The 72,089-nt window shown below is 37.1% G+C and overlaps 1 protein-coding gene across 2 annotated transcripts; it reads left to right on the top strand.

Moving 5' to 3' along the window:
• The first annotated feature begins 1,796 nt into the window (after nucleotides 1-1,796).
• NFKBIZ (NFKB inhibitor zeta) lies at nucleotides 1,797-14,817 on the top strand. 2 transcript variants are annotated; one of them, XM_032219874.1, is made up of 12 exons: nucleotides 1,797-2,170; nucleotides 5,333-5,472; nucleotides 6,780-6,816; nucleotides 6,913-7,019; nucleotides 7,133-7,896; nucleotides 8,531-8,636; nucleotides 8,913-9,059; nucleotides 9,739-9,802; nucleotides 10,575-10,744; nucleotides 11,742-11,852; nucleotides 11,962-12,129; nucleotides 13,423-14,817. In XM_032219874.1, the coding sequence occupies exons 1-12, from the start codon at nucleotides 1,927-1,929 to the stop codon at nucleotides 13,474-13,476; spliced, it is 2,112 nt and encodes a 703-aa protein (XP_032075765.1). In that variant the 5' UTR covers nucleotides 1,797-1,926; the 3' UTR covers nucleotides 13,477-14,817. The 2 variants fall into 2 exon arrangements, with proteins under 2 accessions (XP_032075765.1, XP_032075766.1); XM_032219875.1 differs by having other exon boundaries at nucleotides 6,916-7,019.
• Nucleotides 14,818-72,089: the final 57,272 nt, after the last annotated feature.

The raw sequence follows: 72,089 nt of genomic DNA on the forward strand, positions 1-72,089 counted from the left end.
GCTCATACCATTGAGGGTTCCAGGGACAGCAATAAAAGGTTCTGCCATACAAATACATTGCTCTCATTTAAATAATGATCATACTGTGCTTTTCTGGAGAAGAACCATCTTGGTTGCACTGTTCATCCCCTGCCTCCTTTTTGAGCAGTACATACGTACATATATACATTTTAATATTGTATGAGCTAAATCTAATTATATAGGCTGCCTTTCCAATTTGTCAGAGTGCCCACTGGAGATTTAAATTTTTGAAAATCATCCTGTTATCTTAGCAATGGAATCCCATTCATTTCTTACTCTATCAGGGAGGACAAATCCAATTTCTAAAAGAAAGAAAATATCAGAGTGGGTATTTGGAAGACTTGGTGGGACATCTGAAATCATAACTGAAATTTAAGTCACCCCCTTTCTTCACGTGTTGTAAACTGTATTGTCCTACACATAGCAGAACAATAATGACAACTTAAAAGGCAAAATTGTACTTGTAAATTGTATACTTTTATATATATATATAATAATAGTTGATTATAACTTTGGTAGGGCACACACTGCAGGCAAGTAGAAGAATGATGCCAGGTTCTGGGGCATTAAAAAATTACTGCCAGACTATAGCTAATAGTTCCATGGCCTACTATATCCAATAAACTATGCTGAATTGTGACAAGGTTAATTTGATTCCACCATAGCATGTGGGAAAGAACCCAGCTAATTGCTGTTTATTCAATAAGGCTGGTGTGGATATCAGTACTTGGCACCCCAGCCAGTTTAGAGAAAAGCCCCAGAAAATAGGGAGGCACAAATTCTGTCCAAGCAAAGGAATACCAAGGCCTAAAAGCATGCCTTTGCCAGCAGATGCCCACTGATTCACGATCTTTGTTCCAATTTCAACTTTTTGAAATAAGGGAAGCCTGCCCTCCATGGTTCAGACAACTGTAGCTTAGCATTATACAGGAATTCAGTCTTCTTCGAGGCAAGGTGGGGCTGATAAACAGGCCCACAGGAAACCAGGAATTTCTGATTAGTAATTTATGGCAAAAAGCTAAAAAGCCATTAGGTGGCTCAGTGGCTAAGACGCTGAGCTTGTCGATCAGAAAGTTCGGCAGTTCCAATCCCTAGAATAGGTCTCCTGCGAGCACGGGGTTGGATTAGATGACCTCCAAGGTCCCTTCCAACTCTGTTACTGTTAATTTAATTAAGAATGAGAGCAATTCCCGTATTTTTCAAGCGGGAGTCTTGTGTCGAAGCGTCTACTGCTGTTTCTCCCGGCCTGAACAAGACTAGAGGGAGTCATCCCTTTGGAACAGAGGGGGGTCAGTTTTCATTCGCTTCCGTTTCGGTTAGCAAGCCAGATCTGCCAACTGATCGTTTTTTCTTCTGTCCGCTGTTACAATCCAGAAGGTCAAAGTTACGACTCCTTCGCCTGGTGGTTTTTTTTAACTCTTAAAAAGTCGCAAGTCTGAGCTGCCGCTCGTTTATTTAGAAACAGAGTAAGACAGAAGACAAGCGCTAGCCAATTTAATACCGAAGAAAATCGAACTAGTAGGCCTTGGCTACATGGCTTCATTGCCAGAAGCGTTTCTCCCGCCCGCCCGTCCGCGGATTCCGCTTCACCCCAGGTTTCCTAAGTTACCAGGTCACTAGAGAACAAACGCTGTTGACCAAACCTACGCAATACATTTACTGGAACTGCCGTTTCTCTACGCAGCCGCGCCCAAGTTGCCCTTCGGGCGGTCGGAGAGCTTTGCCCTGCCTTCCTCTCCTCCCCCTCCTCCCCCTGCACCTCCGCTTCGCAGACCGCTATAAAGCTGCCGCGCCCGCTTCCGCCTCTTGACGTTTCACTCGGTCTGCTGAGACCAAGGCGTTGGCTTTGGGCTCAGCTGCTGGCGCCAGTTTCTGTCTCCTGCTAGCTCCTGCGCGATCCCGGCCATGATTGTGGATAACAGCCGGGACGTTGGGTTAGATGGCGATTCCGGCTCTCTGAGCAGCCCCTTCAATTTGGCCTTTTTCTATGGCGCCTCCCCTCGCTCCAGCGAGGGCAGTTGCTCGCCCACTCCTTCCGCTCCGGGATCCCCTGGATCTGACTCGGAGAACTCGGCCAATGGTGGTACCGACGGCAACTACGTGAGGAAGAGGCGCTATTCCCGGAACACCGGTCGCCCGACTGGAGAAGGTACATATGCACACCGGACGGCCGACCCGGCGTAGTCTCTGAATTAAGTTTTGGGCGGAGGGCGTTTACTGCGGCTTTCCCAAAAGCAACTCCCACTGCTCCGACTGGGTTAGGGTCCTCTTCCTAAGGTTTTCGGTCTGGTGGTTGATGGATGGCTGTCCCAGCAGTCTCCATGTAGCCGTTCAGTTACGTTGGACTACAGTTCCTAATCGCCTTGGGAGTCATAGGAGTTGTGGTGCAATGCATTCGGACGGGTTAGGGAGGGCCGTTTATATAATGTCTTCTTCTACCTGCCCCCTTTGTCGTGGTGAATGTGTGCACACGTTTGCACCGATGTGTCTATGGAGATTCTCAGTCAGCCAGGTCTCGGTTGACCCAAAGGTGCTTTTTCAAGAGGCAACTGGACTTTGTTTTCACTGAGCTGAAGAAGCTTATTGGATGAGAAGAGAAATGTCTTCAAAGAAAGAAAAAAACGAAGTTCAGTTGCCTCTTGAAAAAGCACCTTTGGGATTTGCATCTCTCTCTCAATCTCTTCCCCCACACTCTCACTCACACGTTCTGGTTATCTAAATGAGCTCTGAGAATGAAGAATTTGGTTTATCGGTATGTCGGAGCAGGTTCATACTTCCTGTGGAAAATATGTCTGATTATCACATACAAGCTTATTTTACAAGCTAGTTAAAAAGAATGGCCTTGGATAACCTATTTAGTGGGATGTCCAGAAAGAAGGATGTCTTGGTTTTTTTATGTTGCCCATCGCCATCTATGCAGCTGCCCAGGTGTTAGAAAACAGTTGGATTGAATAATAATTGAATAAAATGCCAAATAGTTAATTTTTAAGCATCAAAATACTTTAATGGATAACGCTATATATACTAAATGCTCTGGATTGCCTGTGTTGGTTAGCCTCTAAAATTGCTTGGCTTCTTTCACGGAATCATTTGTGAAATGTGTTTTTAAAGTTATAGAATTCACGGTGTCTCCTTCCCCTGCTGTATGACATTCATGGCTGCTGTCAGAATTAGCAGAAGGTGTCTGTTGTACAAAGAAAATGAAAAAAAAAATATGTTGAGCTAAATTTGTGGATTTAAATTTACCAGCAATTTCAGATATTCATTATCTGGTATTAAATAGTATCTTAATATATTATTATATTAAAAATGGAAAATAATTTATTGGGTACTATGCCCCACAGTGAATTAATTTTCTGTAAATTGTTTATTGATTTACATTTGCTAAAAGTAGAGTTTGAAATATACTTACTCATACCAGTTTTAGCATATCTTGATAATTAATTTTTTACTTATGAAGGCGCAAGCAAATAAGATGATGTACTACACACACACACACACACACACACACACACACACACACACGGACATATATATATTTAAAGTCACAACCCCTGGTATGCCCAAATATGCCTCCACTTTGTGAAGAGTGAAAGCTTTGCTTTCAGTGGAAACATTTCACTTTTATTTATCTGTTTTATAGAGCCCAATATGGCTAAAACTGCTTGCCAAATATATAGACAGCTTTTTAAACAATGCTAGCTTTCCTATTTCAAGACTAAAATTTCAAATTAGGGGACTTCCTGTTACTTATAATTTTTATGCTCATGATATAAATTGTGGTATGTGACTGAGAACATTTATGGTTAATTTGTACAATGACAAATGAAATCTGATTGTACAAGGTTTTTGAGTAAAGCTTTCCTTCCTTTAAAATATTTGGGAAATAGCGAAATTTTGTAGACTTTCAATATCACAATTTTTTAACCTTTTGTACAAGAGTTATATTAAAGCTAGTCTATCTTGTATATCTTTACAAAGATATATTAATTTGAAGTCCTTCACCAATTAACTTTTATAAATTTTGCTGCTACTATTGTCATTTGATATTGTATTACATATTTACCTTACATTTTTATGAAATTTGCTTTGTGTAACCTTATTGACGGAAGTATTTAATCTGCTTTGATTCTTGATTTCTTGATATACGTCTAGTTTTCTAGATTTCTTGATATATGTCTAGTTTTCTTTTGATAGGATGGGGGAAATTCTATTAAAACGTCTAAAGGGGAAATTATTCTTAACTTGGGGTGGCTTTTCCTATCTAGAAATTTCAAATCTGTGGGAATTTAGTTTTTTTTAAAAAAATTTAAATAATAGGTAGACAATGTAGAAAATCTGATTTGTACTTTTTAAAATTAGATCACTGCTTCTCTCTTGGGTTGATGTGTATTATTGTTCCTCTTTTCACTTCTGTTTTTTATGCTTCAAAATACATTGTGTTTAAAGGGTTGATGTCATTAAGAGGGTGAATAAAATATTTGCAGCTAATCTTATGGAAGAATGTATTTTTGACAAGCGGTTTAACTATGGAGTGGACTTATGCAAGTAATATTGAACATCTATTTATACAAAGTTATTTTAATGCTTAATAGTTTTGAGTAGGAATTTCTCCACTCTTATTAAAATATTAGGTAGGGGTTCTCTGTCTTTTTTCTTTCTTTCTATGTAATTGTGTCTGTTTCTTGGAGACTGCTTAAGTCTCTGCTGTTTGCTTGCAAGGTTTTTCAAAAGTAGTTTTTTTAATAGGGCTGAGAGACAATGTGTAGTCCAAAATCACCCTGCTAGCTTTGTGCCTACAACAGGACTCGAATTCACAGATTTCTGATTTCTCCATCTTTGCAATATTACTAATTCCTAAAATTATAAATGATTTTATATAACATCCCCGTGAATATGGCTAAATGCATGGGTTTATCTCTCAAAACTTGCTCCAGGCTTTTCTCCCTGTGTTGCTTGTTTAAGCCCGCTGAAAGCTTGCCGAGGTAAAGTGATAAGAATTTTGACATTCCTCCCTTCCCTGCAGAAGCCTGAAAAGTTTTCGGGATGGGGGAAATGGATTCTCTAGGTTGCTCATAAAACTTTTGATAATCACAACCCAAAATTTTTAGAATATCTGGATTTGGGAGAAAGATAATTTCAAGGGGAGCGGGAGGATTACTATTTTGATGCATTTTAAGGGGGAAATCTAATTGAAATATTAATTAGTAATTAGTTGTTTCTTGTTTAGAATAAATTTATATGAATTCTCCTTTTCTTTTAAATCTTCTGTTTGTGTCATGCTTTTGTTTTAATTTTGTGTCTTTAACAGGTGAGCAACATATGGGGGGAGGAAAGCAACAAAGAGGACCTTTCCAAGGTGTTCGTGTAAAAAACTCTGTGAAAGAATTGTTGTTGCATCTTAGAAATAGCAAGCAGATGTCCACAGATTATGGAACTGAGGAATTAAAGGTCTGTGTTGTATGTTTTCATAAGTGTTGTTCAGAATCAAAACAAATATTTTATTTGTGAATACAATATTTGCAGCAATTTTATATAGAAGATAATTAACATCTTCATTATGGTGAAATGCAATAGCTTGCATGACCTTTAATAAACAAATGCACTTTAAAAAATACTTTGTCAGTGAATGAGAATTATAAACGATACCTAAAAATGGATCGTTCTTTTTTTTAATGGGAAAATGTAAAGCATGCATTTGCTCAAATCACTGAAGGTTCTAGTGAGCAGATTTCAGTCTTAATTCAATATTTTTTATTGGTAATTTTCAATGTTGGTAAATATCACCCATTTCTTATTCTGCCTAAAAGAGGGAAGTGAACCACTTTTAAAGTTTTAATTTAGTTTAGACTAAGTGGCACTTGCAACACAATAATCTTATTCCAGATTCCAAATAGATTCTTCTTCCAGATGTTTGTATTCTTCCCAACAACTGTTCAGCATTCTGTGGTAGTGAATATTTCAAACTGTATTAGGATATTTTGGGATTTCCTATTCAAAGTTTTCTTTTTTCTGCATACATGTACACTTTTTTTCTATAGAAGGACCAGCAATTTTGAACAATATATTAAAATGAGAGTTAAAAGGAAGTAACAAGCATCTTCTTAGCCATGTCTTAGCCTTCTATATCAGAACATTTTCAACCTCTAGGGATCTCTGTTATCCGAAGCATTTTCTTTATAATTGCACAAATGTACCATATTTGGCATTGCTTCAAATGTTAGAATTAGTGAATTGTACAAAATAATTAATTATATTCATTAATTATCCTTCCATTAATTTGAAAAGTGGTAGCATAGGTTTAAACAGAGACACTTTAATTACATTAATTGTTAACATACCTCAATTTTATATTGAAAAGTTTTCTGTTCATTAAATGAAATTAATAAAGATCTGAAAAACTAAGTATGTAACCCAGTGATGATGAGGAATGTTTGTAAGATATCTGCATATGCAGACTTTCTAAGCTGCTACTTATGCTTTTATATAATACTGAAATACATGGACTCTTAGATTACATTTTTATCCTCTTTTGATATTCATAAGTTTTAATGTCTTTTGGTTGAAATAAATACTGTAGAATGAGAAAGAAGATAGTAAAATATAATTGTTGGAAAAACTATAATTAAAAATTTTGCTTTTTCTGAAAAACATATTAAAAGTTCATAAGGTATACTTATATTTCTGTAAATATTTTATTCTCATGATAAAATAGAGTACTTTATTTATAGAAAAACATTTTCTTTTTTTTTAAATAGGCACAAGGAACATCGATGAAATATGATCCATACACAGGTACAGATTTTTGACTCATTTGTTCCTTCAGTTTGTCTTTGAATATTAGAAAAAATGGGCTGTGCCATAGACTTACAAATTTTGCTTATTTTTCAGTAGAACTAAAAAATATATTGACTCATAATCGGAAAAGAAAAGCTTCAGACTGTCTTTCTGATGGAGGGTATTACAAACGAACAGCTATTTTGCAACCTCAGTTCTTGGTAAGTATTTTTAATGGAGCTTTTCATAGTCATTCTCACATTGCTGTAAAGCTTCCAACTGTCTTCTAAGATGCAATCAGATCAGTTTAAAATTTGTACCCCTTATCTTGCAGACACCTCCGCAGACACCAACTTCCATGGATAATAATATGGAGGATCCCCATAATAATGAGCCTAAGCAAGATAGCAGCTGTGATATGCTGAAGAATATTATCAATATTAAGAATGAATCCAGCCCAGTGTCTTTGAACACTGTACAAGTTAGCTGGCTTCACAGTATGGTCAATCCCAACTCTCCAGGGGAACACCAATATCAAGAGATGGCTGGAGCTTTTTCACCTGTTCAAAAATACCAAGCTTTCCAAACAAGCAGCTCTTCTCCAATGCTGGAAATGTCCCAGAATTATCAGTTTTCTCCTACACAACAACAGGATATGTCCCAGCATTGTATACCATTGCTGGAATACAGGCCTCACTCTGCAGGCAGCCATTCCTCTGAATATCAACAAAACATTTTTGATAGTCAAGAACTTCCCTATTGTACCACAGAAAGTTTTGCTTCGCTTTTAAATGACTCAGAAGGATCAGACAACATCTCTGCTCCACTCCCTCAAGCAATTCCTAGTGGCCTCCAGCAAACTGAAGTCAGCAGCTGCTCTCAGCATTTCAACCAAGTCTCAGATAACACTTCCAGGGGCCTTGAGGAACATAGTTTATCTCTGTCTTCTTCAGATATATCACTGCAACTTCAGAGCAGTACAGGCAGCACAAGTCAGTTGGGCAAATCATTTTTCCAGTGGCAAGTGGAACAGGAAGAAAACAAAATGGCCAACATTTCTCAAGACCAGATTCTTGCTAAAGATTCTGATGGTGACACGTGAGTATTGTCCAAATATTACTTACTGCAGAAGTGGAAATGGTGAATCAGCATTATTTGTTTAGGCTGCTATTCATTGACTGAACAAAGAGCTCTGTAGTACATTAATGATAATGACATCTGCAGAGAACAGTCACAAGGGTGGTTAGGAGGCTACAACATATGAAGAATGGTTGCAGGAATTGGGTATGTCTAGTTTAATGAAAGGAAGAACTAGGGGGTGACATGATAGCACTGTTACAATATTTCAGGAGTTGCCACAAACCCCAACCTTTTGTCTAAAGCACCTGAAGGCAGCCCAAAAGGAATGACAGGCGGCATAATTAATCAGTGGAATAGCTTGCCCTCAGAAGTTGTGGGTGCTCCTCAATGGAGAGGTTTTTAAGAAGAGATTGGGCAACCATTTGTCTGAAATGATATAAGATCTCTTGCTTGAGCAGGGGATTGGAATAGAAGACCTCCAAGATCCCTTCCAATGGTGTTATTCTGTTATATCTGGCACCATGCCTAAATATGATGAAAGAATACATTAGATGATAATACTATCATCTAATGAAGCATATTTTTAAAACATCTGAAATGGATATGGTTATTCAGCTTTAGATATTGTGCTAATTTCTATTTCCCCCCACAGATTTCTCCACATTGCAGTTGCCCAGGGACGACGGGCAGTTTCCTATGTGCTGGCAAGGAAGATGGCAGCCCTGCATATGTTGGATATTAAAGAACACAATGGCCAGGTGATTCTCTCAGCATAGCAAATTCCCACCTTATGTCCATGATTATTTCATTTATTTTCTTATCAAACCCTATTTAGATTGTCTTTTAATATGAAATTGGAAATTTAGTGTGCAATCTGTATGCAACAGAATTATTTGCTAAACTATACAGTCCAAGCTGATTTCATTAAGGAGCTGTTCACGGAAATGGTTTTACTTCATTGAAAAGGCTTTTATGTGGTTTGTTTTCTTAATTGCCATTACAGTGTCTAATAAATCTGCTTTTTGTTATTCTAGAGTGCCTTGCAAGTAGCTGTGGCTGCAAATCAACACCTTATTGTCCAGGATCTTGTTAGTCTTGGAGCACAAGTGAATACTACAGATTGCTGGGGTAGAACTCCACTGCATGTGTGTGCTGAGAAGGGTCATGCACAAGTCCTTCAGGTGGGAACCATTGCATTTGCCATTTTCTCTTTATTAGCATGTATAATATATCTCAACACCTATAATTATACATTTAAGGATTTAATATAGTATACTTTCTGTTAAGTTTACTTACAGTATTTAGAAGTATAGTTTTAACTGAACTTTAACCATCCAGTTTAATTTTAATTGCTCAGAAGCTCAAAGTCTATAAAGTATTATAATATGATGTATATAACCTTTCCAATCTCATGTTGAAACACAAGAAAAATTAATTTTGCATTTTCTTCATGGGATCTGACTGATTGAATGATAATACAGTGGCTCTCATAAGTTAATTCTGTTCTCCATTTCATACCTCCTTCCGCCACACACAATAAAAAAAAAATGGCAAACAAGAACATTGCAGCAATTATCTCTGCAATTCTGAGGAGATATTTGTTTATTTTCTAATTGTTTGTTTCAAATGATAGTCAGGTTTTTTGTTTCTGTGAATTGTAATTCTAATACACTGAAAGACAATGGACCACAAACAGAAATTGTCTAGTTTGAAAGTGCTGTTTTTTAACAAATTGTTATACAAATATTGAATATTTGTAATGGCATAAACTTTTCTGAATTATATAAATTTGATCTCATTTCTTCATATTTCAGTTACTGTTACATGTATAGTTAATGTAGGTTCTCATTTCATTTTCAGGCAATCCAAAAAGGAGCCATTGTAAGCAATCAATATGTTGATTTGGAAGGAACTAATTATGAGGGTAAGGAACTAATCTTCCTACATTGTGTGTTAAGTGGGTAAACCACCCAATTAAAAATGTTCAGGTTCCAGTACTGATGCTCAGAACTTGTACTGAGCATGTTGTACAACACATTTACTCTTGCTAATGACATTCACTTTTAAGTAAAATACATTATGGAAATAGCTTCAAATGTAATCCAACACTAAAACCCGTCTTCCTTGTCTAATGCATTGTTAATTAATTGAGCTTAATAATTCTATGTTGATAAAGCTACATTAACCTAGATAAGCTGGTTAAATAATATCTGTAAAAGAGGCCTGTATTTTTGGAATTGAAATTTACATATTTGGAGAGTACCCAAATGGGAAAGGCTGATTGAGAGATTGTAAAAGAAGACATATCACTGTCAGGATCAAATTACAAAAAGAGAAATAATATTCAAACATTTATTTGTTTTTTGTTTAAAAGTAAACTTGTAACCTTTCTCTTTTATCTAGATATAGATAATAACTATATTCTTATATTCTATGTTCTAGACATAGACAAACTTATCAAATAATGAAGTTAAATGAATAAAAATACATGTGTTTCTTCAATTGCCATTTCTTAATCCTATCTCTATTGCATGTCACTAACTAGAGCATAGATTAAAATTCCTTTAAAGTTATGCATTACAAATAACATGAAAATGAAATCTAGATATTGGAATGACTATTGTTTTTAATACATTATTGATTAGAACAAGGTGATTTGGGTTTTTGTTTTGCTCACTGATATATTTCATATTAAGGTTTGACAGCATTGCACTGTGCAGTCGTGGTTCATAATGCCGTGGTACATGAACTACAGGGGCAGCAGTCACCTCATACTCCTGAAGTCCAGGAATTAAGGTTGAAAAGCAAGAAGTTGGCAGATACAATCAAATATCTAATTCAGATGGGGGCCTCTGTTGAAGCCAGAGTAAGTCACATAAGGAAACATTAGAACAGACTTAGTTTACCTGAGAAATGAATCACATACTGTTGTTTTGCATCTGTTTGAAGATATAGATGTTTAGAAGAATGTGCCATGTGATGTGATACATTCATAGAATATTCAAAGTATATTAACACTCTATATTTGTGAGTTCAGTTTGATCTTTATGTTTTTGGATAGATATTCTGTAGTTTTTTAAATGTATATGTTTTGCACATAAACTGACCAGTATTAAGCCAAAAGAATAATTTGTATTTTACATTATTGAAATAATACACCGATTTTAAATTTCATTTTGCTTTTTCTCCTCTCACACATTACCATGTAAAAAGGAAAAAGTCTCACTTAAATTAGTATTCATAAATATCAGATTACTGTCCAAGCTTGTAATGGAGCAATACTGAATAATAAGCAAGGCACATGAATGAGTTAATGGTTGACTAATATTGCAGGTATCATATTACTTCTGCAAATATTTGTCTCTATTTCTGAAACAAATAATGATAATAAAAATACCCTCCTAACTCCTTAATTCCTATATAATTTCTTATCTAGTGCGTAGACAATAGCACTTAGATTTATATACTACTGCACAGTGTTTTATAGAACTCTCTAAGAGGTTTACAGAGTCAGCATACTGCTCCCAAGAGTCTGGGTCCTCATTTTACTGAGCTTAGAAGGATGGACGACTGAGTCAACCTTCAGCCGGTCAGGATCGAACTCTTGACAATGAGCAGAATTAGCCTGTAATACTGCATTCTAACCATGGTGCCATCGGGGCTCATCTAGTTTAATCATTAGGCTCATCTCCATTCTGTAACATTTCAAAGATAATGCCATTATTTAAGAAGACAAAGAAACTGCTCCTCAAAGTATATTTTATGTTTTCATTTATGGTTACTAATTGTGTGTGTTCTTACATTTTACAGTGACTAAATGTGCAGTGTGTAATATTTGGACATTTTCTTTTGTGTATGGACAGGACCGTAAAAGTGGCCGTTCAGCCCTTCACTTAGCAGCGGAAGAAGCAAATGTGGAACTCCTTCGACTTTTTTTAGAGCTTCCAAATTGTCTCTCATTCATCAATGCCAAGGTATACAAACAACAAACCATGTGTCTAGTTTAGGGAATTCATATTGGCAGAAATAATCCACCTGCTTCTCATTTCCTTTCAATTAATGATTTTTCTCTCTTGTAACTAGGCTTACAATGGGAATACTGCACTCCATGTAGCCGCTAGTTTGCAGCATCGAATGACTCAGCTGGATGCAGTTCGTTTGTTGATGCGCAAAGGAGCTGATCCAAGTGCCAGGAATTTGGAAAACGAGCAGCCAGTTCACTTGGTTCCCGATAGCCCTGTTGGAGTTGAGGTAAGAGATAAAAGATATCTGAAATCTGGTGGTTATGTGAAGTAGATTTCACACTTCGTGCTTTTTTCTTTCTTTCCAATGATAGTCCTGTTACAGAATGAGGAGACAGCACCTAGATTTTTTTTAAAAAAATATTTTTGTAATAAACTGGTTTGAAAATGTTGCTTTCTTTGATGACTTATTTTGCTTCATTCTGGAATGAAATTAAACTACAAAAGTAGGGAGACATCCCTTATCTTGAGTTTATTCATTTTTTTTAATAAAAATAGAAACCTTTTTTAAGACTTGAAATCTAAGGTGCTTTGCAAACATGTTTCTTTTAGAGTGTCCTTTATCATTATAGAAGGTTTTTTTTGTTTATTCCATTAAAGTTTGCATCTTTAGGGGAAGCTTTTTCAAATTCCAGAGCATGTATAAATCAATGAGCTCCACTATTCTAGTTTCAGTAACTTAAAAAAAGGAAATAAGCTCCTCATCATGCACCTGGAAAATATAAATTACTAGCCAATAACCTGGCGTTACCACGGTATTTATTTATAGGGGGAAAATGTCAGGACCAAATGTACTTTCTAATGTTGGATTTTCCCCCTTACCAGAGGGAACCCCCTTATGGAGTACTGTGAAGCCGTTACCATGGCAACTCCACTGCGCTGAACAGTAGCAGCCATTTTACAGCAGTACAGCAGAAGTCATTTTAAGGCACAACAGGCTGTATCTTAACAGAACACACAACCCTAGGGGTTTTAGGAGTGTTTTTACGAATACCCTCACAGTATTTTTTTCCAGAAAATAAGTCATCTGTGTACCAAGTTCGGTTGAAATTGCTTGAGGCGTTCCAGAATTATGCTGGAACATACACATCCACAGCTGTGTGTGTGTGTTTATGAGAGAGACAGAGAGAGACAGAGAGAGATGTACGTCAAACCTTTCTGTTCTAAATGGATAGTTCTTTTGGGAATTAAGATCTGATGTCTTACAGAAACCATTCCGTGAGCAATTAAGTAAGCAGTGTGTTGATGTTATTTTCAGGTTAACAAAATACAGGATAGTCCTTGTTTAGCAACCACAATTGGGACTGGCAACTGGGTCATTAAACCAAGAGGTTGCTAAGTGAAACTACAATTGTGCTTACAATTTTGCAGTTAGTCTTCAGGTTATAATATTAAATGGGACCAGAATTGTGTTACTAAGCAACGTAATCATAAGCATACTGCATACTGTTAGACTTAAATAATATTGTATTAATGGCTGTTGTATAATTGGGCTTTTTCCCTTCTATTTCCTCTTTCTCAGATAAGACGAATCTTAAAAGGAAAGACGAGTCAGCAGAGATCATCAGTCTATTAAGCTCCATGAGTAAAAATGACCCATACTCGCTGTCAGTTAGGCAGCCCCCATGTAACTGTAAATATACCATTTGTCCAATGGAGGCAAATGTTTGTTGTTTCTGTGAAACAAGAATATTTTGTTCACTATTGTATAGTGGGTTAATAACAATTCTTCACAGTTGAAAATATTTCATATGAAGCATTCTGTAATCATTTGAATTACTCCATTAAGCAATTCAACATATCAAGAACAAAACTGACAGTTATAGTCTTTCATATTTCTACCCAAAAGTAATTTCTATTCAGTGTACTATATTGTTTATGGTATTATCCTGACTTTGCATCGGGGTATAGCAAATATTAAGAATAATATATAATGAGCAGACATTTTTTCTGTGGCTTATGTTATAGAAGATGAGTATTCTTAAGAATACTAAAAAATTATTAATAAGTCATTTATATTTTAACTTTTTCTTTTTATGTATTTCTTTATAGTTATTTTGAGTAGGTATAGTTAATTAAATGTAATGAAAGTTCTAATAATTTAAACCTTTTATAGTGGGAAATTCTGTGTAGAATTCAGTAAAGTTTTAAGTTTTTTAAACATAATTGTTAAATTGTTTTCAAAACAATTTATAAAGTAACATTGTCTATATGGTGTTTTAATTAGTCACAGCAATAATTTATGAAGATTTAGAAAAATAAAGCTGGCCTTTTGTTAATTATTTTTCAAATTAATACTTTCTGATGATAATTGAGTTTTTCAATTACATAAAATTATTCATGTTTGTAACAAAAAAATCAAGAGTTCAATTAGAATAAATAAGCAGTTATATGACAGATTCAATTAGAGACTAAAAATGATCAAAAAAATGATCACCATTTGATCAAAATGATGTTGATTACATGTCATATATAAACTTCATTTGTAAAAAAAGTTCTAAGAATCAAATAAATTAGGACTACCTGTTATATTCTAATAGCAATACTTTTAAAGACAGTACTTTATTTTCATTATGTAGCAACATGCAACAATTCATTATTTGCACTGTAGATACTGATGACCACTGGCTTTTATGACTTTGTAGATGATAGAATTGTCAGTAGCTATTTAGCATGATACCTCTATCATGCTCAAGAGGAATTGAAGAGGAATATGAATTTTAAGAGGCAGTATAATTTGAAACACTGGTTGTTTTAAAAGTTGTTGTATACATATTTGCATATGATAGGATGCAAAAACTGATTTTTGTGACTCAATCGTCCCAAAGATTTCAGTTCTTTTGTTTCTAAAAGCAAACTATTTCACCATTTAAAAACCTGAAACAGTATAAAATCTATCCACTCTGACTCTGGAGAGTGATCAATGCACCACATAAAGTGTGGTGTAATCCTCAGATTGATAGAAGTCACAGTATCCCTAGTTTATGGTACAAAGGCATTTGGCTAATGACAGAAAACAGAATTGATGTTTTGCCTGAGTAAGATTCGTCTACACTGACTTTGATTCTCTCATTTTGAATCAATAGACGTATGTCTCAGGGCTTTGCAAAAAATTAATTGCATTATATTATTTTACCTTATAGGTATAGTAGGTAGCCAGATGTTAATATATCAAAGAATGTAAATAAAATATATTAACATATTTCATTGTATTAAATACTTTGCTTTTTAAAAATTATGTATATACCATTCTTGAATCACTACCTTGAATCATAGGTTTTCCATAATTAACCAGATCATATTGTTTGATCAAGTATGTCTTGTAGACAAATAATAGGGAAATTTATATTTTATATTTAGAGGTAGAAATATATCTTTTGAAATAAACTTGTTTTAATCAATATAAATGGCTGGAATTGGTTTTTCTTATTTAGTTGCAGTAAGAAATACAACAATGAGATTCTAGATGAGATTCTGGCTTTCTTCCTTGGTTTCTCTTTAAACCTAATGTTGCCTTTCAAAGTGTAAAAGAACAATTTTAAAACACAATGAATCCAAAGTTTTTAAATCTGCCTAGGTCATAGGTCATGTAATGGGATTATTTTTTTCCATAAAGTATAGCTGAAGATTTTATTTATTTATTTAGAAAATTTACATGGCCTTCCAACCCACAGTGACATTGGGTGGCTTGCAGAACAAATAAATACCAATACAAATAAATACTGCCTCACTTTGCCCACCTGATGACAATAATCAAACCAATCTCTTGATTGGCTCTGTATTTTTGGGGGACCTCAGGCCCATTGGCATGTCTTTGTGCTCTTTCAAAAGAGTATCAAAGTAGGACCAATCTTATTTCTACAGAGATGATGTCGGAGAAGGCCCTTTTTGGTACCACCAGTTAAACCTTAAGAGAGAAAACCCATAAAAGTCCTGCCTCCTACTCTGGTGGGTTGGCCAGTTATAACTGAAAAAAGTCACCCTTCAAAAAATTTGGCTCCAGGCTATGTAGGGGTTTAAAGTTAATAATCAGCGTCTTGAATAGGACCAAGAAGCAAATCGACAGCCAATGCATTTCCCACAAGAGAGGTGACATGCAAATGTAGACTTTTGTCACCATTTGAACCAACTGAAGTTTCCAGATACTTTTCAAGGGTACCCCAGGTAGACCACATTGCAGTTATCAAGATGGGAGGTGAATAGGCATGGCGATCTGTGAACAGGGACTGTTGGTCCATGAAAGGGTGGCAATTGACACACACTCTTCAGTTGTCCAAAGGCCCTTCCAGCCATGAGTTACACACACTCCCAGATTATGCACTGGGTCTGCGTAATCTGGGAGCACTTATTAAGAAAAATAAATACTATGGACCGAAGAGCCACAAAACCATCTTACCAAGGTTCACGTTTTAGCCTGTTACTCTCTATGCAGACCTTAAGCACCTCCAGGCATTGTGGAGGGAGTTTGTGGCATTGCTTAACTCACCTTAGGCTCAGACATATAGATGGGTGTCAGAAGTATCAAAGGAGAATATTTGTAGCTCAAATCCATGCCATTATTTTCAACAGTGATACTGAGAGAAAGTAAGGGGATTTTAAACAAAGGGGTCTGTCTGTATATGGTGAGAAAGGTAAGGGTCTACATTTAGGCAAATAAAATCAAATGCACAGGGGTAGAATAGTGGGAACTTGCCTTAATAGTTGCAACCGTGAGAAGGATCTTGGCGTTCTAGTGGACAATCATTTATATATCAGCCAGCAGTGTGCTGCAGCTGCCAAAATGGTCAATGCAGTCCTATGCTGCATTAACAGAGGGACAGAATCAAGATCACACGCAGTGTTAGAACCACTTTAAAATGCCTTGATAAAACTACACTTGGAATATTTCATCCAGTTTTGGCCACCCAAATATTTAATGAAAAAAGGACAGTCTTCCAGTATCTAAAGGGCTGACACAAAGAAGAAGAGTTCAACCTATTCTCCAAAGCAGGAGTCCCCAACCCCCAGGCTGTAGCCTATTACCAGGACTTGAGTCATTTAAACCGGGCTGTGAAAGGAGTGGGTGAGTGCACCCATAAGCATACATCCCCACTCCTGAAAGCAGCAGGTAAGCACTTGCACAAATGCCCCCATTTGTGTGAGCAACTGCTGTGCGCGCCCTCCACTTGTAGAAATGGAGCTGTGCACTGCGTGTGCTTCCCCGCTGCTCATGGAGAATCATCTCTTTTTCCCCTGCCAGTCCGCAAAGCCAGAAGGGTTGGGGAACTCTGCTCCAGAATTGGACTTCATGGCTTAGATGTCCTTTTCATCAGATGATCTGACACAATCAGCTTCAATAAGTCTTGGGAGTAGAGGTCAAACAAGTCATGGAAATTGCAAAATGGAAAAAATAAGTTGTTCAATTAGCTTAGAAGGAATTGATTTAGTCCCAAAGAGGTCTAGTTTTCCCTAGTCACACAGCTACTATTAAGAAATGATTTGATTCTTCTCACTCTCCTGATAGAGTTTCATTCCATATTGCCTTGCAGTTTCTGAAGCATCAGGTAGCATGTGACTATCTACAGGAGAAATTTAGCAAGCACTTCTCTCTCTGTCAAAATAGTCACATGTTTTTTCTCTCTGGAAACCAGATGCAATCAAGAAAGATGTAGGGTGAGGTGATTGCTCAAATGCTGATTTTTCAGTTTCATTTATGGTCAGCTGAATCCCCTTTCTCATCTATCCTAGACCCACAGAAAACTAATGAGGATACACATTCATTTGTGCACAACTGCAGTACCAGATAAGAGAGTGAGACAGATGTGTGGAAATGTCCTAAGGATGCATTTTAGGGAACCATTATTGTCTTATCAGTAATTTCCACACTTCCATATTATGAAAGGGAGTAAGGATGCCTTTGGTCTATGCAATGCATTAACTCTAACCATACCTCCAGCTGACACGAAGGAATTTGAAGCTTCCACATTTCCCATGAAATCTACCTTGCTTTCTGCAAAGTTATTGATAGGAATCCCTAGTACATTCTTTTGACAAGCTGTTAAAGCAACTAATAGAAGAGGCAAAGAACCTCCCAAAAACCATGGACATTTCATAGCAAATATTCTATCAACTCTTACTACAGTGCTTCTAGAAAATTAAAGATCTAAAAATAAAGGAAGGTAAAATTATGATTTCATTCAATGCCACAGAACAAAACTAGCAAAAGAATCCATGTGCAGGAGAAGAACAGGCAGTACTGGAGGATAGAGTTAAATAGTCATCAGTTTAGAGTCCTTGTGTTCACTTGGATTCTGTTGACCTTTATCTGGCGCCAATTTAGTGTTCAGTGTAGAAGATGACCAGGCTGAACCCGAGGGAGAGGTCCAATATGTCATCAGTCTTGATTCCCTTTGTGCCCACAAGAGATTTAAGTCCAGCCCACCTTGAATTCCATTGAGTATTATCTACTGTCAATTTGCTTTGACTTAAGTACCATACCACCATAAAAATATACATATTTGTTATTTCTGACAACAAAGGTTTTCCTCTTTTGGAAAGCACAATTTCAATATTTATTTAATATTAATTTCTATTAATAATGATACTTAATAATTTCCTTTAATAATGTTCCCGGATTATTAAGCCAAAACACTTGGAATGAAGGCCATTTAATTCAATTTTCATACATACATTACATTAAAATTCCATTTGAATGTTGGATGCATTAAAAAACCCTACAATCTATAAATATTTGACAGTTTTTTCCTTTACTTGTTTACTCTTGTGTACTATTTTTTAATCTGATTCTCGTGGATTTTTCTACCTTGACAGTTTTTATTGACAAGACAGCAAAACCAAAATGAAATAGCATGACCTTTGGCTGCAACATTAAACTTTTATTTTATGTTTGAAAAGCCTTCAGTCTACCCCACAATAACTAATTTAACTGCAATGTCTAATGTTGGCACCATTTTGTTATCATTCCAATGCCATCAGCTTCTTGTAGCAAGTGAGAAGTGACAATTTATCAGACAACAGATGTGTAGATTTCTCATATGTACCTTTACCATCCACTACTCTGGTTTATTTTAGTGGGTTTTTTAAAGTTCAAGAAAGTAGATACATTATTTATTCCTGTGATTATGATTTAAAGTAATGGTTTATGATATGAACATAGTTAACATTCTTATCACTTGTTCTTATAACTGCATTAGTTGTTATTAGTTCTCCTCTTCTTAATCTTCTTATTGCTGTTCAGCTATCTTTATATAAGGCTAGCTGCAGTGTGCAGATAGATGTCTTTATCTCCTCCATCTCTAGGCCAGAATTTTTTCTATATATATATATATATATATATATATATATATATATATATATATATATATATATATATATATATATATATATATATATGGTATATATATATATATATATATATATATATATATATATATATATATATATATATATATATATATATATATATATATAAAAGTTTCTGTGGCTGGTCATCTTAAAAGATGATTCTGAGTTGCTCAGAACAGTAATGAAAAGACCAACCAAAATTCATAAAGATGAAACTAAAACTAAGAACTAAAAAATCCATTACCTCAGCCCGAACAGTGCAATTGGTGCACAAAACAAATCTGTGAAAATCCTCCCCAGTCATGGCTTCTACCTGCTACTTGATTAAGAGCTGTGAATCAAGGAGGCTGTCCAAATAGTGTACCAGCTCATTTTGGAGAAGCCAGCTCCATCCTGAGTCAATGACATATTATGAGACCTTGAGGGACCAAAAACTCAAAATCGCTCCATTTACTGACTGAGCTGAAGTCAGTTGCTTTCTATCCAGATCGTCATAGCCTTCAGGCATTTGGTTAGCATTGCAACAACATTCCCTGTCCAGAAAGGGTGGAGATGTATAACTGGATATAATCAGAGTAGTGATTATACTGCACTCAGGGATAGGCTGCTATGGTTTCGCCCATGTTTGGGAGAACCCGTAGCTAATATTATGGCCAGTTCGAAGAATTTCCAAATCCCACCCCCGGCTGGCCCCTCCCACCCTTCCCCTCCCACAAGTCTCCATGTGGCCTGTTTTGGATGCAAGGTAAGTGCAGGGCCCATGGGGCGGTTTGGGGAGATGTGAAAACAGGCTTCCCGGAAGTTCCAGAAGACCAGAAATGGGCCCATTTCCGGCCTCCAGAGGGCCTCTGGAACCTGGGGGAGGCAAAAGCCCACCCCTGACTGCACTCCATGCCACTGAATGATCTACCCAGAGGTTTCATGTAGATATTAAAAAGGAAGGACCCTTATGTGTTAGAAAAAGTTGTTTTGTATGAATTTCCAAAGTAGCGCTGATTGTCAAATATGTGAGTATGTTAATAGTGATATATTGACTGTATATCAGCGGTGGTATTTAGCAGGTTCTGACTAGTTCTGGAGAAACAGTAGCGGAAATTTTGAGTTGTTTGGAGAACCGGTAAGTACCACATCTGACTGCCCCCTCCCCCATCTATTCTCTGCCTCCCGAATCCCAGCTGATCAGGTGGAAATTGAGATTTTACAGTATCCTTCCCCTGGAGTGGGTTGGGAATTGAGATTTATAGTATCATTCCCCAGCCACGTCCACCAAGCCACACCCACCAAGCCACACCATGTCCACCAAGCCACGCCCACAGAACTGGTAGTAAAAACAATTGAATCCCACCACTGCTGTATATTGAAATCAAAGTGGCTGAACTAGAAATGTTTAGAAATCCAGTCAGGGAATAAAACCAAGATGCTTGAAATGGAGATGTTAGAGAGCCAGATGTGATCTTCCAAGATGTTTGTTTGTTTGTTTGTTTGTTTATTTATTTGGAGTTTTTATGTGCCGCCCAATCCCAAAGGACTCCGGGCTGTTTACAAAAAATATAAAAAGCACATAATGACAAAACAATTTAAAACAACAGACACCCCTCATACATTCATTCTAGTCAGGGCTGGACCTCAACAGTGAGGTCAACAGCCCCAGGCCTGCCAGAACAGCCAAGTTTTACGGCTTTCCTGAAGGCCATCAGAGTGGGTATGGTCCGATTTCCGGGGGGAGCTGTTTCCAAAGAGTCGGAGCAGCCACCAAGAAGGCTCTCCTCCGAGGGCCCGCCAGCCGACATTGTTTGGCCGACGGCATCTGAAGGAGGCCCAATCTATGGGATCTTACTGGCCGCTGGGAGGTATATGTCAGCAGGCGGTCTCGAAGGTATCCTGGCCCTAAGCCATGTAGGGCTTTAAAGGTAATAACTAACACCTTGAATTGAGTCTGGAGACCAATAGGTAGCCAGTGCAGCTCACGGAGGATAGGTGTAACATGGGTGTACCTCGGCACACCCAATATCGCCTGCGTGGCCGCATTCTGAACTAACTGCAGTCTCCGAACGCTTTTCCAGGGTAGCCCATGTAGAGCGCGTTACAATAATCCAGCCTCGAGGTGACAAGGGCATGAGTGACCGTTAGAAGCACATCCCAGTCCAAATAGGGCCGCAATTGGTGCACCAGACGAACTTGGGCAAAGGCCCCCCCTGGTCACAGCCAACAGATGATGCTCCAATTTCAGCTGTGAATCTCTCCCAAATTGCGAGCCCTCTCTGAGGGGCATAAATTTTCTCCCCCCAGGGTTAAGGACGGACTGTCCAAACAGTCCTTTGGGGGCAACATCCAAAGCCAACATCCAAAGATGTAATACGTTCATTCCAATCCTAGAATGGTAGCTCCATCATTTCAAAAATAAGGAGGAGGTCCTCATAGAAGGGACTCAGTGGCATGAATCCATACAATGAAATATTCCATCAGGTAAGAAGAGTTTAAATTTCTCATGACTTAGTCCTTATAAAAATTCTGTAGCAGACGGGGTTGTAACACCAATCCTATGCCCAGATCTTGCTTACAGTAGAACTTAAGTACTCGTTACTTTGCTAATACCAGTAGGAAATGATACATATCCAGTTTTCTTTCTTTCTTTCTTTTCTTTCTTTCTTTCTTTCTTTCTTTCTTTCTTTCTTTTTCTTTTTTCTCTTCTCTTTTCTTTCTTTCTTTCTCTCTCTCTTTCTTTCTTTCTTTCCTTTCTTTCTGTCTCTGTCCCTTCTCTCCTTCCTTCCTTCCTTCCTTCCTTCCTTTTTCATCAACAAACATATCCAGTATCTGAAACAGTGTACAAAATAATTAACATGCATTACAATTCCTAGGAAAGATGTTTTCTTACTAGGAATCCTGGAGTAAGTTATCATCTAGATGGAATGAAATGGATGACATCAATTTGAATTGATCAATTCTATTTGCTGATTGGTGGTATATTTTTCCCTATCAATTTCTTTTTTTACTCTCCTTTTAGATTTCTTACATTGTTTTACTGGTATCTCAAACTTGTTTATTGGCTGTTACATTTATTCTTTTTTTAACAATAATTTATTAAATAAGTAAACAACTAAGGCAAACTAAGAAAATATAGAAAGTAAAAAAAAGGGAAATGTAACAAGATAGAAAAAAATAAAGAAAAAAACAAGACGATATTCTTTATAGTCTCAGTCAGAAAATTACAGCGCTGAGAAATAGTGAAAGGTTATCTCAGTATTTCCATAAAAAATTAAAGATTCTTAGCACATTCTGAAAACCTTAAGGCCTTGTTCAGAAGTTAATTACCTTGCCAGGTAATGATTACCATAATTTTCTGATACCAAAATGAACTGTTTAAACTGGCCCAAAACACATTTGATTGCAAGATCTTAAGAAATCTTTTGCATTCTTGCTTGAGAGTGAACAATGTTTCATTGTAACGATCTTGCGAGATTTGGATAATTGTAAAATGTATTTTTAAAAAAACAATATATTTTTATTTAATTTTAATGTTCCATGAATGCCATTTGAAAGATCATACATATTTTATACTTTTTCTAATATGTTGAATCTCCATTGAATTTTACTTGTTTTTAGTGGGACTCTAGAATCCTAAGGCTTAGACTTGGTATATTACATTGGACTTTTTAATTTGTTTATGGCAGCATCTAGAATCCAATTTCAGATCACTCCTGGTCTACATGATAATCGTACTGCCTGTTTTGACTTCTTTCTTGCTTAATGGATCCTGTCTACATTATTGGCCTGTAGTTTCTATCATGGATTATGGATCATTATGGATCAGGGGTTGGTTCTGGATTCTTTTACTGGCGATTTGCTCAGGTACGCGTTTTGGGCATGCACACTTGATACACGCTACATGCGCATGCACAGTAGTGAAAATATTGCTTCTGGAAATGTTTGGAAATGTTTATTCCATTTGTATGCCGCCCTATTCCCGAGGGACTCAGGGCGGCTAACAAGCAAAGGTGGGAGGGAATACAAACAACAAAACAAAAGACAAAACAAGTTAAAAACAAAACAAAAATCGCAACAATTCAAGTGGGGCTAGGAACTCATCAGCCCCAGGCCTGCCAGAACAGCCAGGTCTTAATGGCTTTGCGGAAAGCCTGAAGGGTGGTGAGGGTCCGGATCTCCACGGGGAGATCGTTCCAGAGGGCCAGAGCAGCCACAGAGAAGGCCCTCCCCCGAGGGGTCGACAGTTGACATTGGCTAGCAGATGGTATTCGGAGGAGGCCTAATCTGTGGGATCTAATTGGTCGTAGGGAGGTAATTGGCAGGAGGCGTCTCTCAAGTACCCAGGTCCAATACCATGTAGAGCTTTAAAAGTAACGAATAGCACCTTGAAGCGCGTCCGGAGCCCAACAGGCAGGCAGTGCAGCTCACAGAGGATAGGTGTAACGTGGGTGTACCGAGGTGCACCCACAATCGCTCGCGCGGCTGCATTCTGGATAAGCTGGAGTCTCCGAATGCTCTTCAAGGGCAGTGGTGAATGCACAGAAGCAAAAAGCAAGATGGCGGCACCTATGGCCGCTGATAGAATCAGTTCAGGGGCATGGGTGGCTGAGTTACTACCTACTTGGCAGGACCAGTCCAAACTGGTAGAACCCACCCCTGTTATGGATCTATTAAAAAAGGACAGAGAAAACATTTTTCTTTCTTGATGAAGAGCAGCGTGCTGAATCAGGGAAGGACCATATTTCATCTTCAGATGAATTTAGCCCATACCTAAAAGAAAAAAGAAAACCAAACTGAATCAATTCTTATGATATACAAATTTTAGAATGATTGAAATTATGCATATAAAAATAGTTGCTATTTTTGCATAATAAATTTAAGAATTTCAATCAGAAATATAATGCTTTAGATTAAGCAGAAAAATCTGTGACTGATTCAGATGAAATAGGGATTACTTGAAAACACTATAAATAATTAGTAAGAGAGATGAGAAACATTTCAAAAGGAAACAAAGATTTTCAGGATGAAGTAATCTGTTTACATGGTGTTTATCTAAGAATGAATTTCTGTTTCTGAATACATCTTACAATTCTGAATAAGACTAGTGTACACAAATTTTCATATTAGAAATGTATCACTGCAGCTGACATATAAACTTGAAATTGAAGCTGGGTTTCCATTCTGATTCAGCTCATAAGCCTGTTCTATTGCTGGGACTTCCCTGAGATCTACAGTAAGTAATTCTGCTACACCATATGCAAAGTGTACTATCAATGGATCAATAAGCCTAGTTAATTTTACAGTTTGGTCCTTTATATGTATAGGTTTGTTTTGTGTGTTTTTTTTCTTTTATACTTTTATACTATTGAGTTTTATTATGTTCTAATCTTTGACTTCAGTAAAGATACTTCATTATAACCATATTTTGCAATTATCACAGAAAGTAACTAAAAAAGAAGATAATGATTTTTCAAGAATTTATTTAATTTTTCTTCCATAGATAATTCAGAAGCAGAAACTATTCAGCAAAGCTTAAGTGGGAGTTAAAGGGATATTTTTTTACTGTATTTTGACATTATCTTTGAATCCTTGTGTTTCATGATCCATCTTCTCCTATGGAGCTTGTTATAATGGGATCATCTGAATTAAATGAGTAATAGTTTTTAAAAATTTTTTAAAAAATTGTTTCCATAGTTATTAGATAGAATTAGGCTGATCTGGTTTGTAGATAGGGAATAAATAAATGGAAGATTATTTTTAAAAAAGAATACACATGTGCATGCAAATATATACACACATAGGAAAAAATAATGTTATATTTTTATCCAACAATAATAAAAAGGAAATGGCAAAAAAAAGTGAAGCAGCAACAAGTATTACTGTACATACACAACAGCTTCTCATATATGTATATATAGATGACCAGATTTATTGTAATCATGATCTGAAGTCATAATCTCTATCAGTAAGTAATTATAGGTAAACCTCAGATAATGCCCTGTTTTTATCTATTGAATAGATGGGTTCATCCACTAAATAGTTGGGTTCATTAATCAATTAACATTTATTTATGGTCCCATACCAAAAACAATAAAGAGCTTCTGTAATAGTATGTGGGAATAACCTTGGGAGGTGGAGGAAGAGCTGCAGCCTAGACCAGTGATGGCAAATCTTTTAGGCACTGTGTGCCCAAACTGCAAGGTGCACACATGTGCAAACATACAGCATGCACAAAGAGATTGAAGACCAGCTCGCCGGTGGGAGGCAGGGCATCTCAACACTGGCAGCTCTGCCAGAGGTAAGATCTTTTTCTTTCATTGAGCTTCTGTTTCATCATTTGCAGGGAAACAGAAGCTCATGAAAGAAATGCCATGAAGAGCTGAGCTGGGGCGATGGGGCGCATGCCCACAGAGAGGGCTCTGCATGTCACCTGTGGCATGCGTGCCATAGGTTCGCCATCACAGGCCTAGACAATGGTCTGATTAATGAAACTTGTTTTTGGATGATGTGGAGAAAACTTCTCAGAAGTGATGCATCATAGTTTTCAGGAGATAAAACTAAGGGACGGGAGAAATGTTTTTATACTTGCAAGATTCTGTAGCAATACAATACAATTGTTATAGCAAAGGTAACATCAGTACTCAAGGAGCTTCTTCTTCTCTGGAATATCTGAAAGGTCTGAAACCAGTATACTATTTTCTTGATAAAAATATTGCAACCTTTTTGGAGGTTTCTGAAGAAGAACCATAAATTTATCTTTCTACCTATGAAGGACAAAGCTCCAAGAAATAGCATGGAAGATCCATTTCTATTATCCAGCTCTTATTTCCACACAATAGGTATGTAATTCATAAGAATATGTGCATCCAAAGTATTAAATCTTGTTTCAATGTCAAATTAATATTAATGTTACAATATCTATGATGTAATTTTACCAGAATATAATGATTTTAGGACATTGTAAAAACATGTTTTAATGAAGTGTTATTTTAACCATTTTAACCCAGATTTGCTGGGAGTTGGAGGGTATATACGTTTAATAAATCATTATAATTATTACATCTTTAACAACATAATGATCTCATTATTTTTCTTTAATTATGTAATTGGATATAACATACTACATGTCTACTAAAAACAAGTAAATTCATTATCAAACTGATCAACTTAAAATCTGAAAATCCTTTTCTTTTCTTCCGGAAGTTAATGATCTCTTCTAATCTTGGTCACATCAAAATAGAAGTTTTTAAAATGTATGTTGAAATATGGAATTAATGTTCCAAAATAATTTTTAAATATGTTTAAAATTATTTACTATGGTCCTACTAAGGATTTTTTGGATATATTATATACAGTAGGTATTTTTATTTGGCTATGTATTCTATAATGACTGGAGATGTAAATCAAATATTATATCCTTGAAAACAGTTTTTTTTACCTAAACTTAATTCTTATTCATGGAATATATTTGTAAGTTTATGTTTGATTTAATTTATGTCTTAAAAATTTTTACAGGCTTTTTTTTCAATGTCTATGGAGATTGTCAGTCATCTAGGTCATGGTTGCCCCAAAGGTGCTTTTTCAAGAATCAACTAAACTTTCTGGTTTTTCTTTGAAGATGTTTCACTTCTCATCCAAGAAGCTTCTTTAACTCTTCAGAGAAAGAGCTTCTTGGATGAGAAACAAAATTTCTTCAAAGAAAAATCAGAAAGTTGCTGTTGTAGCCTGCCACAAATCAGACAGTGAGGAGTTGGCGAGGAACATGGGCCAGTCTGGAGTCTGGGGAAGGCTCTGATGAGGGCTCTGTGTTGGAGACAGAGAGGGGGCCAGAACTGTGTGCCAGTTATCAGCTGCCTTCAGAGTCAGCCATCAGTGAGGCAGACGAACAGCTGGAGCCTGTTCCCAAGGTGCACATGCGGAGAGTTGCTAGACGAAGGGAACAGCTATAGAATAGGGATCGACTTGGGAGTAAGGCCGCAGGTGGATGATTAATAGCACCTCCCAGAGGAAATAAAAGAAGAGCAAAACACGAGTGGAGTTTTCAGGATGCAATTAGTTCACTTAATTTGTTCATGACTCTCCAAGACTCCTTGCCATATTTTGCAGATATCTGCCTGACAGCTCTCCAGCCAGATAAGGGACTGTGACTGTAAATCCTCCCTTAAAAGACTTTGCTGAATGTGAATTAGCAAAATTCACAGTACATTAATAAAAGGGTTTCTTTGTCAGGACAAGGAGTTTGCCTCATGCTCTTGGGAAGTCTAGATCAGAACAATTGCCTCTTGAAAAAGCACCTTTAGAATAAGCTTTTTTCAATTCTACATTAGAATTTTCAACTAGTTATTTTCTGATTTTTGAATCCTTAATTGGATGAATTAATTTTATCAATATTAAACTCCTCAGTATTCTAAGGAGTTAAGTATGACAAAGGGAAGATTGTGTGTATGTGCACAGTGCTACAGATATGACCTTGAAAAAACATATATAGAAACATTTATGAAATCCAAGTTTGGGTTAAGGTTGGGAAATGGAGAAAATGTGAGAAAGAAGGTCAGACAGGTTCCATCTTATACCAACTTGTGATTTAAGAGGAGGAGAGAGCAAACACTGCTAGGTTTCAAGATTATGTTACTATCGTCCATCTCAATAAAGCAGAGGTCCAGTTAAATTGTGGAGTCTTTTTTCTCATCTATCAGTGAAGAGTTTCAGAATCAGGTGTCTTCACTGCTCTCTTCTCTTTCAAGGACTTAGTTGGTACACCATAAAATGAAGGGAAACCATCATGACAGAACATTAAAAGCAACATTATTTTCCCCACCCCAAACACTAATGTACCTAGAGAGCTTTCATTATTTGAAAGTAAAGCAAAATTGTGAAGGAAATATTTTCTGTGCCTCTGTCTTTAAGTTACATTAATATTGATGATGACTTTGGGTTTCTTGAAAGGCCCCGCAGACACAATAATAGGACCAAGGCTTAAATCCTTTACAATGTAAACCAGGGCAAGGTATTATTGCTACTGGAGAAATAAGTGACAATTACATTTTAATTTACTTTAAACATCATCCCAGCAAATAAAATACCAAAGGCCTTTGTATATGCTCAGGATACCTGTGAATCATATGTATCTTGGCGTAGCATGTGGAGGTGTACAAGTACAGCCTGTGAAGCAGTAGAAACTGGTATATTAGTCACTAAGGTGGAGTGCTGGAGAGAGATGAGTAGACTATATAAATAATCCGATCTTGGGTTCGCCCAATGCTTCCTTTGCCATGGCATGCTGTGCGTGCAAGAGCAGGGGCTGTGGGATGGAAGAGGGAAAGAGAAAGGGGTCTCTGCTTTGGATCTGTTTTTTGCACAGCTGCAGGCTAGTATTTTGAGGTATTGCTCTGCCAACAGTGCCATGCAGAAAGCAACGTAATCCCAGAGCATTCCTTGCAACAAGGCTTGGCTTGTTTTTTTGTCTTCAAGGTGTGTGCTTTGTGCATTCCCAAATTTTAGCTTGCCCTTTCGCAACATTTTTTAAAAAATTTGAAAACAATTTAAGTAACAAGTTTAAAACCCAGTGTGGATTACAGTGGCTCTTACAACATGTCAGTGGGTTTTTTAAAAAAATATGCAGTATATACACAGAAGGATATCATAAAGTGCCCTTGTTGAATTCAGGCCTAACTAAAAGGCAATTAAATTTGTCTTTCTTAATATAATTTTATTTAAAAAATTTAAAACAAGAGTTTTTAAACTAAAATAAATAGGATGGTTTTTAAACTAAAATAAATAAATACTTTGCGTTTCCAGACAGGTCCACCATATACGATAGAAAGTCCCTTGCATTTTTTTGCACTTCCAACAGGTCAGATTCATTTTGGGGTACATTGTGGCCAATCTCATTGGTGGTAGATGCCAACGATAGACATTTTGAACATGTTTCCTTTGTATGCTACTGATTTTGTTAATTTATAATTTGTGTTCCAAATTCTTTCCCAATCCACTAGATCTATATTGTGTCCAAAATTCCCCCCCCCCAACAATATCTTGCTATGGTTATATATGAACAAAGTACCCTGAGATTTTAACATTGCTTATGTCTTAATCCAACAGGAAAAAAATTGTTTTCAGTTATATATTAATCTTAAAAATCCCCTGAATTAGTGAATACATTTGAATCCAGAATTTTCTAGCCCTTTTGCATCTCCACCAAGCATGGTAAAATGACCCTTCTTATTGTTCACATTTTCAACAGATTTGGAGTACCTTTATACCATAATTCTACATAAACTTTCTGATGTTATATGCCAACCATACCTCATTTTATAAAAGTTATTTTTAAGATTATAACATAGCATAAATTTTAATCCTTTCAGTTATACGTTTTCTATTGTTATGTACACTATATTGCCAAAAGTGTATATTTTAACAAAAGTTTTTAGTTCACTTCATCATACATTCTTTCACTTGTTCTTTTTCTCTCTATTTCATCTTATATTTAACTTGTGGTGGTTTTTTGCCATACAAACTTAGATAAATTATTTTGCCATTATTTAAATGTGGTATCTGTATAAAATGAAGTATCAATTTAGGTAAAAATTTTCCTCACATAAAATTTCCCAATTAGATGTATAATTTCTCCTCCCTCTTTTTAAACTTCATTCCAATTTCATTATTTTTTTAACTTCATTCCATGGCTTAACACAATCATTTTGAAATAACATACAATGCATATTTGTCATGAATTCGACAAATTATTTCACTTTTTTCTCAATCTTAAACTCGTTTTCTTAATCAATAAATTTTCATTAGCTGTATCAATACAATTTTTAGATGGTATTTACTGGATACTATGAGTGTCATCCAAAAACAGCTTTAATATGTACCAAATATATTAACCTTCACTACTAATTACCTTGGAGATGACATCAGATGACCAGAAATGGTTGTAGTTAGAGATGGTGTTTTGGAGGAAGCACAGGGATATTCTTCGTTCCCTTGTCACTAGCCAGACTCCATTACCACTGTTTTTTTTTCTCCCAACATTTGCAGTTTTGTTTTCCCAGTTCCTTTCCCATCACCATGTCCACTTTCTCTAAGTTCCTATCTTTTGTATTAGCATGTTTTGTAGCCAAGGTTGATAAGAATTTTAATTCAACTGCTAATGACGAAATGAAAAAAAAATGCAACCCTGGTCTTGACTCTTATAATATGTTTCATCATCCTGATTTCTCATGAACAATACCATTTGGAGAGGAAATTATGATTCATATGTGAATCCTGATCTGTGATTTCTACGATTCTCAAATCCTTACACTGACTATCATGCACTTAGATAATAATTTATGCCCACCACAGGTACGTAAAATCAGCACTTGTAATATCTCAATTTTAGACAGGTTCCCACTGTGGATGTATAGGGCTGTGGTTATGAGAAAGTGTGATGGTAAAGATAGAGGTAAAATCTATAGCTTTATTTAATAAATCAACACACAAATAAAAAGAACAATAATTGTATGCATAAGATAACTTGAAAGGAAGCCTAGAATAGGGGGAAACCTACCCTGAATGTATGGGAATATTTTGGAAGCTGGAAGATAACTTTTGTGCTTATGAAAAGACACATGCATTCACAGAAACGCATGTCTGGAAAAAGAGGATTTCCTTTTTGTGTGAATCAAGTCAACAAGAAAGTGCCTGTTATTTCTTAAAACAGACCATTGTCTTCCTAAGAATACTCTTGCTTGATGCGTGGAATAGGTCACAAGATACTTAAGACTAATGATCATGGTATGGGAAATAACAATAAAAACCAGACTGATCATCTTGATAAGTAATTAATGTTTCTGTTATAGTTGTCTAAAAGCTATCAGAAAAGCTATTTGACTTCCGGGGGGGCGGAGCCTGTCGCCGAGGAGGGCTCAACCGAGCTCCTCTCAGAGATCTGGTCTGTATATCTAAATAAGATCATAGATATCACCCTTTTTGGCTATAAAGGGGCAGGGAGCAGCTCTGTGTGCTAGGGTCTATTCGTAATTCACAGCCTTTCTCTTTTTTTTGGCTGTGGACAGAGATTAGATCCAGCGTGAGCGGAGCTTTTATCTCCAGCCAGTTCTTCTCAGCTGCTTTTTTTTTGCAGCCCCAGACAGGCATCCCCCCCCCGGACAAAGCAAAGTTGTTTGAAGCTAGGATTAATACGGGCGGGTCCCACTCCTGTGAGATTTATGCTTTTATTACTATCTTAAATACCAGCACCATTTGTCTTAGAGGCTTCTTTGTTTAAACGGACTTCAAAATGGCGATTTCTCTCCGTTGGTGACTGATAGGGGATGTACGTAGCCGGTTTTACCTTCCTGCAGACCGCTCCTTAACAAAATATTTTTTTTGGTTTTTTTGGAAACAGAGGGGAGCGAAAGCACTGTTTATTTGTTTATTTATAATGGCACCCAGGTCAAAATCGAAGCGTCTCTCTACAAATGTGCCTAAAGAATCTATGAATGAACTTAAAGAATTTACACTGGAATCGCAGCCCTTGTCTCCTACGCCCTCTACTGGAGAATTCTTAACACAGGATTTTTTTTTCAAATGTTTAATGATTTTAAACAAGAAATTAAGGAATTTGTATTGGAGCTATATGGTGATTTAAAGTCTAAAATTGACCAAATGAAGGCGAATACGTTTGCAGCCGTGTCTGCCCTGTCAGATTATACCGCTGAAATAGAGAATAAATTGGAAAGCTTGGAGGAGGCTAATTCTAATTTGACTACTAATATTCAAATATTACAACAAAAAATTAGAGACACTCAAGAACAGCTCGTTATGATAAACTTTAATAAGAAGGCATTCGCAATAAGAGTCAGAGGATTCCGCGAAAAGGAGCGAGAGAATCTGAAACAGACCTTTGTTGAAGCCCTCAGCCATGCGGTGGGAAGCCCGGGACTTAACTTTGATTGGCAGATTCGGAAAATCTATCGCCAGAATTCATTGGTAGCGGAACAGCGACAGCTCCCGAGGGACATAATTATATATTTCTCCACAAAAGAATCCAGAAACGCGATCATGCAAAAATTTTACAATAATAGTTTGAGAGTTGATGGCCAGGACTTGATTGTCTTCAAAGAAATACCTTTCCAGATGTTGAGAGCAAGAAGAGACTATGCTTTTTTAACTAAGAGCTTAGAAATCAACAGATTCAATATAGATGGGAGGCCCCAGCCGGCATTACGGTCACATTTGAGAATCAAAGACTTCGTCTCAATTCTGTTTCGGAGGCTCGAGATTTTCTATTACAAGACTTTGAAGGCGGGACTTCCTGATTCACTTGGAAAAGAGGAGAGACAAGCCGAAGGAGAAGGCAAGCAACAGACCACATGGCTGCAAGATGGAGGGGGGTAGCTCCCCCTCCCTCGGAGAAGCAGAAAAGCGGAGTTCGAGGATTTAGACATTCTAAATATTCGCCAAAGTTGTGGATTGAATGGGGATTTGCGACCTCTCTCCGGTAGAAAAAGCGGAATTATTGGTGGGGTGATACTGAATGTATATATGTAAAATGCATGCAGAATGATTTACGCTGTTTAAATCTTGTTAGAAGGGAAAGTTTGAAGAGATTATTTTAAATAGAAGTAAACTGATTCTTGTTGAAAGTATTATTTGAATATGTGGAATGATCTATGCTATTTAATTTTATTAGAAGGGAAAGCTTGGTGAAATTATTTGAGCTAAATTTAACTAATGTCTGTATAAATTTGATAGTGGTAAATATCAGAGAAGCAAGGGATGAGGGCAAAATGCATGCGAATGATTTACGTTGTTTAAATCCTATTAGAAGGGAAAGCTGGTCGGGATCATTTTAAAGTAATACTTGATCCACTTGTTTAAATTTTACTAAGAAGGGAAAGTTTGGTCAGATTTTTGATTACTGCTTGAAATTAAGGTTAAGAAAGATTATTTACGCTGTTTAAAATCCTATTAAGAGAGCAAAGTTTGATTATTCTTCTGTAAAGTAATATCTGAATATGTGGAATGATCCATGCTGCTTAAATTTTACTAGAAGGGATTATTTTTGAGCTAGATTGTATATTGATGTCTATACAAATTTGGATAAAATGTTTATCTGAATACAAGTTAAGGGAAGAGGAATGGGAGAGTCTACAGGAGGTTGGGGTAAATAACAAAGAAGCAAGAGACGAAATAAAATATAGATAGAATGACTTATACTATTTAAGCATAGATAAGATGGGGGGCTGAGCTTAACACAAAGAGTTTCTTTTTTTTTTTTTCTTTTTTCTTTGTTCTTTTCTTTTTTTTTTTCTCTTAATATATACTTTTATTTTAATCCATACGAACGTAAGATATTTAGATAGAAGGCAGTGCCAGGTGTGGGCCCTGGGAAGTCGGGAGGAGTAGGGATGGGGATTTAGGGTGGGTGGGTGGGTGGGTGGGTGTTAATATAGTCTCAATAAGAACAAGAATGCACTTATATACGGTTGTTCTTTTTTTCCCTTTTTTTCTCTTTTCTTCTTTATATTTTTTTTTCCTTGGTTTATTTTACTTTTTATCAGATTATAATAAACAACACTTGAATAAAGGAATACACCAAGGAGGGAGGTAGAGGGAAAGAGAGGGAGGAGTAAGGAAGGAGTAAGGGGAATGTAAGGAGGGCGTGTTGGGAGTAAGGGGAGAAGGAAGGTTTGAGGGGAAAGGGAAGTAGGAGGGGAGCGTTAGAGGGAGGAAAGGAAAGTTGGAGGGGGTAGATGGGGTATGGATGGAAGTGTCAGGTGGGGTTGTGAATGATGAGTTGTGTTTTCCTTTTTATTTTTTTTTTTTTTTTTTTTTATTTTTTTTCTTATAGCAAATACCCTGTATATAAGTGATTGTAAAATGGAATGTGAAAATGAATAAAATATATTTAAAAAAAAAAAAAAAATAAAATAAAAGCTATCAGACAAAGCTACATGTTCTGGGCAACTGTAGATATACAAATAATATTTGCCTTATCCATGCATAAAAGGGTGATAATGTAAATTGAGAGGTCTATGTTATGTGCTTTAGCAGGTTGGGCATATTAACAAGTGGCAGTGTCTAGCTGATCTTCAAATTTAGAAATTGTAGGGTCAGGTCTGGTTACTAGGTGAATGGGAAAAATCTGGGGAATTTCAGAAAAAAACAACACCTAGATATAGCCATGAAATCATAAGGAAGTGATTTTACTGTGCAAATTTTAACTGAAATGGAGAGTGAAAGAATTGAAAATTATTTTATAACTTAAGTATTTTTATTTTCCATGTATGTTAGTTCTCATATTGAAGCTGTGTGTTGTTGTTAGTTGCAAAGTCGTGTCAGACCCATCGCGACCCAATGGACAACGTTTCTCCAGGCCTTCCTGTACTCTACCATCCTCTGGAGTCTATTTAAGATCATGCCTACTGCTTCAGTGACTCCATCCAGCCACCTCATTCTCTGTCGTCCAATTCTTCTTTTACCCTCAATCTTTCCCAGCATTAGGCTCTTCTCCAGTGAGTCCTTCCTTCTCATTAGGTGGCTAATGAGACCACAAGCTGTCTGGATGGATCTTTTTATTAAGGTTTGGTCTGGGGTGGTGGCTGTACAGAGTGAGTAAGATGCCAGTATGACTACAGAGAAAATGGTGTATTTCATATCTATTCTCTGTGTGAATGATGCGTAATTGGCAATATAATCATGGGGCACTTGATAAGGTAACAGTAGCCATGGCTAAAATTAATTGGAAAAAGATTGCTTAAAAGCAATTGAATACAACAAATTAATCACGAATCAAGAATTTGTCTGGCATTACTTTTCCTCCTGCAACTGCTGTCAGTGTCCTGATTTTCCCTGGCTGAGTTGGTAAATCTTTCTTTCAGTTTCTTACTTCAGAATACAACTGGAGACTAAACCAAATACATCTCTTTCTGTTATTTATTATTATTTAGATTTGTTGTTGTTCTACACATTTTGTTTTATTAAACAAAATACAAAGAAAAAAACAAAAATTGGAATAGTTTTTTAAAAATTTTGTCTTTATTAGTTTATAACTCAAGGCATGAACATGCATAATACTTCTATTTCCTTCATTATTACAATAGTATGTGAGGTGGATTGGGCTGACCGAGGGTGACTGGTCCAAAAGCACCCAGCTGGATTCCATGCCTAAGAGTGACAAAAATCAGTGTGTTCTTGTTGCTAGGCCAACACCTTAACCACCACAAAAAACTGGTTTTCTATATCCTCCCTATTCCTTAACCATACATCCAAAATTTGGTTGAGGACCTGAAATGAGGTTACCTCCATTGAAAAGTATTTACCCCAGAGTTACAAGTTTATCTTAAATTGTTTGCTGTTTTTGTTTATAATTTACAATCTCTCCATATTGCCTAAGTAAACTATGTATGCTAATGCAAAATGTCTTGATATAACAAATATTATAGTGATAGAATAATTTAATGTTTAATTCTTTACATTATTTCTTTCCCAAATAATAAACAATATTTAAAATAAGATAATATTAAAATGTACACGTTAACTAAATAACTTAGCATTTTTCAGTTACATAAAACTCAACAGCAAAATAATAGTGTAGCAGATAAATGAATACTTTTGATGCTAAAAAGTCTAAACTGTTCTAAATACGTCTTAAAAAGTTCTATAGGAGGTTGCTTTTTCTTCCTAACCACATCCTCTGTACCTTTAACATGCATTTATGGCAAAAGTATTTAATTTTGATCACACAAAATTCTACTTCTTGTTACAATAGAAGCAACAAACAAGAGCTCTTAATATTTTATAAGAACAAATGTGGCAAATAAAAAGTGTCTTGTCTTAAAAATCATAATTAATTATAAGACAAAGAACAAATCTAGACTACCCTTCTGGGAATTTGCAAATATCCGGTGCAAGAATACATCTGTTAAGAGATGCTGAACTGGGGAAAAACACACATAGGCATAATTACACCCACATAGTTCACAGCCTAATAGCAGTTTTAATCAATACACAAGTCTGCGACTAAAAAGCTGTTGATTATTTTCATCTAATTTCCATGTATTTTGGTGTGCTGAAAACAAATAAAATATTGAAAAAACTCCTAGACGTCATGATTTGCCACAACATGCAAAATTGTCTTCAAATTTATCTTTTTTTTTAATTTTTGGTATTTTTTTATATTATGGGTTTTAAACCAAATTTAAAGTCCAAATTACTATTAATTAATTCACATAAGTGCATTTAAGATATAAAATGCCAAAAAACCTTAAAGGATTTGTCAGAGTTATGTAAAAAATAATATAACACTGTAAATCTGATGGTCAGCAATATATACATAAGCTAAGCAAGTTTTAAGTCTGTGCTTCTAATAGTAGAAGGGGTGAATCTTTCCTGAAGAATCCAGTGGGAGGGAGACACAGGACAGATAGCAGCATCTCCGGTCAGTGCAGGGGACGTGGCCAGAACTGTGACGTCTCATGTACAGACACAGAGTTACTCGGATCAAGGCTGAAAAGCATGAATTATTGTTGCCAGGAGTGTCATCTTCATGGTCAGACATCGTGAAAAGGAGTTTGTTCCTTACTACTTCGCCCAGGAAGACAAGTTGGTTTATTGCATTGATGTCAAAGGTCTGATGGGTCAGTTTAAAATCCAATATGATTCAGGAGCAATGGCGTCTTTTTATAGAGTCTTCAAAAGAAGTCTCAAAACAGTTTTACCTCCATAACGATTTTTACGCTTCCATACCTGTAGGATCATTCCGTACACTTGAAGGAAACCTAGGAGAACTTGGAATTGGTTTTCGTAAACTTAAATATGAAGACCATGGTTGGCAAGTGTGCGGGGACTTAAAGGTCTTGTGCACGCTGCTCGGGAAACAAGCTGGTATGCCAAATACCCTTGTTTCTGTGTCTATGGGACATTCGAGACCGACAAAAATCCCTGGACCAAGAAGAGTTGGCAGCTGAGGGGTGCTAACAGTTGGTGAAAAAAATGTCCTCCAAGAAACTTTGGTACCTTCCCATAACGTTCTTCTAACACCTCCCCACATAAAATTGGGATTGATGAAGCAATTAGTAAAATCACTTCCAAGAGATGGAGAATGCTTCAAATACTTGTCACCGAGTTTCCATGCCTGTCGGAGGCAAAATTGAAGGAAAGTATGTTTGTCAGACCAGACATTAGAAGGCTTATAGTTGATCAAGAGTTTGTCAATACCATGATGGATCCTCAAAAAGAAGGGTGGATTGCATTTAAAGAAGTCGTACAGACATTTCTAGGTAATAACAAAGATCCTCACTACAAAAAGATCATCAGACGAATGCTGAAAGCATTTCAAGCTTTAGGTTGCCTGATGAGTTTGAAAGTGCATTTCCTCCAGTCCCACCTTGACTACTTTCCTGAAAATTCAGGAGCTGTGAGTGAGGAACAAGGTGAATGATTCCACCAAGACATTAAAGAGATGGAAAGGAGATACCAGGGAAAATGGAGGATTACAATGATGTAAGACTACTGTTGGATGCTTCAGAGAGACATTCCAGACGCTACTCACAAGCGTAAAGCACCAAGAGGAGCCTCACAAGGAAGAAGAATCGAGTTTAGTGTGTGTAGGTGAGTTCAGTTTAAGTTCAAAAAAGGATTTTCATGAAAATATTGTAATAAAACTTTAATTTATAAATCTATTTCCAATTATTTGAGGTATTGCGTTATTTAACACAGTTACCTAAATTGTCAGGAAACGTGATGTCCTATGACAAAATGGAGGCAATTTTCTGATTCAGTGCACCAAAAAATATAAGATTACGTGGAATAACCAAAACAATTCTCGAAATTTTTTTTGCAGACCTGTGTAATGTGACAGCTGTTTACCGTACCAGAAATTGCTAAGTTCTGAACAGAATAGCAACATATGCAATATTTCTGGGTTTTTTTGTATTTGTATTCTTGTCCTTTTAAGAGAATTGTGAGAAGATAGCAATTCTATGGAGAGATTTTGCCAATTTTCACATAATGAAAAAGCTGGGAGAATGTGCTTCTCCAAGTATTGATTAATTACAACACTTAGCAACTTTCACAATCATGACAAATGGTTGCTAGAAGCTATATTTCATTTGAAGGCCCAGTTTCTTCATCTCTAATATAGACACAATACTGCACTGCAGAGTTGCCTATCTACTTCCAGCATTCTGTACATCTTGTGAAATTTAATAAGTGTGGACATCACTTATTAACTACAGTATGAAATGCTGCTAAAGCAATCATCATAAACCCAATGCCACCAAGATAATTTTAATAATAGGTAAGAACTCAATCACTAGATTGCTCAGTGGAGGCAATTCAGTTGTGAATCTTCTTCTGTACAACGTCCTTATGCTTCTAATCATCTGATGAATTTTCCCTGCTGAATGAGGAAGATGTTTAGTAATTATATTGATTTCTTTTTCACTTAATTTCTCAATTACCTGACCACAATCATTTTGGTGCTGTTTTTACACTGATTTCTGCCTTTGGAGAAAAAGTCTGCACAAATATTTAGATTTTTTGTGTGCACATTTGTGCTAATATACATTTTTTGTATAGGTACCATGTTTCCCCAAAAATAAGACAGAGTCTTATTTTCTTTTTACACACAAAATATGGCTTGGGCCTTATTATGAGAGGAGGGTTTATTGTTTTGGGGTTGCCGGGTGGCTGTTCTCTTGCGAGCGGGCTCCCAAAGAGCCAGGCATAGCCTCATGGGCGAATGGCTGTGTTGCACTGTCGCAGCAGCGCAACACAACAGCCATGAAGTGACCACGCTCACGAGTAGCCACCCGGCAAAACCCTTTTCCAGCCATGCAGAGTGACATTCACTGACCTAGGGATATTGCCAGACTGCGTGAGTGCCTGTTTGCTGCCACTCGGCTCCCACAGCTTGGTGCCTTCAAAATGCCAGTGAATGGCGCTCTGCATGGCTGGAGAGGGGGGTTGTGCGAGCGGTTGTTCCGCTCTCACTCACGCACCTCCCAGCCTCACGATGCCCTGGCCAAGCTCTTCCTGCAGAGCCAGGGCACTTGTGCTGCCACTGCCACTGCAACCGCCATCCCAACATGGCTTTTTCAGCAGCTTCCAAACCGAGTCTTCTGGCAGTGGCCACTCTGGGCATACATTCTATGGTTGTATGCTCTGCCAATAGGCAGCCCACAACCATAGAGCATACACCCAGAGCAGCCACTGCCAGAAGACTCAGTTTGGAGGCTGCCGAAAAAGCCATGCTTGTATGGCGGTGGCGGCAGCAGAGGTGCCCTGGCTCTGCAGGGAGAGCTGGGCCAAGGCATCGTGAGGCTGGGAGACGCGTGAGTGGAACAGCTGCTTGCGCAACCCCCTTCTCCACCTGTGAAGAGCACCATTTACTGGCATTTCGAAGGCACCAAGCCACGAGAGCTGGGCAGCAGCGAACAGGCCTTCACACAGCTTGGCAATACCCTTAGGTCAGTGAATGGTGCTGTGCCCGGCTGGAAAAGGGGTTTGCCGTGTGGCAGCTGTGCCCAGCTCTTTGGGAGCCCGCTCACAAGAGAGCAGCCACCCGGCAACCCCCCTCTTCAGCTGGGCACAGTGCCACTCACCAACCTAGAGGTATCCCAAAGGCACCGTGATCACTTTTGCCCCCCCCCCCCAGTTCCCATGGCTTGGCTGACTAAGAAAATAGAGATTACTAATATTATAAACTAGCTGATAACCCAGCATTGCCAGGATATTTATTTATTTATCATAATCCATACATTTGTCCTCAAAATAATCCTGGACCAAACATAATTTCTAATGTTGGATTTTTCCCTTTACCAGAGGGAGCCCCCTTGTAGAGTACTGTGAAGTCGTTACCATGGCAATTCCACTGTGCTGTACAGTAGAATCCATTTTATGGCAGTATGGTAGAAGCCATTTTAAGACACAACAGATTGTATCTTAACAGAACACACATTTTGAGGGCTGTTAGAGGTGTCTTACCCACACAGTATTTGTTTCCAGTCATCAGTGTGCCACGTTTGGTTGAAATTGCTCAAGTCGTTGCAGATTTATGCTGGAACATTCACATACCACAAAGATACAGTCATTTTTATATGTATAGATTAAAGCTCTTTTATAGATATCACTTGCAATCTTGTATAAAGAAGACTTATTGCAAATATTTGTTAACAACAATTGTTATTACAGATAGCAAGAGAGCATTTCTGCAAATAATATAATCACTTTGGATGTCAAAGAAAAGCCAGATACTGTTCTGGAAGTACAATTGCAACCTTCCCTCAATGATGCCCCCCTCCAATGACCTGACATATCTTTTAAAATGTACAGCCTATGGCTTGAGAAAGAGTGTGTTATTCTGATGTTATAGTAGTTTGGTTGACTCCCTAGAGTTGCCACATGGGAGTATTGTTTGGGTCTGTTAGAATATTTTAGCATTGAAATGCAAATACTCCTCATCTTCTGAAAAAGATCAAACATTAGTAATTTCTTTGATACTAACAACTACTTGAATAAAGTAGTTAACTTTAGGATAAAGTAGGATAAAAAGTAGGATAAAGAAACAGCGTAACTGTTTCTTTATCCTACTTATTTTCATTTATACTTTGATTTTCTTGTCTTGGTATAAATGAACTCTCTCACCTAACATTCTGCAATTTGCATTGGCATATATTGCTACAGCTGCCTGTTTCGATGACTCAAATGAAAAGTATAGGTACTGCAAACATACTCTCAATTTATCAAGGCCATGACTTGTTTTTACTTGCCACACCCATATAGAAACAATGCCAAAAAATAGTGCATTAATTTTCATGGTCACACACCTTGCTATGTAGGTAAATTATAAAACGGGCTTTGACCAATTGCTGTTAAAAATTAAATAAGCAAGAGAAAGAAACAAAAGAACCATAGCAGGCTTTTCAAAAGCAGTTTAATTTATATCTAGTTCCTGTCTTAATGTCACCAAACAGGATTAAGTGAGAAGACTTTTGTACTTATGCAACAGTGTGAATCATATCCCTGAGAATCAATCCTGCAAAATATTTATATCATGAGTCTGAAACGTTAGGAAAGGGTAAAAATATAATCCCACACCAATATTTTGTCTTATTAAAAGAAAAAGAAATTTAGGGGAACAGAACTTTTGATGAAAGCATACTTTGCTAAACGAAACAGAGCCAAAACCAGTGTTTCTGCTCTTCAGTTAAATAACTTCAACATACAAAAAATACTTAGCAGTGTATAAGTTTGCTTGCTGGGGAATTTTGGGTACTGAAATTCAAACAGGATTAGTATGGAATACTAACTCTGAGAAATGCAGTACCTGAAGATTGTAGAGTGGGGAAGATTGATCAAATCTGAACCAGTATGACCATGTGGTCAGTCACAGCCTTGCAAAACTTGTCTAGTAATAATAATATATCTAATAATATAATATAATATAATATAATATAATATAATATAATATAATATAATATAATATAATATAATATAATATAACATAACATAACATATTATAATATAATATAATATAATATAATAATATAATATAATATAATATAATATAATATAATATAATATAATATAATATAGATGACATTGTATAAATGAAGAGATTATAGCAAAGTAATATATGTATTTACCTTTAGAGAGTGGACAGTAATATGGGTTTCATAGTAGGGAACCTACATTACCAAATTCATTATGAAAGTGTTGAAAGAAATGTCCTTCTGGGTTCAGCTCCAAGTGGGGAAGAAGACACTGGAGACATGGAGGCTGCTTGGAAAGATGGTTTATTGTTGGACAGGGCCACATGGCTTGAGCCCTGTACAGAAAAGGTGATCACATGCTTCAATGTTGATGGAGAAGAAGAGAAGGGCTGAGGAAGGGACTTGCTAGGCTTTTTATACCCTGTTTAGTCCCACCTCTCTGTTTCCTGTTCCTGTGTAAGAAATGTATTCTGATTGGTTGTCAGACTCCCATGGTGCCATGCAGGGGGCTACTCTCTAGGCTGTGATGAGTTCTCAGATGCCTTGTGGTCAGTTCAGTATATTATCATGCCTTTCTGTAGCTGCTGGTGAAGTCTTTATTATGTAAAGTGGGCTAGCCTGACTAGTCTTAATGGGCCTATTGACAAAGTGGGGGTGAGCAAGAAGCTACAGGCAACTATTCTGTCTTTTAAAACATGCTTCTTTTCACATCCAGAGAAATATTCTGCCTTTTCAGTATTTCCTAGGATATTTCATTTTTCTGGGAGAGGGCTGGATGATAACTTCCCACAAAAGTATATGGCAATGATGGTGAAACGTTTTGGCGTGCGTGCCAAAAGCAGAGGTAGCGCAGGGGGGTCGTGCATTGGCGTGCCACACCCATAATGCAATGTGTAACCCCAGCACGCATGTGTGCATGACCAGTGTTTCCCCCATTTTTTGCATGCTTTTATTGCCCTCCCCAGGCTCTAGAGGCTTTGTAGGAGCCTGGGGAGGGCGAAAACAGCCTCCCCTGCCCCCTCGGAGGCCCTCCAGAGGCTTCTGGAGCTTCCCTGAAGTCTCTGTAGTGGAAAAAAATGGTCCTATAGGCAAACCGGAAATTCGGGAACGGACTTTCAGGTTTGCTCGTAGGGCTGGTTTTAGCCCTTCAGAGCCTTCAGAGGTTTTCCGGAGGCTTCCCTGAAGGCTCTGGAGGGCAAAAACAACCCTACGAGCAAATCGGAAGTCACTTCCAGTTTGTCCATAGGGCTATTTTTAGTCATCTGGAGCCTTCAGGAGGCTTCCCAAAAAACTCCGGAGGGCTAAAACCAGCCCTACGAGCAAACCAGAAGTCCATTCGCCATCCTGGGTATAGGATATAGTCCAAAAAAAAAAAAAAAAATCACACTGAAGTTCTAGAACTGTAGGAATGCTTCTTGCATTTTAACCAGTGCCCTAATGATTCAGCTATGATTAGTAAATCAAAATATATTATTTACAGTTTATGAGTCATAGCCAGTTTTTTAAAAAGCCATGCAAAATTAATGTCCTGTAAAATCTTAGATGGAATTCATTGTATGATTCTATCAGGGAAAGACATTTCCATTGACCCAATGATTGGAAGTCATTTCCTTTGTACTAGATGACGTTCCACTGAAAATATCTAACTCTCCAGCACATAGTTTAAGGATGTCTGGACAACTTCACTGGAAGAAGATGAAAAAGCCCTACTATGGTAGTAGAAATCTGCTTCCCCAATGAGAGATGCTTCTATTAATATCTCCATAGATGTGAATAAGGATGAACTGTTATATTTAAGTCAATGAAATATAGAAATATTTTCAATTTCGTTTGGTTGCTAGATTTTTGGCAAAGAAGTGAATGAATTAAAACAGTGTTTTAAAAAAATAGTATTGTATCAATTATACATATTCAGAATTTCATCCACAGATCACATTAAACTGGCAATTTTAAATGGTACTTAAATTGATTCATAATCTAACTCAGGGGTGTAAACTTGATTTCATTGAGGGCTGCATCAGGGTTGGGTTTGACCTTGGAGGGTTGAGGTGTGTGGAGGCATGACCATAGTGGGCATGGCTGAGGTGGGTGTGGCCATTGTGGGCGTGATACAGGAATTGTGTCGGGCACTTGTGGTGGCCAAGTGCTAAGGCAGCACTTCCCTGAGATCCTCTCACATTTACACTATAATCTCTTTCCTTCCTTCCTTCCTTCCTTCCTTCCTTCCTTCCTTCCTTCCTTCCTTCCTTCCTTCCTTCCTTCCACCTTCCTTCCTTTTCTTCTTTTTCCTTCTCTCTTCATTCGCCTTTCTTCTTCCTTCCCCTCTTTCCTTATTTTTCCTTCCTTCTCTCTTTCCATTTTTTCTTCTTTTTCTTTGTCTTTCCTCTTTCCCGTTCTCCTTTCCTGTCCATTCTTGCATGCTAAAATGCAAAAGGGGAAACATTTCTCCTATTGTTTTGTTTTAGTGTATTTTGATAGTCCTCTGCCAGAGAAAATGGAGCTCGGGGGTGGTGGCCTTTGCTGTTTCCAGGCCCTGAGCTTGACAGTCCTGATCTAACTGGTAAATTTTTTAGTTTGTGGAGTCCAATAATAGCACCTTGAGAAGGCCGCTTTAAGAGTTAGAGGAACAACCCCCTTAATCAAGGAAGAATTGCAGGAATGATCTCTGTATGATTATAAAGAAGAGACCAACCCTGCCCTGATTTTGTCCGACACTGCCTATTCTCTTTACTCTGTCTATATTGAACAGAGACCTTGTTCCCTTTTGTAGTGAGCAAAGTCAACTTTTAGATGAGTTAGAAAAGAGTAAAACTCTTTCTCTTTGGGGTCTTTAGTGTTCCTGAAGTGCAGGAAGACAGACTTTCTAATTCCTGTTCAGCAGCCAGCTTTCTGTAAGTATAAGAGCTAAAAAAATTACAATCGTTTCAAGTAAAACTTCTTACTTAATTTTTTTTAAAAATAACTTTATTGTATGTATGTATAATTGCTAAGGCAATTTAAATGCTAAAGCAAGATAGCTTTGATACATGTGGCCAGTTTAGAAACAGAAGCAAAAAAGCAAAAATTCTCCAGATCCGTGAAAATCAAGATATGTTCAAGATATACTATTTGAATCTCCTTTGCAATGTCTTCATGCCCATATGTATGATGTCATTTAAGCAACATTATAGAAGTGCTTAGCAATACATTCTTCTGGAAAGTTTCTCTGTTTTCCTGTCTAGCTTATAGACTTTTCACTTTTTGTTAGTTTCAATACAAACAAGTTGTATTTGTTTGTATTTTTGAACTCACTCAAGATTGATTAAGTGTTGTTACCTTACTGGGCTTCTTAATCTCTGTTGGCAATAATAATTGGCACCACCAACATCTTATTCACACCTTTTTTAAAAAATAAAACCACAATAAACCTAAATATTTCAGTGTCCTTATGACTGTACATTCAGCAAAAAATGTTCGAATTGCTTTCTAGGATTGTTATTTTCATTTTCTTATTAATTTTCAAAACTACGTCCAATTTCTTATATACATATACATGGTGTGTGTGTGTGTGTGTGTGTATGTATGTATGTGTATATGTGTGTGTGTGTGTATGTATGTATGTATAAAACAAATTCTTTTTGAAATTCTCAGTCATTCTTGGTGGACTTTGTTGCATTTCTTTTTCTGTAACATCCCTTAATAATAACCTTTACTGTCATTGTACCAGTGATGTACAGTCAAGGGAAGCAGGGGAGGCAGAGCCTCACCACTGTCATCATGAAAAGAAAAAAAATGTAAAAGGAAAAAGGCAAGAGCTGAGGTCAGGCTGAGGTAGTTGCTGCCAGAGTCACAGTGGATGACTCTGCTTAGTGCTTAACTGTTTAAAAAAGCCTCTAAAAAAGTGCCCTCTCTTGTTCCACCTAATTTTTCTGCAGGACTCTAAGGAAATGAAGTCTTTGTTGAGCCTTACTAACTAGCAGGGACGTGTTGTATTCCCAGGTGAGATCTTGACTAATAAGCATGCCTAAGAATTTAAAAGAGGAAAACCTCTCCACACGGCCTCTTCTGAAACAGAGATTAGACTTTAAAATCATAAAAAATCTTATTTCAATCTACTTTTCAATTTCACTAATCAGGTATAGCACTCTCAGTCCTTCCAAGTAAACCAGACAGGAAACATAAGTAGAGGAACTAATTCTACTTTATTGTAAGGCTACATTAACAGACTCTTACAAATCTGGATGTAAAAAGCAACTTCTTGCCACCACATTTAAACAACTCCCAGAGTTGTTTTTTTACTATATTCCAGGGGTGAAATCAACTTACCTTCACTACCGATTCGTAAATGGGAGTGCACATGCATGCTCATGCACGCTTTTCTTGCACGTGCCACCTTCATACATGTGCATGACTTTCCGCGCACGTGCAGAGCATCAAAAATGGACGTGATGATATCAGGGCAGGTGGGCAGAGTCTGCAGCCAAGTGCGCCTGAAAACGTGAGTAGAACAGCGAGGGGGGGCAATCCGGTGTGGAATGCAATTTAGATTAGATAGAAAGCAGGAGCCGAGGTGGCGCAGTGGTTAGTGCAGTACTGCAGGCCACTTCAGCTGACTGCTATCTGCAGTTTGGCGGTTCAAATCTCACCAGTTCAAGGTTGACTCAGCCTTCCATCCTTCCGAGGTTACCATCCTTACCATAAAGCAGAGCCTTATGTTTGATATATAATTTCATCCCTGTCAAATTAATTGTATGAAGAAATTAATCATTTTAAAATAATGGCATATATGCATGAGTTTCTTAAGTGTTATTGTACAAGGGGATGCTGTAACTCTTTACTGTTCACTAAATCAGTAAAGATAATATTTCCAGAAGTCTAAATAAATTGTGTAATGTGTGCAATGTTTAGAAAACACAAAGATAAACTTATCAAAATGAATAAATAGGGGAAATATTATCCACATTTTTCAAAGAGAGCATTTTCCTTCTATGATAATTGTAATTAATTTATTAAACAAATATCCTGATTAATGTTTTTTCTGAGTACCATATATTTGCAATCCCTAAATTAGTTATTAATTCAATTATGTGTGCAGTGTAAAGTTTGCAGTATTTTTAATTTTTTTAGTGTCACTCGAATGCTTGAAAAACTGACATCAACGCTGACAGTAAGTAAACCATGTTAAAGATATTTAATTTTAATTAAATCAAACTACATATAATAAAATCATTAATTCATTGTCATATTTCATTGTCATATTTAGCAACTTACTGTTGGTTAAACTGTAGCCCATTGCCATAAAGGCCTAAAAGCCAATTGGAAGATGTCAGTCTGGTAAAAGTTTTATTCCCCAATATACAGGCTAACTGAGACAAATCAGTTGCACAAAAGTACACTTGCAAAAGCAAAAACAACCTCACTAATGCAGCATAGGAAAACCAAGAACTTGTGCAATGACTATTAGGTGCCCCAATCTTTTCCTGTGTGATCTGAAACAGTATTATATATACAGAATAGAAACAGATATGATATTTGATAATGTTCTGCTATTTAAAAGGGGCATTCAATTCAATTATATGATTGTTAAAATTAAAGCCCTTTACACAAGATGAGATGACTGTACAACAGGACTAATTTGCATGCACTATTTAGCTTTTCTTGCTTGTAGGGAAAATCAGCCTGTAAGCTGTTACTTATTTTTTTAATCAGATAAGGACTGCTTTAAAAAATATATAAATATGTATGTTTTTATTTTATAAGCTTCTTCACTCAGAGCATATTCTGGATAGTATACCGTTACACTCTGTAATTCAATTTAAGGCAAAACAAAATACAACCAACCAGTGGTAGGTTCCGGCGCAGCCGGTATGCTGCGCACAGGGCTGGACATTCTAGATGGGCACATGTGCTGGATGGCGGAGGTTGTTCAGGTGCCACACACTGTGCGCATGTGTGCAATGGGCCGGTCATGTTATTAAATGGGCATGGAATGTGGGGGTGGGTGGGTGGGACAAACAAGCCACCATACCAGTACAGTGGTCGCTTCTCCCGACTACTACTGGTATGGCTATACTGGGCTTACCACCCAGAACCCACCACTGGAACTAACCAATCAAAACTATAAAATCACAAGAGAACTATTGGAATGGTTGCGATCTGTAACTCCAATGTGTCATTCAATTTCCCAAAGGTTATTTGAATACCCATATAATTTTGTAAATCCGAACCGAAAAGGGTTCATTTGAATGTAATTCCATTTCTTTGTTTAGATGTACATTCAGCTAATATTTGGATTGGCTGTTAAAAAAACAATATCTTTGAAAAGATTATTTTTTATTTGCTTTCTGTTTTTGATATTTTGAGAACAAATTCTCAACTAGAAATTGAAATGAGAATCATATTCAAAAAATGAACAGTATAGCATGATTAGGATTGACATCTGAGATTACATGTGAAGCCAAAATAAATACAATTTTGAGATGGCTTTTGATGTATGAACATCAAGTATTCCATGGAACCCATGTAAAAAGGCCATTTTGTGCACCTTAAATATGTAAAAGTGACAATTAAAGCATGTGAAAAGAAAATTAATATGAAGCATCTACTCTTTTTATGGTAATGTTTTTCTATTGCTTATTTTCAATGCAAGGTTTTCTTTTTTTAACATATCACATGATTTAAGGTTGCTTTAAAAAAAACACCTAAAACTACCAAGAAGGCATGCTATACCATGCAGGCATCCAGAATCCAGAATACTAGTAGGTCCAGTAAGGACATTTGCCCTTTGCATGCCAGGTTTGCAATCTCTAAGGGCTACAGTACATGTTACAATAGAAACCTGAGTTTATCATATTTAAAGGCTTACACAGAACCAATATAAGCTGTCAATTTATTTTGGAACAGTGATCTCTCTCCCTGCCCACTCCCTTTCCCATCCTTATTTTCTGTACACACCTCTGTGCAATGTTTTGCTCAAAATTATCTTTTGTTTACTCTTTTGTGAGGCAAATACAGCCCTCTCCCTCCCTCCCTCCCCCCTCCCTCCTTCCTTCCTATTTATAGTTGCTCTCTTCTGTTTTTGAATTTTTGGGAAAATATGAATATTGCTTAACTTTTCTAAACCATTCTTTAAAGACTGTACCTTTAAAGAATGTTTTCCTATTTTTAAACCCTTGGAAGCCTACAATAAATATAATTAATGATATGTTTGCTGTGTCAATAATCTTGGTTGCCTCATTTTGTAAAGTTTTAAATATACAACTGCTTTGCTAACTTAATCTTAAGGTCAAGTTCCATGGTAGTAATCAATGCAGTGTGTCATTTTCATTATTATATTACTGTGTTTTTCTAGAGAGACGTCAAGGCAACATACATGGGAGACTCTTACTTTATTCAACATCAATAGGCTTCTGAGGCAGGTTAGCTGCGAAATAGCAACTGGCTAAAAGTCAGCCAGGGTGGACTGGAATTTGGCTCTACTCAGTTCCTGTCCAATATATTCTTCACCATTAGACTGTCTGTCAGAGTAGCAGAGAAATATAGAGATTACTCTGTTAATTGTGCTCTGTCCCTCCAAAAAGAGAAGAGTAAATATTACCCATTTGCATATAATTCACCATAGCTAATGTGTATTTATAATGAAAACTTAGTAATGTCTAGAATATTCATGTATAAAAGAATGTGACCGGTTGACTTGAATTAGTCCACATAGCAACTTTCGAGGGATAATATTAAGGTTTATTTTTCTCTCATTATGGTTCATTGAACTACTCTTGAATTAAACAGCCTATGAAACAGAGCTACAATGGATAATGGGTGATTGTGTGATCAATTTTGTTATTTGCCAAATCCTCTGGTTTTAATCATTTTCATCAATGACAGGAGATGGCTAGAATTGGAACAAAACCACATCAGGAGGACATGTTGACAACTTTTAAAACAAAGGAAGAATTTAAAGAGTAGGTTACCTGGTTGTTCTAATTACCATTGATTTAGTTGATTAACAATTGATAATCAAAACTAGATACAGCTTTTGAACACTCCAGTTTTGTAGATTAGAAGTATTGGTGTATTTTTATTCTGCAAATATGCCCAATCTTTCAAAAAGTCACATGTTTTAGGTTTTGATATTTAACAATTCCCAGTCTTATATTATTAAAATAGTGCAACAAATTCTCATGATGTCATTTCTGGTTGTTAAGTAGCAGTCAACATGTCTGTGGTAAAGAAATGTGGCATTTTTTGGCTGTCTTGTTGGGGCTGTCAATGAGGAATTGAAAAGGAGAACAAGCCAGGCCTGTGCCTTTTTTGGTCTAGTCTCTTAGTGTTATGCATTTCCTTTATGTCTGCTTTTTGGTATAATTCTTACTTTTATAATATAAACTTTGAGACAATTACACATTAATTGCATAAGTTTTATTCCAATTTACTTCCACTACAATTAAATGTAAATTATTGTTATACTATTATAACTAGTATTGTATTATTATGGTTCATTGCATAGTCAGCCAGATGTTCAAGATGGATTTGGCATTTTTATTCACTCATTAAGTCCTTCCCAAGAAGCTGGGATAGGCAGATGTGGATGTTTGATGCTATTATAGGTTACATTGCAGGATGAAAGCTATTCTGAATAAAGCTGCCTTTTGCAATTGCCTTTTGAATTTGTCAATGTCAACATTGTTCATAGTGTTCAGTTGTTTTGGGATTGCACCTATTACTATTGGTGCTACCTTTGCTTTCTTTTGCCACTGTCATTGTATTTCTATTTGTAGGTCTTTATATTTTGTTAGCTTTTTCAGTTCTTTATCTTCTCTTCTGCTGTCTTCAAGTACTGCTATATCCACTACAGAGTTTGGCCTGGACAAATGTGTCACATTCACCTCAAATGGGTGGGGAAATAGTGAAAACCGAAGGAACCAAAATGTCCTATGGAAATAACATCAAAGGTCTGGATGAAAATAATCACTACAAATACCTGAGCGGCCTTCAAGCTGACAGCTTCAAGCACACTGAAGTCAAGAAAAATGGTGAAAAGTGAATATATAAGAAGAGTGAAGAAGATCTTAAAGTCCAAACTCAGTGGAGGAAATACCATCAATGCAATTAACATCTGGGCAATTGTATTGTATTGTATTGTATTTTATTATTTGTATGCCGCCCTTCTCCGGGAGGACTCAGGGCGGCGAACAATTCAAAGGGGATAAGGGGGAACATAAAAGACAAAATACAAATAATAAAAGTCGACAACAATCGCACAACCATACATGTCGAGAGGGGAGGGAACTCATCACCCCCAGGCCTGCCGGCAAAGCCAGGTTTTGACGGCTTTTCAGAAGGCCTGGAGAGAGGTGAGGGTCTGAATCCCTACGGGGAGTTCATTCCAGAGGGCCAGAGCTGCCACAGAGAAGGCCCTCCCCCTGGTAATAGCCAGGTGGCATTGGCTTGTAGATGGCACCCGGAGGAGGCCAACCCTGTGAGATCTAATGGGTCTGTGGGAGGTAATTGGCAGCAGGCAGTCTCTCAAGTACCCAGATCCAATACCATGAAGGGCTTTATAAGTTACGACTAGCACCTTGAAGCGTATCCGGAGACTGATCGGTAACCAGTGCAGCTCGAGGAGGATAGGTGTAACGTGGGTGTACTGAGGTGCACCCATGATCGCTCGCGCGGCTGCGTTCTGGACGAGTTGAAGTCTCCAAATACTCTTCAAGGGCTGCCCCATGTAGAGCGCATTGCAATTCCAATCATTGTATATACAGCTGGAATTAAAAGTTGGAATAGGAAAACCAGAAAAAACAATGATAATGAATCATGCCCTTCATCCTTACAGCAACGTTGACAGACTCTACCAAGGAAAATAAGTGGACATGCAATGTTGCAAATACATCAGATGGTTGTAGAAGAAAAAAGGGCCTTAGATATATATATCTCCAGGACAATGAAGAAGATACATTGAAACTAATACACCAGAAGGCTTACTCAGTACTGGATAGATCAAACTGTCCTACAAGAAAAACCAAATAAAGAACAGAAAAAAAAGACAAAGTATCTCATGGTAAGTTCATTAAAAAAATAGCAGCACAGCAGATGATAGCAAGACCTGGCAATAACTAAGACCAAGAAAGTTGAAGAAAGAAACAGAGGGCTAATTCTGTCTGCATGACCAAGTACTATTAGTAATTATCCCATAATTCTGTATTAGTAATAATAGATACAAGCAATCTCGACTTACAACCATTCATTTAGTGAGCATTTGGAGTTACAAACGCAATGAAAAAAAGTGACTTATGGCCATTTTTCACACTGATGAATGTTGCAGGACCCCATGGTCATGTGACCAAACTTCGGATGCTTAGTAACAGGTTCATATTTATGATGGTTGCAGTGTCGTGGGGTCATGATCCCCTTTTGTGACCATCTCACAAGCACCATCAATGGAGAAGCAAGATTCACTTAGCAACCTTGTTTCTAATTTAAGAACTACAGTGACTCTCTTAACAACTGCTGCAAGAAAAGTTGTAAAATGGGGCAAAACTCACTTACCAACAGAAAATTTGGGCTCAATTGTGGTCATAAGTCAAGGACTACTTATAGTATTATTAATTAGTATTATATTATTATACTGATACTATAATAAGTTTTTGCTCTTATTCCTTTTTTGGGGGGAATTCTAGCATCACCTTTACTCCCCTCCCCCCTCTCAGTTTGTGTGTGTGCGTGTGTGTGTGTGTGTGTGTGTGAGTGTGTGTGAATGTGAATGTGAATGTGTATGCATATGCAATGCACTACTTCAATTTTTTATGGAGCTTCTGTCCAAAAATCAATTTTACTGCCCAGAACTCAATTTTATTTCTTGTTCAGTAATCTAATGAGAATTGATTTTATTTTATCTGCAAAACAAATATGTGATTTGTTGAAAACACATTCTATACAATGTCGGTTGTTAAACTTATTAACCTTTACAAACAATGGCATGTTGATATCAAATATAATATTAAAATTCTTTCTCTAAAATTGGTTATGACTCTTAACAAAGATGTGTTTTTTTAAAAAACAGCAGGCTAAAGGGCATTCTGTAGTGCTTGATCAACCTGGAGATAAATGGAACACCCAAACAGTGACATCATGGTTTGCTTTTTGCAAAAACAAAAAATGGGAACCTTTTACCTTGATCAGCTTCTATCAGCTTTTTACTTACTTCCCAATTATGCTGCATTATATCAGTTATTTTCCTAGGGCTATTCCAGAATTAGAAGAGCAAACTAATGACCAACTGTGATTTCATTTTGATTCATTTTGAAAAATTTGATTCATTTTGAAAAAATTCTGGTTAGTCCCTAGAGATTAAAACTCTGAGCCAAAATGTTAGGAAACTGTTAAGTTTCTCTTTCTCTGTGCAGACTGATTATGTTATTGGGAGATTCAGGTAAATGACAATTTTTTAATCTATGCTGAGATGATCCCAAAAGCCTGTACTCCATTTCTATCCTAGAATCATACAGCTGGATAGGACCTCAGAGAGGTTTTAGTCCAACTTCCTGCTTGTGGCAGGAGTCTTATAACATCCCAGTCAAATGGTTTTTCAATCTATTTTTGAAAATCTCCAGTGATGGATCACCCAAAACACAGGAGGCAAGCTATTGATTGATTGATTGATTCATCAACTGATTGATTGTTCTTACTGTCAGGAAATTTCACCTTATTTCTATGCTGGATCTCCCTTTAACATTATTTCTTGTCCTGTCCTCTGGTGCCTTAGAGAGTAAGCCAATCCCCTCTTTTTTGAGACAGGCTGCCTAGTACTGGAAAGTAATTATCATGTCCCTCTAATCCTTCTCTTCAATAGGCTAGACATATCTAGCTCTTTCAATCACTCATCATACCATTTAACCTCCAGACACTTTATCCAGATCCAAGGTTCTTAACATCTTATTTTGTATGATGGTGACAAGTGTTGTATGCAGTATTCCAAGTGTGGTCTTCCCAGCATGGTGAAAAGTGGTATTACTACTTCTCATTGCCTTGATGCAATCCCTATGTTGATGCAACCTAGTTCTGCATTGGCTTTTTTGGCAGCTGGAGCACATTGCTGGCTTATACTTAAGTGGTGGTCCACTGGGACACTTATATCCCTTTTACAGTTACTACTGTTGAGCCAGTTACCCATTCTATACCTGTGCATTTGTTTTTTCTTGCTAAAGTGTAAAACTTTATTTTTCTCATCACTGAACTGCATTTTGTTGAATAGGGCCCAATGCTCAAGTCTGTCAAGATCCTTCGGAATCTTGAGTCTATCTTCCGAAGTGTTAAAAATTCCACCACCACCCGCATGGTGACTTCTGCAGATTTGATGAATTCCCCTTCTATCTTCTCATCTAGATCATCTAGATATACCTTTTTAATAATAAACCATAACACTGTGTACAGTGATACAAATAAAAAGTCATTAAAACATAAATGAAAAGTTATAAAAACGCAATAAGTGAAAGAGAAGAATTATGAACTCTGTTTTAAAATTAGTGAGACTGGCTAGTAAAAATGCCTCTCTTGAACTGTGTCTTGAACTCCTGACATGGGAAGACCATTTTCTCAGCAAGTGGAAATACATAGTGGTTGCTGGAAGTTCCTGATGTAGCTGGACAAAAAAAAAAAAAAAATCATTTGAGGTTTGGTTTGCATCGTTAAGCAGATGTCCCCACACAGAGGAAGTTTAGAGAGATCCCCCTTAGTAGACTGTTGTGGGGAATCCAATTAGCTCATTCTGTTCAAATCATGAAATCAAGATGGAATGTGACAGTCCAAGACAAACATCCCTAGGTTTTCTGGACTGTTTGTTTTGCATTTTATTGGGTTTGGGGAAATTTTAAAGGGTAAAGTAGATCTAAACCTTAATGAGGTTTAAGATATTTATTTCATTCATCCTCCCAAATTATCAATGGCAGGGACAAGAGTTTTCCTTTTAAGATTTTTAGAGGAGTAAACTGGGTTTCTATCCCTGATTTATGAATGATGGGGAAATATATATTCTGTGCAACATAGGACAAGATTATAATAGCCTGAGTTCTTTATAACTCTAGATATATTTCCAAGGTGTAAATTTACTAAATTTGGTGGACGAATTTACAAATGGCATTATTAATGAATTCCAGGAATATCAAATATCAGAGCCTATGCAAATTATTCATAAAGAGACTTCATATAAATCATGAAATCAAAAATATACCATTTGAGAATGGTCCCTTTATTCCTCTTATTTTTAATGTTATTGCCACCACTGGAGGGTCTTGTTAGATAGAAATAGTTTTCGTGTTAGCTTTTTTAGTTGATATGCAAATATCTCAGGAGGAGACATATTTTTGCCCCATAATAATTCCCTGTAAAAGGGGAGATACTTGGGATATAATAGTGTCTAGAATTGAAAATAATGTTATTGTATGTTGTTATTTTATGTTTGAAAGATAATTATTTTCTGTATCTATCAAAACTTGTAGAAGGAGTTTGTTAATTTACAATGCTATTTATTTTAAAGCAAATCTATATATTTAGTATGGACTCTGATATTTCTTTAGAAATGGTAAGATATTATTTATTACTATTTCTTTCTATGTAAATTATAGTAATAGTAATAATAGCTGTTTGTTAAATTCTTTTAAGTATGACAGCATAATTTCAAACAAACTTCCCTGACAAGTAGTAAATATATCATTTTTTAAAAATGCTAGATAAAAATATACCATATATGAGCTGGTGTGCTCTGATGTGGTTATGGGAGACTTTCCCATTAATTCATTGCCATGAACTGGTCACTCCCTTACAGTGATGTCATTCATTAGAGCTCCCTTGGTCTGTAGAGAGGCCGTTAAGGTGTCTGCACAAGATATCTGATGGATTCAACAAGTTTCCTGGAAGTGCTTGAGCAGTTTCTCAGACATCTAGAGCAGGGGTGTCAAACTTGATTTCACTGAGGGCCACATCACTGTAGTGTTTGACCTCGGGGGGGGGGCGGACATAGCCACCTCAACATCACTCCTCTCGGGGTGTCTGTGATGGTCCAAGGGCTCTGCTAGTGAAAACAGGCTCCCGAGCGCCATTCCAATCCTCTGCCAGTGAAAACAGATCTCCGTTTTCACTGGCAGAGGATTGCAGGAGACAGTGGCAGCCGAAAACAGAGCTTGGGAGCTCATTTTTGCTGGCAGAAGCACTGTGGGCTAGTCCTTCACTGTTTCTAGGGTAGGCCCATGGGCCAGATCTAAGTACCCTGTGAGCCTGTTCAGGCCCTCGGACCTTGAGTTTGACAACCCTGATCTAGAGGGTGACTCTGTTAGTAGCATTATGGCTCAGGAATTCTGGTAGTTGAAGTCCATACATCTTAAAGTTGTCAAGTTTGAAAAACATTGATCCAAATCATAGACAAGAGCCAGTTTGGTTAGTGGTTAAGACATTGGGTTGAAAACTGGGAAACTGTGAACTCTAATCTCACTTTAGCACAAAAGTATCTGGATGACTTTGGGCCAGTCACTTTCTCACAAGCTCTAGGAAGGAGGCGACAGCGAGCCATTTCTGAAAAATCTTGCCAAGAAAATTGCAGTTATCAGGAGTCAAAACTGACTAAGGCATAATAAAATAATAAAATAAATTACCCATTCAAGTACCTGTTTCCTCTCAGATGCTGATAGGATATAGATGCTTAATTTCAGTTGTGAATGTTGTTTTACACGCATTCATCCTGTGACCTATCATATCAGTGAAAAGCTGCAGTTAAATATTTTCCATCTAACATGTATGGTTTCTGCATGCGAAAAAATTTTGATAGGGGAAAACCCTTAGTTATGACTTTCTACTTGCACGTTGAACTGATATAGTGCCACAAGGACACATGATTTATTTCCTCCCCATATGTTTTTCACATTAGGTTTTGAGAAATGATTCTCATGTTTTTATGAACAGTGTTTGCTTAGTTTGTTTTGTAGAAGTTATTTTATTAAACTATATATGTTTCTAGCATATTTTCTGAATTTATATTTGTTTACAACATCTCCTTACCATCCACCAAATGTTTAAATAATTTTTAGGATGCTGGCTAGATCTGGAGCTGAGACTACAGTACTAAAATTGGTAACGTAATACTATGATTTGGGAATGGTATTTGTGAAATAAAATTTAACTTGTAATCTCAACTTGTTTTAAGACAATAAAATTGGGGTAAAGTTGGCTTAGTTCTTATACAATCTATATAATTAGACCTAGCAAAATTCAATGGAATACCAAACCATTTGAATAACAAGCTCCTGGGTCCAGCCAGGAAGGGAAAAAAAGGGTGTACAGTATAAGACACTGTGCTGATTTGTAAACTTGGAAGCAGAGGGGCAGAAAGGGATCTGCATTCAGAATAAATGATATTTATAAAGGTAAAAGTGCCTTTAAGTCTTTAATCTACATTTATTTTTTAAAATAAATATATTTTTATATACTACCTTTATTGTGTTTATATACAGTTTAAGGTGGTGAAAACATTTAATGCTTCTTCTTGCTCCTATTTTGCAAACGATAATAACCTTGTGAGTTGAGTTGGGCTAACAGAGGGCCAAGGTCACCTAAGCTGGCTGTCATGGTGAAGACATGGTCTCCTGCTTTCTGTTCTAGTGCTTTAACTACTAGACCAAACTGCTTCTCAAATTCTCAAATGGATGAAACAGCCCAGATTTTTCAGATTGACTACCACAGTCTTGCCATATCAGTGATGTGCGGTGAGGTTTATGGCTGGTGAGGCACTGACACAGTGGTGGGTTTCAAATTTTTTTAGACTTGTGGACTTCAACTCCCAGAACTCCACAGCCAGGCATGCTCAGTTCCGATTTAAAGCAACAGCATTTGTTTTTCTGCTTTGCGAAAAAGTTTCCTTCATTCTTTTTCTTCTCCCTCCCCGTCCTTCCTCCCTCTCTCCCTCCCTCCCCAGTCTCTCAAACAGACACACGCACACAGAGAGGTTGGATTGGACTATCTCTCCTACCTGCTTCCCTCTCTCACTCACTCCCTCTCAAACAAACACCTACACAAAAGTTGGATTGGAGCCAATCCGAGCCTTTGATTGCAGGCGGAGCCACGTTGCCTTTTCAAACTTGTAATCAGTGAAGCTGGGCTTATATAGTTTTATCCGTCTCTCTCTCTCTCTCTCTCTCTCTCTCTCTCTCTCTCTCTCTCTCTCTGTTTGAAAAGGCAACGTGGCTCTGCCTGCAATCAAACTACACTTGGGGAGGGATCTACACTTGAGGATGAAGTTTGAATTCCTCCCCCTCCCTCCAACCCACACGTACTTTTTCCAGCTTTTTCAGAGATTCAGGATTCAGGGTTCAGGAGTTTATTTGTATGCCGCCCTTTTCCCTGGGGGGACTCAGGGCGGCTCACATCCGGAAGGGAAAGGGGAAACAGACTTTTACATATACGACAACACATAATTAAAAGAAAACACAACATTCATACCATTCGGGAGGGTACAATCTTAGCCCCAGGCCTGGCGGGATAGCCAGGTTCTAATGGCTGTGCGGAAGGTCTGGAGAGTGGTGAGGGTACGAATCTCCACGGGGAGATCGTTCCATAGGGTCAGAGCTGCCACCGAGAAGGCCCTCCTCTGCGTGGTCGCCAGACGGCATTGACCCGCAGATGGAACCCGGAGGAGGCCCAATCGGTGAGATCTAATAGGTCGTGTGGAGGTAATTGGCAGTAGGCGGTCTCTCAAGTACCCAGATCCACTACCATGGAGGGCTTTATGAGTGACAAGTAGCACCTTGAAGCGTATCCGGAGATCGACAGGTAGCCAGTGCAGCTCGCGGAGGATAGGTGTTATGTGGGTGAAACGAGGTGCACCCACAATCGCTCGCGCGGCTGCATTCTGGACTAGCTGAAGTCGCCGAATACTCCTCAAGGGCAGCCCCATGTAGAGCACGTTGCAGTATTCCAGTCTAGAGGTCACAAGGCCACGAGTGACTGTTGTGAGAGCCTCCCGATTCAGGTAGGGGCGCAACTGGTGCACCAGGCGAACCTGGGCAAATGCCCCCCTGGTCACAGCTGACAAATGGTGTTCAAAAGTCAGCTGTGGGTCCAGGAGGACTCCCAAGTTGCGGACCCTGTCTGAGGGGTGTAATATTTGACCCCCCAGCCTGAGAGGTGGAATACTTGCCAAATTGGTGGGAGGGAAACACAACAGCCACTCGGTCTTATCTGGGTTGAGCACGAGTTTGTTGACCCTCATCAAGTCCCTAACGGCTTCTAGTCCCTGGTTCATCACGTCCACCACTTCATTGAGTTGGCACGGGGCGGACAGATACAGCTGAGTATCGTCCGCATATTGATGGTATTTTATCCCATGCTGCCGAATGATCTCACCCAGCGGTTTCATGTAGATGTTGAAAAGTAGGGGGGACAGGACCGAACCCTGCGGCACCCCATATGTTAGGGGCCTAGGGGTTGATCTCTGCCCTCCAACTAACACCGACTGCGACCTGTCCGAGAGGTAAGAGGAGAACCACCGCAAAACGGTGCCTCCCACCCCCACCTCCCGCAGTCGTCGCAGAAGGATACCATGGTCGATGGTATCGAAAGCCGCTGAGAGGTCAAGGAGAACCAGAATGGAGGCGTGGCCTCCATCCCTGGCTCTCCAGAGATCATCGGTCAATGCGACCAAAGCGGTTTCTGTGCTGTAGCCAGAGAGGATTTCAACTCTGCTCTTGCCTGTCATCATGAAAAGAAAAAAAATGTAAAAGGAAAAAGGCAAGAGCTGAGGTCAGGCTGAGCTAGTTGCTTCCACTCTCACCATGGATGATTCTGCTTAACTGTTTAAAAAAGCCTCTAAAAAGTGCCCTCTACAGGAGGAGGCAGGAGAACGATGTGCCTCACTTACATCAGGAATTTTTAGGGTTTTAACCCTTGCTTAACTCTGCTCGAGTGATCATAAAATGCCTAAAGTCAGACTAAATAAGGCACGTCGTTCTCCTGCCTCTTCCTGTAGAGGGCACTTTTTAGAGGCTTTTTTAAACAGTTAAGCACTAAGCAGAGTCATCCATGGTGACTCTGGCAGCAACTAGCTCAGCCTGACCTCAGCTCTTGCCTTTCTCCTTTTACATTTTTTTTCTTTTCATGATGACAGTGGTGAGACTCTGCCTCCCCTGCCTCTCCTGACTGCACGTCCCTGTGCCATATCACTGTCCATGCTCTTTGTAGCTTTGAGGGAGGAAGGAAGGCCTCAAATCAAAACTAAATGATTCACAACCTAAATGAACTTTTCTGTAATTTGTATCAATCCATGTGATTCTCTGGGCTTATCCACACAGCCCAGTTGGCCCATTTTTGAAGTGCAGCAACAGACCAGGCATGAAATCCTCTTACCTTTGCTATTGATTCGGAACTAGGAGCGTGCGCACAGAGTGTCTGTGATGACGGGTAGGCAGAGCCTCCTGCCCTTGCTACTACCAGTTCACCTGAATTGGTGCGAACCGGCAGAATACTACCTCTGCAACAGACAACTTCACACCCTTCCATGAGAAAATGTGATCTTTGCAAACATTTTCCTTCTGCATTTTTGAAATACTCCTTTATCTTATTTTAACCAGTGGGCTTACTTCATTACAAGCTAACCTCTAGTTGGCTGCTTTGCATAAATTAGTCATTTTTACCATGATCTCTAATTTCTTTAAACAATAGCGTCAGGATAATAAAGCTTGCTTTCTAAGTAAAAGACTACTGGCACAAAATTTGTCTATTTTTAATTACTATTTTTCTTTCCCCGCACTATTTTCTTTATACTTTTTTTAAAAAAAAGATTAAATCCAGTGGTACATTATTTTATCATTCATCTAGTCTCTCAAGGAAAAAGAGTTTTACAAAGCAAATCTTCCTGACAGGGCTTTGAACTATCAGACTTCTATTTACAAAGCAAAAGTTAGAAGAATTGTATCTTTACAACATTTTGGTTAAGACAATTTTAAATAAATACCAGAATAGCAACAGGCAGTTCTGTAACAAATGATTTTTTTATATTAAAGGTGTACCTGCATTTTGATAGGTTAATTTTTGTGTGTGTCTATGTAAACACACACACACACACACACACACACACACACACACACTTTTCCACAAGGCTTGCCAACCAGAGAGAACAATTTGCTACTGTTGTTCCTGGAAGATGGGAGTGCAGGAAAACATGAATTGTCCAAAGGAAAGATATTATATTCTGGACTGAATACCTGGCAACCTGTTACCAAAGTCTCAGTCCAGACAAGATTTCTTAAATTGCCCTCTGAATCATAAAGGAAATGCTGAAGGCTTTCACCAACATGTGTTATTTTAGCAACCAATTTTCTTCTACCTTCAAATATCTGTTTTAAAGCCACATTTTGTATCTTGTTTATTTCCCAGCAGAACTTTTTTCTTTTTTTGGGCCGGAAACCATTTTATCTTGGGCATTTGCTACAAAAACAGTATCGGGGCGGGGAGGGAGGGGAGGAAGTAAAAAAGGCAAGAGGAAGCTGGTAAAGAAAAGAATAAATAAATCAGCAGTTTTGTATATCGTTTGAGTCTAAAATTAGTTCTTAAATTGCTGACGGTCCTTAATGTAATATTAAAAAAGAATATGTTCTAAAATAAAAGTGGAGAAATAGGACAGAATGTGGCTATTTTACAGTAAATCATGAACAGTAATTCCTTTTACAACGTTTGCATAAAACAGAAGTGTTTAATTTGTATGCTATGGCTAAACATCCCTCAGCAGAATTTCAGAAATAGTTCAGTGAAAATTTAAAATGTCCCCATAAAAATAAACTGCAAACATATATAAAAATAAGTTTAATAAACTTGGAAAATAATTTTCATATTGTGGATTCCATCCTTCTATTAAGGATTGATTTGTGAACATTGAGTAATTGAGCAGAACTTGAAACTAAGTGTCCTAGATTTGGGTCCAACACCCAGCCACTATTATCTTGCATTAAGAATAAATAAATAAAGTAGGATTCATGTACCTGTGGCAGTGTCGTGATTCATTTAAAGGTTTCAGAGAATGAATTAGTGGCAAACGTACCAAATGTTGCCATAGGAAACTTCTCTATTTATAAAATGTATGTCATTGTGGATGACAATCTCAAAAATTCATTACTCAATAGATGAACTAGTTCTGCCATCCTGAATGTTCCCTAGTATTGCACTTTTGTTATTGTTTATAAATAATAAATATAAGTTCAAAACAAAAAAATATTAAACATCTGTATTCAGCTGTTCTAAAATAGAATGCACAACCAACACGATATCTATAGACATTTTGTAATCACTATTCAACCCAAACGCCATTTGTCCTTCATTGATGTTATTGAATTTCTCATCTCTTTCAAATACAGTGAGATTATGGTCCTTAGATTTGGCAGTTGAGACCTACTATTCCTTCCCATCATCATCTTTTAATTTCATTCACTGTTTGCCTTAATTTATTTCAAGGTAACTTTTCATCCCTGAATATTTTCTAATGCTTCATTTAGAATCTATGTGACATATAATAATCATTTCTAAAATTGTTGACTGGGTTTTTGAAATTAGTATGCTAATTTGAACTTCAGCTGCGGCTTCCTGCAGAAGAGCGGTAAAGATTGAAGTGCCTTCTTTATTTCTATCAAGGAGAGTGATAGCATCACAACATGATCATAGAACAGCACTGCTATGTGCCTGCCTAAACTATTCAGAGAATGCAATTCTGTTTTAATTAAATTATTGACCCTGGAGGTTTGATACTCTGTTTCCCTGAAAATAAGACAGGGTCTTATTTTCTTTTGACCCCCGAAATAAGTACTTGGCCTTATTTTGGGGAGGTATTATTTTTGAGGCGCAGGAGGCGGCAAGCGTGGTCACCTCATGGGTGCTGCTGTGTTGCAATATTTTCAGGGAAGGCTTGATTTAGCCCATGCGCTTAAAAGCCCGATTGAGCTTATTATCTAGGGAGGTCTTATTTTCAGGGAAACAGGGTACATCTAAAGATACAAGTGATCAGACAACAAATGCTTGTACCTCTAAAGATTTCTCATAATTCCATTCTAGTTATATGTTAAACCTCTTGGTTAATTAATTAATTAATTAAATTTATATTGCTGCCTATTTGCCCATGGCGATTCTAGGCAGCTTACATAATTTAAAACCACATTAAAAAAACAAAACTAATAAAAGAATCAGATAAATTAATATAATAAATCAATACCTGTACATGAGTCAGGCCTTGTTTTTACTGTATGTTTTTTGCCAGATATTGCAGGATAAACCCCTGATTTATTGCACTTTTGCCAGGATTAAAGCCTTCCTATATATGCGCAGGGATTTTTAAAAACTTTATCAAGCTATAAGCTTCCATACAAACAGGCCACATATACTCCATGTTGCATAATTTATTAGAAGTGTGCAGTATTTGGATTTAAAGTAGGAAAAGTTCTTCAGGTCTAACACAGCTCTTCTGCCTGTCCCTTTCAGCAGAACTTTAAAAAGGTTCTTCTTCTTCTTGGTCTTTCAGTTAGTCTATAGTCTCAAGAAAGAGGTGTTTGAGTTCAAGATGCATAAAAGATGTCAGGGAGATTGTACTGTGAGAAGGAAAAGGCATAGCTTGTATAAAGTAATTACAGAGCTGGATTTGAAGCACCTTTCCTACTTTGAATCTAAATATCTGCACAATTAATGGTCTAATTGTCAGATAAAATGTCAGAAAACTTTTCTTCTCTTCTTAAACATTCAAATAATTATTGCTTTAACAATCTTTTTTTTAACCTATAGATGTAAATAATGAGAACTCGATATGCAAATAGGGAGATACAAGTCTTCAGAAAGTACAGATATCATTTAAGGACAAAACAAGATTCTATTTGGACTGAACAAAGATAGATCAAAATACAGTTAGGGTGTTAAAGAAACAAAACATTTAAATAAACAGCAAAAATTCAGTCACATTTATGAGAAAAATGCTTCTTTCTATTTTGTGTCAAAGCTCCATTCCCTATAGCTGTTAGAGAGCTGTCCATCATCTATTAAACAAAACCAAAGACATCCAAAAGTTGCCTTTTCCTGTCCTGTTTTTAGTTGTGAAGTCATGTCCTACCCATCGCGACCCCATGGACAATGTTCCTCCAGGCTTTCCTGTCCTCTACCATTCTCTGGAGTCCATTTAAGCTCATGCCTACTGATTCAGTGATTCCTTCCAGCCACCTCATTCTCCGTTGTCCCTTTCTTCTTTTGCCCTCAATCTTTCTCAGCATTAGGCTCTTCTCCAGTGAGTCTTTCCTTCTCATTAGGTGGCCAAGGTATTTGAGTTTCATCTTCAGGATCTGGCCTTCTAAAGAGCAGTCAGGGTTGATGTCCTCTAGGACTGACTGGTTGGACATCTTGCAGGCCAAAGGACTTGCAGGAGTCTTCTCCAGCACTATAGTTCAAAGGCCTCAATTCTTTGACACTCAGTCTCTGTTATGGTCCAACTTTCACAGCCATACATTGCAACTGGGAAAACCATAGACTTAACTATACACAGTTTTGTTTGCAAGGTGATGTCTCTGCTTTTTACTATGCTGTCTAGATTTGCCATAGCTTCCCTCCTCAAGAGCAAGTGTCTTTTAATTTTTTTCAGCCCCCATCTGCGGTGATCTTGGAGCCCAGGAAAATAAAATCTGTCACTACCTCCTGCCCTACACCACACCAAGTGTACAAATTATAGACAAGAATAATGGTGCCTAATTCGTAAACCACTTCATGTACCGCTTTTCCTCCTAACAGTTATTTTCCCTGCAGGCATTCAAGAGCAAGAAAAGAGTGAATCTGCACCAAGGAAAGTGGAAGAAAAGCTATTTGGAAGAGTAGGAGCAGGAGGAACAGACAAGGTAAAAATGAGAAGTAAAGGATGGTCAACAGCACGTTTTGATGTGGAAAGGTAAATTGATATATTAATCAGTCATGTGTGTGTGTTTAGTTAAGCATGAGCATCTACCCAACCAACCACTATTTGATGGCTTTTTTTCTAGAAATAATTTTAAGATAACTGTTCTAAGAGTTGACTATTGTTTATGAGCCCAGTTTAATTCTGTGATTTAAAAATAACTTGGAGAAACCATATAAATGACTCAATCACACCAAGCTGATTTCAAAATATGTTGTAATTATTCATGTGTTTCTTTGGTTTCAGAGTAGTTTCAATCTTATATCTCCTTAATCTTGAGGAGAGGTTTGGTAGGAATATCTGAAAGGACAGCTTCTAGGCTTTGAATACCCAGTTCCCCAAAATTCAGGCTACTTTCTACTTTCTTTGCTGTTCTCTTTCTACTAGCAGGAGAAAAAGTTTCGATTAAGGAAATTACTTATACATAAGTTGGATTGTTTTCAAGTAAGCCATCAAAACTATTAAAATGTTTTTAATAACATTTTATTCTGGTCTTACTTCCTTTCATTTTTTTTTAATTACTAGTCAACTTGTCTGCATTTCATTGGTAGAATAAGTATAAATAAATAAATGACATCCCTTTCATTTGGCAAAATGCTAAACTTCTGTTAACAGGAATAAAAGAAACTGACAGTGCCATAGTGATGTATTGAGAGTAAACATTACACCAATCAAGGAAAAAACCCTAATTGTACTTTCCCATCACTCCTAATTCTTTTGCTGAGTTTCATCATAGTTTATATTGCACAAGAAGGCAGTAATTTCTTTACAGATGACATTGCAAGTAGCAAGGTCATATCATTTTTTTCTTTTATATGAATATAATTTCAGTATTTCATACTATTTTATATTTATACACTGCCTAGGGGATATTCGTGTGACATATCAATGAAGTGTAAATTATTCTCATCCCTTTAGATGGGCACCAAGCCTTGGTTGATTCCAGTATTACAGTACAGTTTAAAAAGCTTTACATATCAAAGTTATAGATAATATGGCTTAGAAATCTGCCTACTCAGTTCATTGATCTTTAAAGGCTTTGATGCTGGGTGGAGTTATAGTCAAATCAGAAAGTACTTACAGATAATTAAGATTAATTGGGAAAGTTCAGTCATGCCCATAGGATGACTGCATTTGAAAGCATTATGCATTCTAAAATATTATCTGCTGTTACCAATAGAACTTGTAGATATGAGCATTGGCTCCAGAAAGCTAAACATTCCCACCATCTTACTCAACTGGATGTGTTGAACATTCCTCTTCAAAATATACATGCAGTATTATAAAATCTGAAATTAAAATTTTGGGAAAGATCAGGTATATTTTAACTTCTATTACCAGTGAGACATTTTTGTTTACATTTACAACAATATTTTTTTAAATCCATGAGCAAAGAAATTCAATAATTCCTTCAGAGCTTTTAAAAAATATTTTTTTAATAAAAATAATGGAGCTTCAGCAAAGAACCTGTGATCCATCTCTACTTATATCCTGAAAATATACCGTATATACTCGAGTATAGGCCGACCCGAATATAAGCCGAGACACCTAATTTTACCACAAAAAAACTGGAAAAGTTATTGACTCGAGTATAAGCCTAGGGTGGGAAATGCAGCAGCTACCGGTAAATTTCAAAAATAAAAATAGATACCAATAATGTTTTTGAATATTTATTTCAAAGAAAAACAGTAAACTAGCGGTGTATTCAATGAAATACTTCACTCACCTCATGATGCTGACGTCCCGCTGTGATGCTGATGTCCCGTGCAGCCGCGGGAGCGATGTCCCGCCTCCTATGACACACGGCACAGTGATTCCTATCATTGGATCACTGTACCAGAGGAGGTGGGACATCGCTATGTGGCTGCTTGCCATAACAAGGAGGAGGTGGGACATCGTTGCAGAGCGGCAGGAGGGGGAGGAAGGGGAATCGTAAGACAGCCCTGCATTACATTAGAACGTGAGGAGGGGGGATGGTGCGGTGCGCGCTGCACGGCAAACTGACACAGAGGGAGGGGAAACTCACAGGGGCACTGGGCCATTCACGAGTGTCACCCAGCGGCATGGCCCCGCCCCTTTTTCTCCTCCATTTCGGGCAAATTTTTCACTGACTCGAGTATAAGCCGAGGCGGCTTTTTTCAGCCCAAAAAGTGGGCTGAAAAACTAGGCTTATACTCGAGTATATACAGTAGTAGAGATTTGATTGTATTCTAGAGCAGTGCTTCAGGAAAATAGATACACTAATTTTGTGCTGCAGGTGGCTTTGTCTACCTTAAAACAAACTCATCATTATTCTTTGGCGTTTACAAGTTCTATTTAATGATTTTATGAGTTCCAGCAGAGATTCCAAAGAAGAAAAAGTTTGCTATGGGTGGGAGAAACCTCTGCAATAAATGTCACATGACAATAAAAAGATTATATTTCTTATTATATATTTTTTATTACTGAGATACAAAATGTTTATGCCTAGTGAGTCTTGCAATTTATGAGAGTAGGTTACTAAGTCTGATAAAGCAAAACAACAATAATAATAATATTAGTAGTAATAATAATGTTTTTATTTCATTCAAAATAAAATTGTATTGTGGGAAATCAGAAGCAACTAATGAAATGGTTTTATAGGTCATTGTGACTACAGTATTTACAATACTGTATACTATTCATATAGGTAATACAGGAAACTTGGATTTAATACTTTTATTATTGTTAACTTCACTTCCCTCAAGTATATTGAATTCAACCCCAATGGGGCCAATAATATTTATGGCATATCTGCTTGTCCAAAGGCATATTGACACTTACTTTTTATAATGATGTTTAGTAGTATAACAATTTTTAACATTTCAGTTATTGCAAAATGCTATTTTTAATATTTTCATGCATCACCTTAAAAACTATTAGATTTATTGTGGTATTATCCACCACAAGACCTTTGGTCTTAATGGATGGCAGAAATGTTTGCTTTTCTAAATCAAGAGTATTCCAATAGTGTTCCAATATTTAAAGGGCTACCACAAAGAAAAGGGGCCAACTTATTATCCAAAGCACTTGAAGGCAGCACAAGAAGCAATGTATGAAAACTAATCAAGGAGAGAAGCAACCTAGAACTAAAGAGAAATTTCCTGACAGTTAGAGCAATTAATCAGTGGAACAGATTGCCTTCAGAAGTTGTGAATGCTCCAAAACTGAAAATTTTAGAGAACATATTGGATAGCCATTTGTCTGAAATAGTATAGAGCTTCCTGTCTGAGCAGGGGATTGGACTAGAAGACCTGCAAAGTCCTATCCAGCCCTGTTATTCTTTTATTCAGTTAAGAATAATTTGGTCTGTGTTATTAAGCTCACATAGGAATTATGACACAGAATTGTGTGCTGCCAATTCCTCCCCCATAACCACAAGATCCTTGTTCCTGCCCTTTTGATCATTTTTAACCTGATGTCATTTCCTAATACGTGTCAAAAACTTGTGAATAATGCTGCAACTTGTTCATTTTTTTTCATGGCAGTTGTTAAAAATGATCTACAAAAAAAAGGGGGGGGGGTTGTGGCTGTAAGGCAAGAAGCTGAAAAAGCCTCTTTTATGACAATGTTGAAGGGGCAGAAAATGACCTAACTTTTTTGAGGACGAGCATAAGGAATCTGGATGAATTTCATTACCATTTTTGTGTGTATTCTCAATTTCATAATTCAAAGAAAATCTAGCTGTGCTGTAACTCATCATTTTTCAAAAATCTCATGAAGATTTTTGTATAAGAGGCGAGTTGAGAATACTGACATACTTACATTTGTATATCTATTTTTTCTCACACTGTTAAAAATAATCAACCCTGAAAATCATGGGAAGCCCTCTTGTAAATACCTAGAAATTCTGAATTCCTGCAACTTGATAGAATTTAATTCTTTTAAAATATATGTGTTTGGAAACTGTTGTATTATTAAATCAATACAATCAGAATTAAATTTCACTATTTTGCTTCCCAAGTTGTTTTTGTGGGGTGGAGGAAATCATAGAGTCACATTATGGTGAAGAGGAATGAAAGAAAAGTCCTATTGTCTGAGAAGTCTGCTATATAATATTTGATATGGCTTAGTGACAGAAAGCATATTAGACTACTGGCTCAAGGGCTAAGCCTCCAAGCAAACAGATATCTGGCTTTTCAATAAACATCTTGCAAGCATGATGTCTACTGCAAAAGAGAAAATATTATGCAATTTGAATATTATTTTATGACGATAATGTCTTGCACCATATTTTCCTATTTCTATTCTACTGTATTCTAATCCCTTTATTGTTCCATTCTTATTAAACACTGTTCATTTCCCAGTATTGTAATCTTCACCATTGAAATTCCTTAGTTACTGAATTCTTTACATATAGCTCTCAAAAAACTTCTGTGCTAAATCTATGTAATTTTGTGGATATTGTTTGTACTTTTGGAAATTCTGGATCTGTTTAAAAAAATTTAATCTCATTCAATGACTCATTTGAAATAATATTTAAATATACAAAGAATCTTTTGTGCCTTTGGTGAACTGACAATAAGTTTATTTTTTTTACTAATTATTAAGAACTATCCTGGATTTCAGAAGAATTAACTTGACTGCCATTTTAAAGTATGTGCACCTACTAAGTCAAAGGCAATAAGAAATACCTCACCGAAGAAGTCAAAGCACTAAAAAGAAGAAAAATGTAAGAGAAGGAATGGCAGAATCTGGGGACAAAGAGGAATCAGCCTAGAGTCTTTGCATATCCACAAAGACTAAGCCCAACCCTTCTTGAACTCCATCAATTCTTATCTAATGCCAAGACAGTGCTAACTGTAAGTTGAGTAGATTTCTATGCATAGGAGTGATTAGTTATAATCAGTTTAACTAGAACTTTCATGCCTGACAAAAAAGAACAAAAGGCAACTTGAGAGCGAATGGGAAGCAGCTATCTATGAAGCTGCTCAGCTGAAACAACATATATTTGGTTTGGATTCTATAATAGGATCCTGCTGTTTTGTATTAAATCAAAACTTTACTGACTACTCCACATTGCGTCTAATAAATGAAGAGAAGGATTTGCGTTCCATGAGATTTTCATAAATATCACTTCAATCTTAGATGGATAGCTGATATAATTGTCAACACTGTTTAATGTTTCCCATCTTGCCGTATTCTAGGCGGCCCCTCAAACTGGCCTGAAATTATCTTTGATCCACCTAGTGGTTCTGACAAGAACGGTTCTTGGAAGTCTAATACCAAGTTCATAGTTGGTTTCTGAAGCTGTTGTAAACGTGGGACCACTTAGGGTATATTACTATGGTAGTACAATGTGAGATACAATCATCCATGTTCTCACATCTGGTGATATGGGCATTCCTTTTTTGTTAAGTACTAGGAGAAATAACAACAAGAAAGGAAAAAGAAAGCTTATACTAGCTGAATTAAACTAAATATAAATTTTATTGTGAGGGAGACTGCAGGGAACTTGCAATATATGCCAAGTTATTTCTTTATGAACTAAGCTACTACTATATAATATATCTTGATTATCAGTGTATTATACACCGAATGAGACTCACTTACTCTCAGTCCTGGGAAAGAGGCAATGGCAAACTACCACTGACAAACCTTGCCAAGAATATTGCAGGGACCTGTTCATACATACCTACGTAAAGGTAAAGGTTTTATCCTGTCCAGTCCTGTCCAACTTTAGGAATGGTGCTTAGCCAAGAAAGCCAGTGTTATCCAAAGGTGCTTCTGTGATCATGTGGCCACCATGGCCAACAGATTGCTTTTATTTTTCCATTGAAGTAGTATCTATTTATCTACTTGCATTTACGTGCTTTTGAAAGCTAGGTTGAGAGGACACACACACACACACACACACACACACACACACACACACACGGGTGAAATTCAGCAGGTTCTGACAGGTTCTAGAGAACCAGTAGTGGAATTTTTTAGTAGTTCGGAGAACCAGAAAATACCACCTCTGGCTGGCCCCAGAGTGGGGTATGAATAGGGGCAGTATCCATCCTCCAAGAGTGGGAAGGTAATGGGGATTTTGCAATATCCTTCCCCTGGAGTGGGGTGGAAATAGAGATTTCTGCCACACCCACCAAGCCACGCCACAAAACCAGTAGTAAAAATTTTTGAATTTCACCACTGCCCACACACACACACTTTCTTAGTAGTAAAGAATTCCAAAATATAGTAAAGAAAGTGGTTGTTATTCATGTGAGACATTTGGATTTGCCAGTGGGATAATTAATAAGAAAAATTTCAATAAACCTTCTCCCTCCCTCATCTTATTATTAAGCAATACTGATATATGAATTTCCTGAAGATTAATACAAACTGATAGCTTGTTTAGAAATAAGATCACAGCAAGGAAGTGCAATGCTACATCAGCAGAATATACCCACTGTATTTGACTAGAATTATTGAACACATGAAACCTTATCTGTTAAAAGTCTGAAACAAATGTTAGTATTTGTGACTTCCATTAAACTTTGAATTATTTTAATTTAATTTATTCAAAACTTTACTGATAGAATTTCAAAGCAAAATCACAACAGGCAAATTGCTTGTGTTTTATTTCATTCTTGAGCCTTTCTCAATATGGGATGCTCCATATATATTGGGACCTCAGAATCCAAAGAATAGAATAGAATTCTTTATTGGCCAAGTATGTTTGGACATACAAGGAATTTGTCTTTGGTGCATATGCTCTCCGTGTACATAAAATAAAAGATACATTTGTCATGAATCATAAGATACAACACTTAATGATAGTCATGGGGTACAAATAAGCAATCAAATCATATTAGGAAACAATCAATATAAATCATAATGATGCAAGCAACAAAGTTACAGTCATACAGTCATAAGTGGGAGGAGATGGGTAATAGGAATGATGAGAAAATTAGTAGTAGTACAGACTTAGCAAATAGTTTGACAGTGTTGAGGAAATTATTTGTTTAGCAGAGTGATGGCGTTCCGGAAGTAGTATGGTTATTGATAATATAAGGCAACCTTGTTATGTTTATTCTGTTAAATGACACTCTGAACCTCTAAACCTGTAACTCTTATACAATAGATTCATTGTTTATATGAGTTATATTCATTTACTCAGCAGTTTTAGGCACTAAGATTCATGCTCAGAAATTGAACTAAGGAAATATTTTATAGCACTCACATGGTATATTAATTAGAGTATGCTTCAAACACCAAATAGCCATTTGTAATAAAGTAATCTATGATTTCTTAATCCAAGTTTTCCTTAGGAGTGGGCAAAAATCCATAACAACAAGAGCTATACCTGAAAAACAAAGGATATTATATAGAGAAATGCAGTATGTAACATTGCATTAAATTATACTGAAAAGATATTTGTCTATGACCTTTGCCTGGAAAATTTTTTTAGTCGATTTCATGCCCTTTTATTGTTTTTTTTTTTTT

This window comes from Thamnophis elegans, chromosome 6 (assembly GCF_009769535.1).
Source record: "Thamnophis elegans isolate rThaEle1 chromosome 6, rThaEle1.pri, whole genome shotgun sequence".
In the NCBI taxonomy this organism is placed as follows: Eukaryota; Metazoa; Chordata; class Lepidosauria; order Squamata; family Colubridae; genus Thamnophis; species Thamnophis elegans.

Coding starts and splice junctions, on each gene's coding strand:
- NFKBIZ (XM_032219874.1), top strand. CDS start 1,927: ATGATTGTGGATAACAGCCGGGACGTTGGGTTAGATGGCGATTCCGGC. Junction 7,897..8,530: donor AAAGATTCTGATGGTGACAC/GTGAGTATTGTC, acceptor TTCCCCCCACAG/ATTTCTCCACATTGCAGTTG. Junction 12,130..13,422: donor ATAGCCCTGTTGGAGTTGAG/GTAAGAGATAAA, acceptor CCTCTTTCTCAG/ATAAGACGAATCTTAAAAGG.